Source organism: Typha angustifolia, chromosome 10 (genome assembly GCF_048772165.1).
Source record: "Typha angustifolia cultivar Huaian chromosome 10, ASM4877216v1, whole genome shotgun sequence".
Lineage (NCBI taxonomy): Eukaryota > Viridiplantae > Streptophyta > Magnoliopsida > Poales > Typhaceae > Typha > Typha angustifolia.
Genome location: NC_133248.1, coordinates 3,155,757 through 3,216,704, shown reverse-complemented (window position 1 = coordinate 3,216,704; position 60,948 = coordinate 3,155,757). Strand labels below are relative to the sequence as shown.

Genomic DNA, 60,948 nt, shown 5'->3' with positions numbered 1-60,948 from the left:
TCAGACAGAACTAGACAACTAATAACTTTGTATAACATGAGATAAAAGAAAAATATCTTATCCCTAGATATAATTCAGTGCTTGAAGATAAATAATCCACGTGGATAATAAATTCCACAAAATACTGGAACGGGAAATCTTCGCAGAGAGTTCAAAAAAAATAAAAACAAAATAAAAATCTTTCAGCTCATCCTGTCTGGGAACAGTCTTAACAGAATAGCTAGAATCATTTATTTTGAATGACTTCTCATTTGGATAAGAATGGATCACACCTGTACAGCAGTTGACAAATTGAAGGATCACAATGAAATAAAAAACCACAGACAAGGGTAAGTATGAGTTTACAAACACAATGACTTCGTTTACATATCAAAATTTATGTAATTTACCTAATCAGTCTAACTGGGCTAAACCCACTTTTTATCTGAAAAGAAAAACAAAATTACATTATGTAATTACAGATGGACATCTTGACCTGGATGGCGTTACAAGCCTCTCTGTGTTCTGATACATTGAAGCTCTGGGAGCTGCTTACATCATACCCTTGAACAGCTACGCCTCAATTGTAGAGTTTAAGCCGTTAACAAACTCCACTGAGAGCTGTAATAGACTTGGTTTTCAAACCATTATCATGCATCTCTACAGAGAATCTAATTGTAAAGAACTGAAGGCGGCTGCTCTTGGTTGTTAAAGCCAGTAATGCTTGGTGTCTGATGACATCTGGTCTGCCAAAAGAAAATCCCTGCTACACTAATACCTACTTTCGATGCTTCCTTTTTGCTTCAGTTCTCTGACGTTTGTCTTCTTCCCACTCTCTTTCATGGGCTCTGTAATTTTGACTGGTTAAGGGCACAAACTCTATATATATAAGTGCAGAATCAAACACAAAGAAGAAAATTATCATCGGTTTTAAAAAATCCTTACTCCAAATAATGGAGAAAAATTATTAGGTTAAATATATTTTATTCTTTATACTTATACCCAAACCCTCTATACAATTCTATATATCAAATTAATCCCTCTACTTCTGACTAAAATGAAATTGTTAGAATCTTAGTTCAAATAAATGGAGTCTACTGAAATTATCAAAATGCCCCCTCGATATCAAATATAACAAATTACCCAAATGTCCAGATTACTCTTCTATCTAATCAGTTTGTCTAACAAATAACAGGAGCATTTTGGTAACCTAGTGGGGCTTTGTTAATGGGACGAAAAGTTTAGCAGTTTCACTTTAGTCATAAGTACAAGAACCAATTTGATACAAAAATTACCTAGAGGGTAAAATAATTTTAGACATCAATACAAAGAGGTAAAATATATATTATTAAATACTATTAAATGGAAGGAACATAGGAATTCAAAACTTGATGCAACAAGATATGCAAAACAAATTCATATCAATGCTAAGCTCAAATTTTAGATCAGCTTCAGTAAGTGTCCTGGAAAGCCTCTCTGAGTCATAGAACTAGCATTGCAAATTTAATATTAAGGTTGTCGAAAATAAAACTTAACCAACACCAACTTCCTTCTTTGTCAAGAATGGCATATTACAATTGTATAGTTGTTGGACAAATTATAATTAACCTTGTCTATGCAGAAGAGAACTCTAGTAGAAACAAAAAGGAACTATTTATCTCAACCTCATATTAGCATATTCTACTGATAAAAGTTCTAGAGGATTTTTCATTTTGTTTTTCTCGCAGTAACAAACTTACCAAACTGAACAAAGATAGGATAGTAAGAACACAAAAGCCTCATGAACTAACACAGTGAGTAAAACAATATGTTATCGACCTAGAGATTAGTCATGGCCTTTAATATCACTATCATATAGCAACATGTCAGCACAATGTACTCCACTATAATTGTCGGAATCTCTGCATACCATGGAGTACAGGAAATTAAGGTATTGCATATAACATAAATCAATAACGTGATATCAGAAAAATAGATGAATATGAAAGATTTAAAGAAAATAACATAACAGAATAAAACATCAGAGTGGTAATTCAAGCAATTGAGGATACTGGTCTGTCTCTCGACGATTGATCTTGCTCACCGCTTCCTTACTGTGCATCCTAGGTGCTTCATCCATGTAAGCAGCTCGATGCTGCACCATGACCCCCTTCCTCTCTCCTCTTTCTCTTGAATCAAATGATTGGGAAATACCCGCTCCATGAGAAGGTAGAATAATGGGTGAATATTCTCCACCCGCTTCAGAAGATGAAGGCTGGTCTCTTTTGAGCTTTCGCCGCTTGGAAGCTGCATTAGGATCAGTGTCTTCCTTTGATAAGTTTCCTTTATCTCTGTCCCTATCATCCACCTAGAGTAGAATTAAGAAAGATTAACAAGATATTCATGAACGGAGACATATGGTCTACTTTCTTTATGTATAGATGTCAACAAATAAATCAAGTTACACAGCCAACTTACGAAGATTCAAAAAAGACCAAAAACTACGTACTTGAAGCTTCAGCTACAAATAATATTAACTTTGCCATCTTACAAGCAAGGAAAAGGAAACATCATTTATTAGCATGGTTCCTAGTTTCGGCCGATCCAGAGTGAAATCGGCCGAAACGAATCGGGGTCGGCCAATCCCTGGCCGAAATCAGCTGTATCGACCGATCCCGCCCGAGACGAGCATGGGTAAGAGAGAAAGAAAGGGGAAAGAGAGAAAGATTGGGAGCAAGAGAGGGAAAGAGAGGGAGGAAGAGAGAGAGGGAAAGAGAGAGAGAGAGAGAGATGGAGCAAGAGAGGGAAAAAGAGGAGAGAGAGAGAGAGGGAGAAAAAGATAGAGTTTGTGGGTTGCAACAATAAAAAGGAGAGGGAAGAAGAGAGAGAGGGGAAGAGGAGAGAGAGAGAGAGATGGAGAAAAAACAAAAATTAAAAAACTATGTTAAAGAGGGAAAGAGGTGGTAGTCGGTGAGGAAGAGGGAGAGTTTTTAAAGAAGAGAATTAGTAGGGGAGAGTAAATTAGGGAGAGAGTTTGATAAGAGAGAGTTAGTGAGAGTGAGAGTTTGATAAAAAAGAGAATTAGTGGAGAGAAGGTAAAATTTTTTTTTAATTTGTGTGGGAGAGAGTGAGTGGTAGAAAGGGAGAAAAATAGAAATTAAGAAAATAGTATTTATTTTTTGGCTTTTAAACTTTATCTATGAATAATTTATATTTATATCTTATTATTATTTTTCTAAAAAATTAAGAATTTTTCTGTATTTTAAAATACAGGCCGATACAGATGGCCGATACTACGATACCACCGATACGGCCGATACGTATCGTTTTTTCAAATGGTCGATCCCGATTCCGATTTCGATACTTGAAACCTTGTTTATTAGTAAATAAAAAGGCTATATATTTTATAAATATAAATTTGCTACGGAAGTATCATATTATTATGACAAGCCATAGAATCAAAGAATAACAGTATAAGTAATACTGAGAACTCATTTATTTCTGATCAAAGCAACTGTAGCACACCTTAAGAAGTACAGATGAAATAAATTCTTTCAGCAACATAACTTATCACTATGTTCATCCGTTAAAATATTGAACCAGAAAAACAAACTTAGTGTTTGAGTTTAAAAGGATCTCATTGTTACAATCAAGATGAACAATATAGTTCTTTCTTTTATTAAGGAAGTGTTTGATGCCCAGCCAGAATTTCAAAAGGAGGTATTTTCTATTTTCTTTACAAGGCTCCCATTGCACATCATGGAATCGGGGATTACAACACAAGGCAATACTTACCACTAGAGTGCTCCTTGCTGATGACTTAAAGTATTTTCATGTAATATTAAAAACAAGAGATATATTGACATCATTAGACTATACTAAAGAGCAAATCATGTGTAAAGTAGATTTTAAAAAAGGGAAGACAAAGAAATGCAAATTGAGAAGGATGAAAGTAACAGGTATGTGTATAATACAATAGAAACACTTTTCCATTCAGAACCCAATTAAGTAATGAAGCTATAAAAACAGTTTAAAATAGTTTTGCCAACACTAAAATTGAGAACCCATCTTTAAAAGCTTGGAATTTCTTGGAGAAAACCTGTTAGTAATAGTTGAAAATTAAAACCCACAACTGAAGCTAGTTAGGGATCAGCATCATGGTCTCATTCATATTCAAATCCCTAAAATATTATCAAATAACACTGCCGTAGCACAGATATTTTCATCTTAACGAAAATTGGACACTAATGCCAATAGGGTAGTAATGACTAATGAGCTGAACTTGATAAGGAGCCATTGCCAAGATCAACTAAAGCAAGGGAAAAGGCTGCTTGAGCGTGGCTTTACCTCAAATTGACCTAGCTCAGGCTTGGGTCAACATGAAAGGGAGGTGCCTTGAGGTTGGTATGATCTGAAAAATGGGCTGGTAAAGATAGGCTTGACCTAAAATAGGAGCTCAACTTGAACTCAAGCTAAACCTAGGTCTCATAATGCATCAGATGAGAGAGATGTCACAGCTGAAAGCAGGCTCAAGGTCCTGCGTATTACACTAGAAGTCCTAAGTACTTGAGTTACATCACATCTAGGAAGAACAGATACTTCCACACTCGATCTTGCATTGACCTGCAATCAAGCTGGCTCGAGCTTTTCTCGACACGAAATCAAGATGGTTCAAGATCCACTGAGCATGAAAATGAGCTAACTTGAGGTATTGAGTCCCTGTTTGCAAGAATACATGTATGATCTATCATGTCGAATCTACATGGTGCATTCTTATTCATGCTTCATAACATCACAGCTTATCATATCACAAACATGACACATTGTATCAAATAGTACCATAATATTTCCACATACATGTATGTATGTGTTCGAGCTCTTTCAAGTCAATGTTAGAATAGTTGTGCAAACAAGCCAAAAGATATATGCTATACATATTGATAGACATTCATGTACAAAATTAATTTAAATAAATTATCATAGTATCTTTCTATGTTATGGTAAGTACACATGCAGGCATTCTTACTAAGGTTTCGAAACTTAGTAGCAGGATAGGGATTAGCCAAAAAATGATTGCCTTGTTGATAGTATTGCATCAGCCACTCGTATCAAATCGGACTATTTTTCAATTACGTAAAATTCCAAATATTATTTAAAAATACAGAAAATTTTGTAAAAAACAATAATAGAAAAATATAAAAATAAAAATTAGTCACATATTAAGCCTAAAATAAAAAAATCACTCAAAATTATGATAAATTCCGATCTAAATTTGATAAATTTTTATGCTCGTAAACTATTACTACAAAATAGTGAAAAAAAAAAGATCTCTTACTTTATTGTTATTCTGCAGTAATAAGAAAAGAAGAGTTAAAAAAATAGTTATAAAAAGAGGAGAAATAACGAAAAAAAAAACTAACTCGAGTTTCTAGTGCGGAGTAACAAAAAGGTTAGAGAGTAAACTCAAGTTAGTGTTCGATTTGATCAAGTTTCGCTTGATATGACTGAAACAGGCCGATCCCAAATCGGAACCAGTCATTAGATTAATTATAGGCCAAGATTGACCAATTTTGGGAACCATAATCTTTTGTGAGAAAAGCTACAGCTTAAACTATCAAACGATTTGCCCCCATAGTATACAAGACAATAGTTACTAAGATGTAAAGGCAAAGGAGTTTTCGGTGTGTAAATCATAAGTTGTCACTATGGCATGCAGTCCATATTTGAGCATCGTTCAAGTCTATATATTATGCCTCACGAAATAACATTTGAGGTCATCTTTAGAAAGAACATTTCTGACCTGGATGGAAACGAACGGAATTAGTGCATCTTTAGATGCTTTATCTTCCTAAGAGTAATCATTGAAATATAGCAACTCCTCTATAGGAAGTATGCTAGATTTGTTCCACATTTACATATTTTTTTAAGGATACATAGTTACAAGAAGTATCCACAAAGCTATGAAGCGCAAACTTTCTTTCTGATATGGTATGCCACAAGCACACTAAAGAGTACTGACAACAGTTAAGTTGTTCCAAAAGGAAAGGACAAAACCATGCTTTCAAACATCACCTGACAAAATTACAATTCAAATCTTTTACTAGAGGAGGAATCATTCATATGTACAAAACATTCAATTCTATTTATCAAAGCAACTTCCCAAAAGTACATTTAACATACAAAACATGAAATTTACCACCAGTAAAAATTGCAAAAATTCCATGTTAGAGGTTGTCAGTAGATTACCACTACTCTTTAGCAGAAAGCCAAGTAGTAATGCTTTCTGCAAATCATTCATTCAACCTATAACAACCCCTCCTTACCACCCTCCCTCTCTGCTCCAAAATTATGAGAAACAAATAAGAATGGTGAAGAGATGCTTTGGTAGCTAAGGGCCCTATAACAACACTTTGGGACACTGTCATCATAAAACATTTTCTGAAAACTATCTTATCGACCTTCTGATAACTAGATTTGAATAAAATCATGAGGGTAAACTGGCAGAGGATATTTTAATGGTAGGAATTTGTCTGCTAAATTAGAAGAATGACACAAGGACTTACAGATAAATGAAGAAAACTACAACAAATGGTGAACTTGTAACCTAAGCAAGAAGAATGTCATCAGATCCTTTAGTTCCATATATGGCAATCCAGACACTATAAGAGCATCAAACGAACTTAAGCTTATAATTAGCTGAGGAAGATGTAAAGCATCCAGGACTACTACTAATTATTCTATCCCAAACATATATGGCAATTGCTTGCAATTCTTTGACGCTTGGCATGAACATGCTGATGATACCTAATTTTTGAATAGATACTGCAAACTCTATTCAAGACTAGAAGAAGGACAATCTCTCAAATATTTAACTTTGTAAGCAGTCTCAATATTAGTGTTTAAGTAGACTAGAACCATAAATAATTATTTCTTTTATTAATGGAGTGTTCAATTGATAGAAAGTAGAGAAAAAAAGTGACAACATTCTAAAAGTTTACCATTTTATAATATTTGGATGAAGAAAGTAGAGTGGAAAGTAGATTCTTCACTTCTGTAAAACCACTTAACTTCTCTCAATTCACTTCCTATTCTGAAAAAAAAAAAGAGTTGCATTTTCCATATTTTTATATATTGCATGCTATCATTAATTGCAATAAGTATTCACTTTCACCAAATAATTCTAATATTTGACAAACACCAATAAGTCAGAAATATATACAACTATTCTATCAGGCAAAGGAAGTCATGCTATTCTTTTGCTCTTCTTAGTTCATTCTAAATCTGAAGAAAGCATATGTCAAATGCACAAAAGTCACACTTTGACAAGAAAAAGGAATACATATCTTGTAACAGAAAAATGGAATATATAGGAATGCACATATATTTAAAGAATATGTCAATATTCGCAACAGAAGAACACTAGTAATTTTTAAGATATAGAGTAAAATGGACAGCAAGGAAAGAAAACATCACAGAAAATAACGTAGTTTTTACCTTATTTGATGCACTATCACGTTCGTCACGTTTTCTTTCACGGAAATCATCCTCTCTTCTACGCTTTGCATCATCCTGTGATACTAAAACAGTCTCCTCAGAACGCCTCCTTTCTTTTTCATCATGCTTAGGAGACAGCCGCTGTATATGCCTAGGGTTGCCGATTCTTCTATCGGCCTCTTCTTCTCTTCGGCTCCCACCAACAGAATGAGGAACAAAACTAGGAGGAAGTGGTGGTGGTGGAGGCAAATTTTGTTGTCCATGGAAACGTTCATCAGGATGTGTTCTATCTACGGAAGCCTCAGTATGTCTAGGTTTGTTCCTCTCATCTTTATTTCTATCATCTCTAGCTTTATCAATGGATCTATCAACACTCCTCTCTGTTCTCTCTTGCATCCGTTCAAGAGAACGTTCTCTCCTTTCCATTGACCTATCTCTTGATTTTTCAAGATTATCATCCCCACGGCCCTTATCAGGTCGATCTAGTATTTCTCTCTGCTCTTTGTCATACTTATCACTAGTTTTATCTTTTGGCTTTTCTGGCCTATTTAAATTTTGTTCATCACTTGCAGTCTTCTCATGATCTGGAAAATGAGCTTTGTCCATTGACCTTTGGTCAAAATTTCGTTCTTTATCTGATATTCGAGTATCAATGGACTCAGCATCCTTGCCTTCATTGTTTCCCTTTCTGCGTTTACTCAACCTATCTTGTTCTTCAACTTGAGCAGTTCTCTTTTGTTCTTTAGCACTAGACTCAGGAAAATCAACAGTATCACCAGAAGGCTTGATAGGTCCACCATCAGATTTTGGTAAATTGCCTTGTGCAGAAGTTATCATTCTGGAAGAGGATCCTGATACTTTCCCTGAAGCTGAAACTATGGTACCATTGCTAGTAGTTAAAGAATTGAACACACTAGAGTCTTGCCAACTCTCTGGTGGATGGGCCGAAAGATCCCTATCAGCAAGAGCAGAGGATTGCTGACTTGTATTTCTGATTGATTTTCCAGACTTCCCATCTTCTTTTGTAGGATCCTGTTTTGGCACCTTTCCAAGAGAATTCTGTGCCCCACGCTTTTGTGGAGGCCTTGTCTGTCAGGACCAACAACCATATATAAGGTTAGGGTCCAAAATAACGCAGCAATTACCTGTTTGGTATTATGTAGATGCCTTTTTCACTTAAGTTGCTCTTAACTCTTAAGTATGTCACCAAAACAAAGTCCTCCTTAATTGTCATTAAAACAGTGTTAAGATATTCATATTCATTAAAAGGAATAGTAAACATGTCAATACAATTCAATTCTCTGTTAAAGAAGGAAAGAGAAAACTAATACACAGATTTACATTTCTCAAAGTTTAACAAAGGTGGTTCAAGGTTAAAATAAGGTTCCTGCCCAATCAAAATACAGAATATTTGGAGACTTTCTAAACATGTATAAAAACATAACCTGAAAATTGCCACTCAAGAACTGTATAAGACAGATAAACTATAACTCCTAGATAATTGACCATGGAACATAACAAGATATCGGTACTAACGAGAGAGAGAATCAATGGAATTTATTCGCTCCATCAGTTCTCCCTGTAAAATATAGACAGTCAAACACATATTTTGTCTGTGTGTGTGTGTGAAAAGAGAGCACAATTGAGTCATAAGGACCTCGATATGACAGTTAACGAGCAGTTTGAACCTAAGGACCTCATAGCAACTTCACATTCTCACACTTAGAGACGCTTACACATGCAATGACCAATATGGTCATCTTAGTCTGAGTATCTGAGTTTGATTAGTTCTATAGTTTCTCAATGCTTGAAAACTGTATTTGCTGCATGGCAACCGTCTAAACAAATAGAAGCTAAAAGATTGACTGGTCTATGTTAGGCAAAAAAAGATCTTTCAAAATCTCAAAACTTGTATTCATGAACAGACTGGATTCTTTATATTTCAATGATTGTCAAGCCCATACTTTAATACAAAAACCTACACTCCTACAGTCATCTATGAAAAGGATCTGAAAGTAATATGAGGTCAAAATTAAAGAACTAAAAGAAAAGAAGCCATTTCACATGGATGTACCTCGGATTCCACCACAGCCTTCAAAGATACCTTCATATCTGTTTCCTCAGAAAAAAATTTTGCAGGTTCATCTGTACCCCGTGCAACCCCAGAAGGCTTGAGTAGCGCAGAGGAAGAATGTGTTTGACTATCAGCCCCATTTGCAGATAAGCCACTCCTCTTTTGTTGTGTCATATCAGATTTCAAAATCACACTCGCTTCAGATCTTTCTGGTCTACCATCTGTAGATTTTGCACGTGTCATCTGATCTTTTGCTGTATTCAGAGTGTCTAACAACTGATTCCCTGTAGTGGGGTTTCTCAACTATTATGTTAAGAAGGGAAATATAGATAATAGAAATATCATACTTCCAGACATTACCAGCCAGAGATTTCGCAGGTGATGCTGTGGGTTTCAGATCAATATGTCCCATGCCAAATTCTTCCTCAGAAACCCATGAGTTCTGCAGGATTTAAGTGAATAAAGATGTCAGAACAAAACACAGAAAAAGATAGTTAAGGGAATGTTTTGGAAACAATAATATTAACCTTGCGAGCAGCCAATGCTGCAGCAACACCAGTTGCCAAAACTTTCAGATCTTCTCTTTCGTCCCCTTTGATTTTAGCTACCTAAAAGTATCAGAGATAAACTAATATACAATAATTTAAATCAGAGGCTGAAATTTAATGAAGATAAGTATAACTTTACCCTTTTTTCAAGGTTAAGACCACTCTTACGGATAACAGGAAAAACACCAGAAATTTTTGTCAACACAATAAGTGCGTTTCGTATTTCCAAATATTCAGTAGATTCCAAGCATTGCACAAGCAACCTGGTAATTCTTCCACTCCATTTCCAGTGCACCTTCCACAAAACATATTCAGCAAAGTTAGTAATTTTTCAGGAAGAGGAAAAACTCAGAAGGAAGATACCACCAGAAACAATTTTGTTCATTTCTTGCTTAAATAAATATATACCAGCAAGAATTGTCTTGCTTAATGTCCTAAAGATTAAAGTGATGACTTTTATTGCATGATCAACTTACACAATACTATAATCTAACATATCAATATGTGGATGTATGTAAAATAAAACAAATAGATCCCTAAAGTCGATAAGTAGTGAGAGGCGCTACCCACCAGATATTTAGTTAATTATACTCCAAGTGGAAAATGTTACCATCTTTTCAATGTCCAAAGCTTGTGGATAAAGGTTACCCATTAACTTTTAGTACATAGTGTCATAGGAAATGAGATTTTCTGATAAACATTTAATCCAATTTATCCTTTTTGACAAAATCAGCATTCATAAGTTCACCAAAAATGTCTATAGAAAAGTATGATGGCAGGACCCAAAGAAAGTCACCACTTAAAGGAGGTAATAATAAGCAGCCGTTGTTCAGACATGCTCTAGAGAACCTACAGGGTCCTCAAATGATCAAGCCTAGAACTTTTATGTATATAACCTATGATTTTCTAAATGGCACCATTCACATACGGCTAGCCAAGTGCAGCATAATACCTATGTAGGTGGGTGGCAGTGCATACTGCATACACATATGAAATACAGTTAAGATCCTTTAGATATGGTAAATTTAAGGGGAGCTTATCCAATTCCTAAAAACGATCTCTAACAGGAATTTTCAAATTCAACATATGATTTAATCAAATATGATAGAAAATGAAATTATTGCACTTTCATTTAGACCACATAGAGGTTAAGTACTTAAGTTGAAAATATAGAGGGATTCCATGCAATTAGGTCAAACCACAAAAAAGTAAAGTGTAATTAACCCTAAAATTTAAGAATACAGCAAAAGAGGAGTAAAAGGATAAAAGAAAACAAAGGAAAAAAATTTGCATATAATTTTAGTTTAGTAAAAGAAATTATGATGTGACAAAAATCATTCTAGAGTTTCAAGTATACTAATGCAAGTGATAACTCATATAATTAATCATGAAGTAATCACCAGCCAAAATTAGAGCAAAAACAAAAATATTATTTTTAATGTCCAAGTCCTCAAGTTGCTAGCTAAATGCATTTCAGGCTTGACCAGGTTATACTTATCCATCAATGTTTTGAAAGTTGCCCGCAGTATGCAGGCAGTCAGCCCATGACATAGCGCATGGGCAATATGCAGTCTGGCATTTTTACTATATAAAAAAATAAAAATAATTGTATATTATATAATATGTACTAATACAGTACATATAAAAAATTTAAGGTTGTGATTAGTGATTACTGTTTGCTAATCAAAAACCCAAATCACTAATCACAAACAGTAGTTCACTAAACATGTTTGTTAAGCTTAAACATACATACTAGAAAACACCAAACAGTAATCACCAATCACAAACAGTAATTAATAAATAGTAAACAGAAAAAATAATCAGCAGAAAAACCTATTACTTACCTCCCTTGAACTATCATAGTTTCCACATACACTCCCTAAAAATTTCTTAAATTATGGGGTAGATGTAAAAAGAAGTTGAGAAGATACATGTAAAAATCAGTGATAGTTTAGAGGGACTAAGTATAATTAATCCAAAAATATAACACCTAATCTTCCATAACACTGTTCAGAGGGAAAGAGCAAGGAAAAGGAAGGGACCATGGAAGGGTGGGTATAGGTGGGGTGGACTCGGTGAGGGTGAGAGAGGGAGTGAGACTGTAAGAAGTGAGAATGAGTGAGAGAGAGGGAGTGAGATTGTGAGGAGGCGACAGTGGCTGTAAATGGGGTGGTGAGAGTGAGAGTGAGAGTGAGTGAAAAAGTGAAAGGAGAGAAGCACATACAGGTGAGAGAGCTCGCTACCACTAATCACCACCAAAGGAGGGAGAGAGAGATGGAGACTTAGGGCTCAAACAATGGGAATGGAGAATTAGGGCTTGAAAAGTGATTTTTTTAACTAATCCAATATCGACCAAACCCACAAGTTTGCTCGATCCAACTTCCAACTCCTGCAAAGGTGTCCTACTAGGATCACCAGTAGCAAAAGCAGGCCAAAAGAGACAAAGCAATCGGACAGCCTTCCACCCATCGCATACACTGTTTGCGAGAGCCAGCCATGAATTTTGCTTTTCAATAAACTGCAACCCATAATGTGAGGTCACTCTTACAAGTCGCTAATATAAGCTTCTATTGTGCCTAAGACCCAATCATAATGCGCTCTATGCAATGAAGTTAAGGAACCACATATGTATATTTTATAGTATAAGTTAAACTAGGTGATGATAATATTATATTATTATAGAAGTGCAAAATAGATTTTATGTTCTCGATATAATGGAGAAGAATGTACCTTGATAAACTGGCCATAAGCTACACGTTGACTATTTGGGTATCTGTAATATACAGCAAAGCCAGGCATGTTTCCACATTCTCGTTCATAAATAGACTCGTCACTCTGTAAATGGAAGCATTTGAAAAATCACAGTGATAGAAATTCCTTTCATGAATTTATGCTTTCAGAATTAGATGTAATAAACACCATGAGTGACAGAAATCGGTAGGTACAAATCAAGTCATAAGATACCTTCATTGCTTAAAAAAATGAAAAAAGTCACAAGATACCTTCCAATGATAGGCCATCTTCAATGTCTCATACAGAAATCTTCCAAGTCTGCCAGCTTCAAATTCAGTGCAACTACAGATCATGGGCTGTAGGGTTTTGCAAATAAGAACATCGATGTGGTTAACTGTATTGAAAAATGGTGTCCCAAGTGAATGTAGAGTATGCACAAACATAGCGCAATATACAGCATCTGGCATGCTGAAAACACAGCGAGGGAATATACAACGCTGAAGAAACTCCATATTAATCTTCAATGTATCTGGACAAGAACTTAGCCACTTGTCCTTTTCATGACTAAGCCTTCGACGCACTGATGCAACATGTTGCTCTTGCTTTTGAAACTCAGCAATCAACCTATCAAGTAGCTCCTGAATCCTTTCTTTGTCCTTCTTACGTTTTGTTATTGCAATACTTGAGTTGTCAGAAAGTTCTTCCAATGATTTAATAGCAGCATGCTGCTTCGCGATCTCAGATTCATAGCGAAATTTAGGGACATAGAGATCATAAAGTGTTAGGCCCCAAAAGGTGGCATATAGATCAGGGGAAAGGCTATTCCAAGCTTTAGAAGGCAGCATTGTGCGTACTGTACTAAGAAGGTCAGACCACCTGTATCAACAAGGACGCATATAAAATGTGGAAATCACTGGCCTATTAATGAAATAAGCATGAAGCAAACTGGAAGAGGTCAACTCTGAGAAAGAAACACAGACATGACAAAGAGAAACTGGAAATGGGGAATGTCACAACGGAAGGCCATAGATAATGTGATTAAATTCAAGCAAGAAAAAATCTACTATAATGACTATAAAGCCAACTTACATGACTGGCTTCTGGGTCGAATCAAGGGGCAAAACAATATCACTTGACGAAGTTGAGGATTCTGCTTCATTGTCAATACATGGAACGTTAAGATCTTTGATAATGTCGAGAGGCCAACAAATTTCAGCGACAGTTGTGCTTCTGAAGAGCCTCATTACAGGTCGGTATATAAGGAAAGCTACCTGGAATAAATTATGATTTTATTAGAAGGTCAAATTGTAGAAGAAGCACATGACATCTGATCCACTTGAAATCTAGGTCTTAGAGACTCAAAAAGTCTCAAACACAATTAGAAAGGTCCGCTATTAAAACTATTTCATTTACAGGAAAAAAGAACAAGCAAAGGAGATTGGATTCTCTTAAATACTACCTCTGGTTCAAGATGGTACTTATGCACAAGGTCTTCCAGAGGGGGAATCAGTTGAGCATATGCTGTAGACGGAGATATTGCACTATAGAGAAAGTCAACATATTGAAGAAGTGTACCATGACATCTGTCAAACTGCTCGCTGACCATTTTAATATGTGGTGCATCCGCATTTATGACAACCCTGAGACAAATTGCAATCATATGAATCAGGCTCATAAATGTATGCAAAGAAACCTGATAGCATTATCTCTAGTTCTCTACAACAACATTGATAGGTTGGTCATTCAATACCCTGATAACATTTTAAATTACATTTTAACTGTCCAATTAACAAGGCTTACAATAATTCAAAGAATCTATAAGTTGTTCCAATAGTTAACTTCTGTGCTTGCGGCCAAATTCAGGAGAGCCATGATCTGTATGAAAGTTGCATATCCACCGAAATCAGATGAAATCATGCATATGTACACCCTATATTTTGACTCACAATATTTGCCTTGCAACGAAGCACTAACTTTATGCACTGCAGTACCACATACAAATGCATTGCTGCACATAAATATGTACAAGCAACCAGTACAACACAATCATAACTGCTAAGGAGAATAGCAATATCACCAGAAATCTGTAAACTGCAGAGAAGTCTATTGCCTTACATGGAGCGATGCTGAGCTATCAGCAATAAAAGAGGAATTGCCAGATTAGGTTCTTCTTTTGGAAGTAAGGAGTCCCTTAATCTGTTGGTAGATTTACTCAATACCTGCAAAGAAAAATAACCAATTATACTTGAGCAATACTTACACTTTCTGCTGTACAAAGATACTTACTCCATGCTATCCTTACATACTGAAGCTAAATGGCAATGCAATAATGATAAAAGCCACAGCATCTCATAAACTTAATATCACTGATCAAACAGAACACAAGTCAAAGAAATGTAATAGCACCTCATTTTTGAAATGACTCTTCCAAACAATATCATAATCACATGACAATGCCAGTCCTTTAGATGATATTTTCATGCATAGCATCCAAAGATAGACTAAATTGGTTACAGGCCAGGAGGATTTAGAATAACAATATTAGCAAACGAGCAAAAAACCAAAGGCAAAAGAACAGCACTGAAAGAAGCAAACAAAGATTAGCAAATGTTCATATATCAAAATTATCAATTGATCATATACCAAAGATAATCTCTATCATGTATCAGAAAAGGCCCACGTTTTTCTCAGATATATTGCTTGAAGTTTATTTAGGTCACCATTACTCAACTCACTAATAACAAGATGCAAAATTTTTGGGTTACTTTGAATCTCTTTTGGTGTCTTGCATTCACCACATAATTACAGCAAGATTTTGTATGCAGGGTACAACACCTAATCATTTCTGGGCCCCCCATCCATAGAACCATTTGATGACCCACAATAAACCTCAACCACATGCATATCTAAGGGATTAGACATGAAAGGACAGAAAGATGAAGATCTTATAGCTCCAAATAACTATTTTATATAGCAAATACAATAAGAGTTTTGGTAGGTGAGAGAGCGAGAGTGGAATGGAGATGGCTCAGCTGATATACTATATCCATGTATATAGTATTCATATGTAGTTGTAAATGAATGTAATGAATCTAATATTCAGGAGGCATCAAATATTTATTGGTGATTGTTGTGACACAAGCACAGAGCATGTCAACCTGGGCTCGACACCGCACATATCGTGACACACTGAGCACTTGAAATACAATCTTAAATCATTTTAGGGCCTTGAAATAGGTTTCAGAGGCTAATTTAACGTCTTTCAGCACTATATATTGTGTAACACGTGCAATTTATTATGAATAGCGGTAGATATACTTAAATTCTACACCAATCGGATTCTCATTTGATATGTTTCCCTAATTTTCCTTGGGTTTCTTAACTTGGGGCAAATAACTGGGGGCAAACCGAAATTCCTTTTTGATTTCTAAACTTTGAAATAAAATTCATGTAGATCAAGCTTTAGGGGAGAGAGAAAGACCCTAAATCATGTCCCTCAAAAGTAGTATATGTTCAAGATACTCCACTGTATTGTTGCCAATAGTTTGTTGGCACCAAATGTATCAATCCGTGCCGACCAAGATAGCAATCCATGATTGTTGTTCGTATTTCATAAATTCAAAATCCAAGAATTCTCAATAACATGAGGTATGAGGTCATAGAGCACAAAAATAGCTAAAAGAAATCCACAAAGAAACCAATAAAATTCAAAGATAAGTTAAGACCCTAAGATCAAAACATCCACAATTTGGTGACAAATTCGTTAAAGCAAAAAAGGCAAGAGGAGAGACATCTCCACTCACTCAAAATGTTCAAGGTTTTAAGTGCTATCATCATAAAGTGTATCAGCAACTTGTTGGTACAGCAACGTGCCGACATACAAAACGTGGTATGGCCTGGAGTGCATTATGTAATCCATGATTTAGGACGACAGGGAGCAAATCTTTAAACTTCCCTTTCAGCATGCCAATAACAAAGATGATGGAACAACAAGAAAGTGGATGAGGTAAAAAGTGCAGAGAATTTTTCCCCCCTTACCTGCCGAGTGTTTCATTCAAAGGTGAGGTGGGATGGAGAATGAGTGTTGCTCGAGTAGTAGACATAGATAGCGATGCATGAAGAAAGAAAAGCATTTGAAAGTCTCTTGTACTTATAAAATTATTGAAGTGAAGTATGCTCAACATATAAAGGGAAAAAGGTTTGGTAAACATGCCAAAAGCCTCATATACCATTTTCTGGATAATGAAAACATATGTCCAAATTGCATGTTATCAGGATTTATGCCATACTCCAGGGTATATGCTCATCTAAAACAAGGAATGTGAACAGAAGGCAGAAAAGCCTGGTTTTGCACCTTATTATTTCTTGTCATCCCAAAGAGTGTAGCTTGATATCGCAAAGTCTCACTTCCAGACATAGAATCAAGCTGTTCCTCAGTCATGTTTTCAGTGTACTGTACATTTGCCATTTGCTGAATAAGTTCCTGCATCGTTCACCAAATTGGAAACACATATTGATACATAATTATTAATTACAAGACAATGGACAAAAAAGCATCTAAAATTCTAAAGATACCTCCAGCAAAACAAGCTCAATACCCGAGCCCTTCTTCAACTGGTTAACAAGATACTGAAAAAGACCTCTTAACTCCATTGAAGGGTACTTTTTACACCTACAAACAAGGGAATTAATGCACATCGATGGAAACAAAACTATTAAAATTTAGCTTTCATCTGAGCATTAAATATGAACATTCTGCTATATGCATATATAGTATGATATGCTAAATGAATAATTATGAGCAACTTCTTCAGGATAGTTGCCCTAGCCCCAAAGAAAGCAAGAAAACAGCCAGCAATCATTGTCTTGAGAACAATAATGACGCTTTACAACATCAACTGCTTCTGCTATAGTCCTACCTACTATTCATTAAGATTCACTGCAGAGAAAGCTCATGACTGCAAAGGAACATCATAGCATGAAACATTAAGTAAAGAAAACAGACAATGGGAGCCCGTAAGAGCAGCAGAGGAAACTTCAAAACAATTGCCAAAGTTGAGGCTTGTGAGTAAAAGTAAAAAGAAGTATCCTTCATTAAAGAGACATTAACTAGTGAAATTGCTACTTTCTGAACAAAAATGATGCTCTCCATCACATATAAATTTATCTACTCTGGCTCAAATGAGTACAAATTTCAGTTTTAATAGCTGAATTCTTATTCACCAAGTTTTTGAATTGTAAAATGTTTAAACTGGAAAAAAGGAGGTACCAGTGCAAGCAATATTCATCTCTTAAAACATATATGGAGCTTTAAAAAGCAGTAAACCAGGAACATGGCTCGCCACTAAAATCTAACTTAATTTTAATTAAAAAATTGCCTGATAAATACTGTAGAATTTACCATTCATATTAATAGAATAGCAAATATAAAAGACATTATGAACAGAAATAAGCCCTAGATAAAATAGTATTCACGAAATCATCAATATATTGTCATATTATTAGTAGAAATAATTAGGATCTTTTTTCATATATTGCATTCTAAAATTTCTTATTTGTGTTCATACCTGCCTATACATGGATTTTGCAGGCGTACACCTCAAATTTTAAGTTAGGTGTCAAAATGTAACATGAGAGGTATCCATGCACATAACAAAGGTTAAGGGGTACACATTAAATACAAACTTAGAAGTGTATATTTACAAATATGGTACTCAGCTATAAACACAAAAACCATACCATTAATACAAATTGATTTAAAACATACTATTGCAACTAAGTACATGTAAACAAGCATATGTAGAACTACATTTATTACACCAACAGTTCCTTCTTACATATAGAAAACATACAACCAAATATTGAGATGGAGTCTGACTCACAATCCACTGAGCCAGATCCACACAGTTTTCTTTATTCTTTAACTAATCTACCAAAAGGAATGCCAAATCCCCTGTTCTACTTTTGGTTTGATCAAAAGGAGCAACGCATCCAAGTGGTGAACAAAAAGACAAGTATTATGTAGAACTACAAGATTTTCCTAGCTCCATCAGAAGTTCACTAGTCAGGGTATCCCATAATGAAAAGTTTTCAATTGAGAAGCTACTCAAGTTGTGACATTAAGATACTTGATCCTAACTAAGATAACTCTAGTGATTGCAGCTTTTCCTTGTTGAAATGTACCAGAAGACCATCTCAGCAAGTTTTGGGACTATGTTTTCACCTTTTTGTTACCCAGCTTCAGATGCTTAAGTTGGCAATTACAAAATAAACGAGCCCATCTAATATGAAGAAGTTTGAAACTCCTATATGCCAAATAAGTCAATTTCAGCAGCAAACAAACAAATCATACTGATGACTTGAACAGAGATTTCCGATTAATGAATCATCAAAAAGAAATACGTGCACTTAGGTCAAAAGATGCATAGTAAGAAAACACAGCATTCATGATTATGCCATACTTTCCATTTCAGTGGCATATGGATTTGGTTTGGGGAAAAAATTAAACTATGATTTGGAAAAAGAGATCAGATAATGAAGAGGGTTTTGATTCAGTAGGGTAGGGTAAGGTGATAGATCTAGGAAAAGGTTTTTAATTTGGTTGAGTTGGCTAGGGTGGGATATAGGCTTATAGCTTAGAAATATTTCAGAAATTTTATAAGGGTATTTAAATAATATAGTCAGTTGAGTTACATAAACCATAGACAAAGGTTAATAGCAGTAAGTCAAAGTAACAATAGAGTGTTAAATTAAATATAAGATCAGGTTACAAAATTCTCAAAACTGGGGTGACAATCATAATTAAAAAAAGATTGCCATAAGTTTAACTTTCATAGTTAACTTTTGTAGATTGATTGCCATAAGTCACTCTCAAATATCCAACATGTGGTGTAATACCAGTTAAGAAGAACCAAGTTATTCACTTTAGGAAATTTAAGTCATTCATGCAACATACAGCACACACAAATGCAACCATAGATACTAACTAAATTGACCTAACACACTTAAGAATTCTTAGTGCTACTATGAAGCATATGTACATCATAGACATCCACGACAGGCATTGCAACATAGTTGTACATCCATAAAATCACATAGCATAATATGCCTCTCGATCTCTGTGATGAGTTGAGATGGATGGAATGCACCCTTTGCAAAAACACACAGTTAAGAGAACCAAAATCTAATTTTAGCAAAAAAAAATTATCAAATCTATATACTAGTACCAAGCACTAGTAATAGCAATTGGGGGTTATGACACTCATATCGTGACATGCACTTCTCAGAAAGCACCAATTACATGATCATTATTATCTTTGACCATCCATTACAAATGAAGTACATGACATTAAGTACTTATAAATTTGTAATTGCTTATTATTAGATATTGATAATGAAATTAAGATCTCAGTCTCTGCAGCAACAACAAGATTGTTTATACTTAAGGTAGCATCTGAATGTAGTTTTAACTCCTAAACTTCGTTAGCTACTCTCATTTTTTAAACTTGAATAAGGTAGCCTAAACCAGTTTAGAAAAATTTGGTGTTTCATTATCAACCGGTTTAATGTTGTCATAGTTAAACTTAATGTGACATCAAAAAAGACTGAATTTAAGAGATTTTATGTCAAATGACCATAATACCCTTCATACTGTATGGGTGAGGAGAGCAGAGAGGGAGTGAATGATTGAAATGATAGTTAATTAAATATATCTTTTCAAAGGCAAAATGGTAATTGAATTTGTTGGTAAACATTAAATAATAGGATGGAAGAGGAGAGGAGAGGAGAGGAGAGGAGAGGAGAGAGAATAATGAGTTTAAGTAAGCCGTCCTAAACCCATTTTACCTTCAACTAGTGTTTGGACTTTGGACACAACCAGTTTAGTGCTAACTAAATTGGTTTAAAGATTAACCTAAAAAATGCAACCTAACGACTAACCACAAAATTAACATACTAGTTGATTAGTATGGAAAGCAATTCCATCAAATATTAATCACAAAGTAGATGTTAGACAAATAAACACATGCTTATGATACTACTAGCATATGGCATTTTTTAGTACCATGGAATACAAGGAGAGCCTTTTCAAAAGTTTTGTTGGCTAAAAGTAAGCAAATTGACTTCAAAATATCCCTTATTACCATGTCAAAGTATACGGCATGTTTAATGTCATCCACACTACAATACAAAAATAAAGCATCGTTCTGCAAAATGTAGTTGCCAAAGCACTTAGGCAGCTACTAATGAAAACTTTTTTGAAATTAGAGGAACATACAGGTGACCCCAAAAGGATGCAAGTGACTGAAGCCAATCTGACAAATTCAGTCCATCATCTTTAAGCTTCTCACGTCCTCCTTGAGCCAAACGTTCAATTACAACGTATTCTAACATATCATATTCCAGCTGTAACATCAAAGTCATAAACAAATATAAACTTAGAGCGATTAGGAATAGATCAATCAGTAGCAAAATCGTATAAAAAGCATCTAAAATTTGACAAGTATCTCATATTAACTATTACTTCAGTCTCGAATATTACTTTCCCTCAAGCAAGCCATAAATGCAACGGAGAAAAGTCAGCGCTGAAAACAAATCTCAAAAGAGAAAACTGAAAAGGGAGTGAAACCAAACCTACAGGAAACGCCATAACTGAACAATTATAATTGCATTAAAAAGTCAATCTGCATTTCTTCTTGATAGCATTATCAGAATCCATACATACTATGAGACCTACACTTAGCAGATTGTACTAAAAAATAAGCAAACCCAGTATCATACAAGCATAGAAAAGTTCTTGACATTGTGTACAATCAGTTATGGCAAAATAAATCCAGCAACAGCCAGAGAGCACATCTAAAGGAAACATAAATCATAGAAGGATCATCATGTACCTTTAACTTAATCTAATTGCACAACAAGATTGTATACGTAATAACCTATTTGCACAATCCTTCATTATGTTTTCAAAGAAGAATGCAATCAAGTTGTTTGTTATGTTTAGAGAGGCACCATAAATCCATAATAGACAAAAAGACTAGAAAATACCTGTGTCAAGTACTTAAAAGCATCTACCACCGGTGTTATCATATCCCTGTATGCCTCAATCTGCCAAAAGTATAATTACAAATATTTGTTATTCAATCAAAAAGAGAGGGAAAAAAGAAAGTCAGTGCCTAATTCAGAAAAGTGAATATTTTATGCAAGAAACCTGGTGCACAATTGTCCGAAGTACAGTCATTGGATTAGCGTGAGCAAGTTTAGCTACCATGCGACCAAGCTGCTTCAAGTTTTCCTTTGCAAGTCGTTTCAAGATTCTTCTGGTGTCCAACTGATGAAATATAAAGAAACTAGAGACCTCTTAGGTAACATGTATGATGCATGATTATCAATATTCACATGTGAAAAAGTGGGCAACCTTTGCAATTTGCTTTGCAGCCAGAACCATAGGCATTCGTTCATCATCCTTTTCCCATTCACCATACAAACGATAGCGAACCTACACTTAAAAATCATCCATAATTGCATCCCATTCGGAATAAAGGTAAGAAATAAAGTACCCAAAATGATGTGACAAACCTCATAAGGAAGAAGATACATGACTTCCCAAATCTCCTGCCCAATAGCAGGATTTGCAGGAATCAACTGCAATGAAGGAAGCACACAAGACCCTAATGCTTCTTCAACCCTAAGCCTAGCTTCTTTAAATTTCCTTGTTTCATTTGTATCAGGAGAAACCACAAGTGAACCATTAGAAGGTAATTCTTGTGAAGATAGATAATATGCTTTCAACACTCTGCAAACCTGCAGTTTTACAGATACAGAAGGTCAAAAGATCACTACTTACCAGTTTCATATAAGCTAAATGAATTGTACCCAAAGCAGCAAGAAAAAGAATTATAGTAAAACCATGTTAATTTTTCAAAAAGAATGACAAGAACCATTAAGAACATTACCCTTAGTCGATTACATATAAACTCATAAAAGATTAGACCTTTTTATTTAAAAAATGTTTTCAACCTCTGGTAGACATACAGGGTATATTCTTTGGGTTGGGATGGTCCACAACAGCAAGTATCCAACAGTGCCAACCTACCTCAGACTCAAAAAAGTGTATTGAGTATTTATTAAGTATTACAGTACCTTTTGAAGCAATTCAGCATCACGATAAAGATATGGTCCAGCAGTAGCAAGCATCTGAAAGAATTCTCTTGGAAGATTGATAGAAGATTTAGCAGAAGAAATGGACATTAATTCCACACCATCACGATCAGAATCTAAGAAGGCCGCAGAGTTTTCAGGATACATCTGAGAAACAATAGCGTATGCTGGAGACATAGTTTTCTCAATGACCCTACATTTGAAGAAAGAAGCATTACATAAAGAAGCAGATCTCCGAAACAACATTTAAGAAAGACTTTTTAGATGACATGCAAAGTTGAAAAACCTGCTTCCTCATTTAATTTACTTCAAAACAATAAAACAATATCAGGGATAATAGCTAACACAGATGTGTCAGTCTACTATCCATAACAAGTGTAACTTCAACTCCATTTCTCAAATGAGGATATATAAGTTAACAATGAAACATTTTCTAAAATCAACAAGGACAAGCTTTTGCAAATCAACTATGCCTATCCTCTTCATGTAAATAGGAACTATCTTTCAGTCATGCAACTGACAGTATATGTATCAGCAAGAACAGTCAAGCTTAAGAGATTTGGAACAAACCTAAATAATCCCTCACAAATTTGTATATGCTCAACTGGATTTAGTTTGGAAAGACGATCAAAGAGTATCTGTGCATGACACCTGGAAAGTTAAGTCCAGTGAGACAGTGAGATCAGCAGATATCCAACAACACCTTTAACCTTCCAAATTTATAGAAAGAAATGGTACAAACTGTATAAAGCAAGAAAAAGAACATGGAAACACAAAAAAAAATGAAAAAGCAACTAAAAGATGATAAAGCATGCTAGATGTTATCTGACTAGATTATCAATGTTTTCATACTACTGTGGAAAAAGAAACGAGCTGTGGTCAAAATAATATATTTAAAAGAACACAATTTATGTAGAGCATTTTACAGAAAGCTCATGGATACCCAAGCACTCAACCCCAAAGGAAAATTAAAAAAAGAATTGCAAATGATATCTGCTTGGCTAATAACATTTGTCTATTCTTCAAAACTTGTTTACCTTCAAGCTACTACCTTATATATGTTGATGTAATATTTCACCTGAAGATAATTACCTATTGAATTATTTAGATGTACAGAATTTCCAAAACAATGCTCCGCATAGTGAATAATAATTCAAGCCTGCCTTGGATTCTAGGCACTCAACATTCTGTCCAGAATCCAACAAGTAGCATAAGCCTTAGAGTTAATCATTTAACCACAGCCTAATTATAGTATGTTGTGGGGCAAAAGGAGAAGACCAAATGCTTACAAGAGCCTTACAAATTAACATAGGTAATTCACACAATTCATATTGAAAATAATAATAATACAGTGCACTTCAAATACAAAATCGTTATTGACATAGGCAATAAAGCAGCCAAATCACTAAAGCAGAAAACTGATTCCTAGATTAAGCAGACTGCAGATGATCCAATATTAAATGATTTTTGTTCAGAAGCAAGCATAAAGCCAATATAATTCAAGAAACCAACAAAAGAACGTCAAATAGAATGTAAAGCTAAAGAAGCCAATCAACCACTACTTGGTGCTGGACAAACAAGGAAACAAATCTTAGTCACAGCACCCCATCTAAGCAACTGTCACACCCTAGCCTAGTGCTACAAGTTATTATAAACATAGTAATTGGCTAATTGTTCATGGAAGAATAAAAGAATTCTCTGGAGACAATGAATATTGCATAACCTGAAAATGCTGCCAAAATTAAGGAATTCCTTATAAAATTGAGATTCACTGGATGCCTGAATTTTGAACATGAAGAGGAAGGAATTCATTATTCACGCGATACACTTCCCAGCGGATAAACCCTTAACCTGAAACATTTCCTTTGAATTTGGAGGCCTATTTTTAGATCTATGATGCTCTCCTATTACTTTTATGTCAGAAGTATCAACCATTTAAACCTTACACCTAATCTGAGTCTAAATTCTAGACCTAGCAGTAAATAAATTTGGTTGATGCAATAGATCTTCATGCATCACAAACATTAGGATAGCTGTTTGGAAATTTGCATGTGGTAAGATTCTTGGTTTTCAGTATGAGATGACGTTTGGGGGCTTTCAGACTTCATAATTTTCCCTCATAGTCGATAAACTCCTTAATGCACTAATTAATTTGAATTGAAGTTGCTTTTGGATCTTGTGTTTCTCCAAACATAATTAATCAAAATAGTTTAATTTTCCCTGGTACTCTATTAATCTCCTTGACGCACTAATTAAATTGAACTGAAGTTTCTTTTCGGGTTTTGTGTTTCTCCAGACATTAATGAATCATAATAGTTTAAATGTCTGTGCTACCTTTTTCGTTCCTTCTTTTAATGCCACTAAATATTTATCAAAACTCCTATTCTGGGAGGTACAATACTAAAGTTGCCTGATCAAATACAGATGACAAATGGTGACTCCATCCATTTGATGCTCTATGCCTGTTTCATGCACAACCTTTTATCTGTTCACAGCAGTACGAAGATAGGATGCCAACTGCTCTAAATCAATAGTCAGTCTTACGGAAGATATGAAAAAATATATTTTTAATGAATGTCTCATAAAGGCACATGCACCAAAGAGTAAGAAGGGGATATTCTTTATATTGGTGTCAGGTTTCTATCCAGTATCCATAGATGAGTGCAGGTAAGGAGTCAACTACATGGATGTATGGGGAAAGACTTTTGGAAGATAATGAGTTGCAGACATAAGGACTGAAAGGTCCTTTTTTATTACAACAGTTTGGGAGGAGATAAATCAATAGAAAAGGGAATAAAACTTAACTTACAAGTAAAAACCTGAAGGAAATGTTGTAAAGGTATATAGCATAGGAAATGATTTGGCCCTGCTGGTACTGGAGGAAGATAACAAAAGAAGAAATGCACTTGCTGTTTGTGAAAAGACTTGAATGAGGAAGAACTTAGAAACAGCAAGCCTGTAGTCAACCCCAAATAATAAGTGCTAAAGGCTTAATGGTGAGGGTTGCATCGTAATATAACCATGAATCAACTTTCACATAATGACTAGAACTAAAAAACTCTGCCTTACATACAAGTATAATAAACAAAAGAGGAAGCCAAGAAGCAGGCCAGTCATCAAACTTTGTTATAAAGCCTAACTTACCAATCATCAACCGAAAGGAAACCAATGAGCAAACCAAGTTTCTGATTCTTCTCAATCTCAGAAGCTCTTTCAGTAACTGCATCATTTTCCATGTCAAGCGCAGTGTATAAGTCGATAGTTACATCTTGCTTTTCATCATCCATGAGGTCCTTTCCCGTAGCAGCAAGATTAATTTTTCCAATTTTGTTAGCCTGGCATTCGAACAACAAACAATAGACTGGATCATATGGAATATTTCATAAAGGAAAACTGAAACCAAAAGGCATTTTGCGACATAATGCTGGTGCAGTAATGGCATGAACAGCTCAACAGCCCTACACATGTATAAAGCATGCAGGCATGTGAATCTAGTGAACAAAAGAGGGCCTCATTGCCACAACAATTATAAGTTGATAATGCTAGTCCAAAGTGTAGCCTCTACCAATTAATTTGATAATGTGTATCTCTTGTGAAAAGCTTAGATTCATTCCACTTCCAGTAAGCAAAAATACAAGAGAAGAAATTATAAGATCAACCGAACCTCATCGACTCTCTTAGCAATTAATGCATCATAGTACTCAAAAGCCTCATCATCCTCCGGAAGTAAGTGAACATATCTGAGATAAAAAAGGAAATAAAAGAACTGTAAAAAAGAAAAATTGCTAACCTAACAGATAAGCTAAATAAACAAAAGCTATTACACTGCATGAAAGATCAAAAAGTAAAGCAGTATTACAAATAGAAGGGAGAAAAAGCAAAGAAACAGCATATCAACAAAAAATCACTCAAACTAATAGTGACCTCAACCAATACAATAACAACAAAATCAGAACAACAGCCATTCAGCAGTCCTAACCAATACATTTCTAAAAAAAAGAAAAAAAGGCATAGAAGATATTCCTCCAAAACTTAATTGTGTCAACTAATTGCTATCTCTAAAGAAAACATTTGAATCACTAAAACAATCATACTTCCACCAAAGTTCAACTATTTTCATGATGTTACACACCTACACGAGCAGGTGTAAGCGTTTAAATAGGTGATAGAAGAAAGAAAAAAAACAAAGGGAAAAAATAAAAAAAAAGATGCCCTCATTTACAGTAGAGGATCTAAAATGCAGCTTAGATTAACTTAGACCTGTGATCTTCCTGCTATAATAAAAGATATAGAATAAGCAAATGGATAATAGCAAATTTTACTGGCAATTTGAGCCAACACCCTCAAGTAATAGGAAAGTCGTCCTAGGACATGCCCCAGATATCACTTTGATCCATGTGCAAACAAAAGATTAAAAAAATATTCAAACAAGATAAAATTCATGAGAAAAAGAAAATTAAGTACCAAAGACTGTTCCATTAGTTAACGTATCTTCATTATCCATGGAGTGCCTAACAATGTTTCAAACTTCTAATTCCAAAAGGCACTCTCTATTGATAGGCAAGATCACATCTCACCCTGTACACAAATTTTAGTATATCCAAAACTTTGAACTTAAAAGACAAACCTTTTTTAATCCGGTCAGAGAAAAACATGTAGCAAGCAAGCTAATTGAACTAAAGCATTGCAAAGAAAGTTCAATGGTTTTAAATTGATTAGCATCTAGATTATAGGGTCTCTTCTACATGCAGTCACACAAGTACAAATTTAACCTTTTTATAAAAAAGGAGGAACACACATTGCAATATGGAATTAGAAGTTTTCACTTTATAATGCCTTATTAAAAGGATGCGCACTCTAATTTCACTAAATTTCTAGTTAACAGAATTATAGAACTATTTCTACTGAAGTATGATATAATTTAGTTAAGTAGAACAACATCAAGAAGCCTCAGTAAGACAGTAAATTTAATTCACAAACAGATAAAGGCGAATTTTAGTTTATGTATCAATCTTCCAATAATCAGATGGACAACACCAGAACAGAAGATGTCAGAGCTTAATTTGATAACCCTGCATCATACTCAAAAAGGAGACTATTTATTCATTATTAACCAATTTTATTAATTATTTAAGAAACTACTTTCTATTAGGGTTCAATCCAATGATGAAACAGGTTACCAAGAAGACCAATAATAAAGGCAAAACTGATCATTAATAGTTCTAAATAGCACAAATAAAGAGATATGGGCACAATCCAGTAGAATATCACTAGAATACATGAAACTCGCCTTTGCTTCCCCAAGAATTTCACTCATCATCTAAAGTAAACAAACAAGAAATAATCCCATTGGTTGATGCTCCCTGGTGCACATTACACATATTAATAAAGTGAAAAGCAGATCAACAAAGATGTTATCCTCACAAGGTCTGATGCCTCTTTGATAATTGACAGTTTCTTTCCAAGAGTTGTATTACTAAATTTTAGACTGATGAAAGAATATGGAGAACCAGATCCAGCATTGTGCGGATATCAGCTTGCAGTTCTGTGCAGCAGCACCAAAAAATTTAAAAACATTATCCTTTATGATGCTTTTCACGAGCACTTCATGTAGCATATAATATGCCCCTTGATAGCATATCTCAGTTCCTCTTCCAATTCCTGCCAGGTAGCTCTCTTCAGAAACAACCCATTTTTTAAGATCATTCAATAAATTGTAATGAGTGGTATACCAGTACCACTGGTAGCAATTCAAGGTAACCATCCTATGCTGTAGAGAAGTTATGACATAAATTCTATGTAGGTCTTGCTTCAAATAGCACAGCTAGCTCCACCATGAATTAACACAGAGTTTTCCATTATCCTCAATATATAAGTGCCTGAACTGAATATTTATTTTAGTGTATTTGCAAGAACTCCAAGTATAACTTCGGTCACTTTTGTCCACATTTTGATAAGCCATCAGTCCTCTCTGTATTTGGCTGGAAGTGACAACCAAAACGCAAACAACTATGATGCACCATCCTCAAAGTTCTTATCAGTCAAATCTCCACAAGTTCTGACCACAAAAATAGCCACGTGGAAAGCATATTACAATGCATCAACTGGATGCACAACACCAAAGTGACTGCCCAAAAGAACTTTCAAATGGAAGAGGAAAAAGAATATCCCATAAACTTTCAGTAGTCATCACACTCTCAAAGCAGGCCAGCACCATATTAGCTGACCAGCCATAAGCAAGACAAGTACGCAAAACATAACAGCCATAGTCTTGCTTACAGGTACATTGTCCAATAAACCTAACTTAACAAAGCTATGATAACTTCAACCACAGAATCTCCTGTCCTGACAACCAGATTTCAAATCTTTATAAACCAGCCAATAGAAACCAAGGGAAGATCTCATCAGATATAACAGAATCCAATTTGCAAGCCTTCTGAAAATACAGATACAGGGCATCACGGTATCCAAGTACTTGCAGCAAGATAAGTCCAATTTATGAGCACCACATGTGATGCAAAAGAAAATTTGAGTTAGCTATGAAAGAAGACCAAGAAGTTAAGACCAAAAGGGTGCAGTCTTCATTAATAATATTCAATGACAAAAACATTTGTCACCATAAGGCTAACTTTTGGAACATCATATATCCTACTGAACAACGATATGACAGATGCAGATTTCACCAATAATACTCTGGCTAGTAATACTCACCATAAGATATCAACAAAGTTATATTCACAAAAGCATGATATACTAAATAGAAGGAGAAAATGAGAGAGAAGAATGGAATATAAAAACTAAGAAAACCCGAATAAAAATACAAAGGCACAAAGCAAGTTAAATCATAAGTAGCATGGGCAAGAAAACTTACATACTATCAAGATCAATAAAGTTTGCTTTCACCAGCAAAGCTGCAAGCCGGAAAAGCCCAGAAGGAACAGGAGCATTAACTTCCATCCGCTGATAATACTGGAACTTAAACCCCAAAATTTGAGCAGCATGTGACTGTAAAAAATAAATGAAGTGGTCAAGCATGAAGTGAGTCAGTGTCATGTGGAGAGTAATAATAATTTCTAAATATATCAAATGAAGATGAAAAGACAGACCTTTGGAAAAATAGGTATGAGATTATAAAAGGTATTGTTCTCAGGATAGAGTTCGAAACACTCTAACACCTGATATAAAACAGTCAAAAACAAAAATTCATGAATTAAATCAAAAGGTTATGAAAATTAGATTTCCTAAGTGATCATTAGCAATAAAAGGTTGCATAAAGAGCTTTTCTGCAACAGATTCTTAAATAAATATCTAAACTTCTAAGCTAAGCAAACACAGAATATATAAGCAGAACTTACAATATCAAAAACACGATTTGGGTCCAGATCAAAATGACCGATTAACGACTGCGAAAAGAAGCAGCGTATTAGAGAATATTGGAAAGGAGAGATAATTGTTCATGTTGTAACCGAATTTATAAATGAATTATCCAACATGGGAACCTTTATAATGCTGATTGTCACTACTGACGTAGTCTCATTCATCGCATCTAGACCACCTTGACAAAGAAGTGTCACCTTGTAAAAATCCAGACAGATGGAAGAAAAATTAGTCAATTCCTTGTAATGAATCATGAAAAAGAAATCATATCAAGCAGAAAAATAGAAATTGGAGTACCAAGAATCTCCAGATATAGATGAAGGTGGATTCTTTTATTAAATTATAAATAAACTTGAAACATGTCATTGATTCCACTACTTGACACAAACACCAGTGTTCAAATAATGAGAATCCCACTGCCATTATATGTTCTTTCATATACTTGAGAATAGGAAAAATGATGTTCTACCATGGCACCTAATATATTGATGGCCTAGGATAATATGGGCAATAAAGCTATCAAATAGACAAGCAGTTGCGAAGGTCCAGAATTACATTTAAATCATGTTAGTTTTGCTATGCTAGAAACAAACCAAAGACACCACAGCTATTATGTTGCTATGCTAAAGGAAAAAGGTCAAAGCCAAGTTACGCATACAGAAATAGAAAACTATAATGTTCAATTTCAACCATCCAAGTATGTAGAAAAACCATAAAAAATTTGACCAAGAAGTAATATATTAAAGTATCAATATGCATACTGTCTGGAGCATACCCCACTAAGGCAATATTACGACGTACCAATATAAATTTCACTATTAACCTCTTAATGAAGAATTGAAATAAGTTCCAGACACAACTGAGTATTTTTCTGTGATATATTAAAAGCAAATAGTCTTCCAACCGACAAATTACAGCATTCCATCGAAGTTGAGAGGAAACAAAGATTCTCCAAGAGCTTCCACAGCAGAGATGAAATTTCAAGTTTTCAGCATGCATGAAAACAATACTTGGCCTGACATGTGATAAGCAAGCTAAAATGGTTTATGCTCATTTTTCTTTCATTTTCTATTTACTGTATCCAAGCAGACTGTATTGAAAATCTATAATCTGATTAACCCAGTTGATTTCATGGCAAAAATCAAAGAGAATATTTCAATACTCTCACTTAGTTCCTCTGCAGCATATTCATGATTAAAATGTGTGTTGTACTTACCAATTTGGCATACCCCTCGCTCTCTTCTCGTAAAAGATTGAATTTTGTTTGCTGATACAAAAGGCGGGTGTTAACTCTAACCTGTGATCCATGAATAGACACCTTTGTTATACCAAGACAAGAAATTAAACAAGCATCCTAAGGAAAAATAAACAGCAAGAGAAAAAAAAAAGGTGGAAGCAGTTTTAATAAGAGGCTATCAGCATTACCAAACTGAGCCGTAGATCAAGATATATAATTTTCTAGATTTGTTGTATGGTCCATTATTTAGATTGTTCATGAGAAGAAACATTATAATAGCATCAGAAGTGCACATGTAGGAACATTGGCAAGAACAAAGGTAATGCAAGAAAAAATATGGTTTGTTTCTCCGCTACTCTCCAAAGGGTCAGAAGACCAGAAGGATAGGATATGGTTATGTTAGGTAATGCAGTTTTATTACTATGCCTAAATGGGAAGTAATCAATGATTAACTTGGATCCAGCCAGCATACCTCTTTCGCCTTTAAATCTTGAGATTTGGTTTTACTTAGGTCAGCCTCCCAGAGAAATTCTTCCTATAAGTGGAGTAGAAAAAGGTGAGCACATTTTGTACATAAATGGATGCCTCAGTTGGGCAACAATATATTTCAACATAAACTACTAACCTCACAGCGCTCCTGCAGAAGCCTAGGCAAAATTAATGAACACTCCACCAACGACTTTGCCTATATATAAGAAATCATAAGGTCAGAAACGAGCAAAATGAACAAATCGTGGAAAGATTCACAAGTACATCAAACATCAAAGAAAATTTATCAACAATATTATGACAACTTGAAATAGTAAACACTCGCAAATACTGCCAAAAGCAATAAGAAGATTCATGATATTAACTACAATAAGGTGAAAAGCAAGCAGCACTGATCCTTCAATACTAAATAAATGCTAAGCAAAGTGCACAACATAGTAAAGAATGCTATAATAGCCTAATAGACAAGATTTGTTCATAGTTTTCGAGCTGCCTCAATGATTTAACATTAAATAATCCATGGCTTGATTCTTGTTGTTTTAAGAAAGGAAGGGGATAAGAAAGTCCCAGCTGACATCTAAACAACACAGAGGAAATGCCATAGCTTACCACTTGACGTCTTCATGAATCAGAAGAAACACACAGAATGTATTTTCTCTAGTATATAGTTCTGCTGCATGCAGCAGAGGGACACTCTTACAGTACCTAACAAGCATAAATGTATTTTTTCCTAGTAACTATAAAAGTATGCAGAACAATGGAGCATAATTCCACTTCCGTATGATGAAAATGTAGCTTTGGCATATGCACCGTTCTCACAGCATATTGAATAAAAAATCTAATACATGGAGAATTAGTGTAAGCATATTGAACTAACAGTCTTTCCTCATTCCAATGTTCCACAAAAGAAACAGGAGGCGTTAATAAGCATCGAACAAAGTACAAGCATTCAATTATATTGATAAGGTAGTATAGTATCTATTAAAGACAAAAGAATATGTCCATGAATGAATATTAAAGAAAATGTTAAACTATGGTCCTTCAAGGAATATGCTTTATATAATTCATTAACTTTTCCTGCTTTAATTTGCAAATAGACCAAAATGCATAGAAGCACAGTAGTTTGATGCCAATAAGTTCACTAAACAGTTGAACTCCAGAAGAATTAATATGAAACATAATAGTACCGAATGGCTTTCCAAAACACTTCAAGATGCATAGCCTATAACATAACAGAAACAAATTAAACAACACGACTGCAAGAAAGAATGATTGTTATAATTTTCCAAAAGAGAAAGTAAAAGAACCAAAATAATATCTTACCATTTTGACAAGACGACTACGATAATCCCCCGAGATTGTAAGCTGCCAAATCAGATGATAAATACAATTAGGTCTGCAATAACTAATTTGTCAAATATGTCCTTGTTCCCAAAAACTGAAAATACCTCTGAAATTGCAAATCAAATGGCCTATGAGTTAATTGAAATGTAAACATAAAAGAATAATTAGACCTTTAATTCTATTAACTCATTATCTTCTCTAAAAGCCTAAAGAACGTTTGTTCAAAATCCTTTACATTCTAACCATCCCCTCACGTCTAAGCTTGAGATAATTAAACAGCCCAAGATACAAATTTTACATTAAATGAGTGGAGGTACATGATTTTAATTGCAAATAAGACCGGTGGGATTCAAACTCAAGACCTCATGCTCCCATGTCATGTTAAACGATCAACTTCCCTAAAAAAACTTAAGTTGATAGAAGAGAGTGGCTTTAATGCTTTAGACCCCGTTCACTTGTGAAATGAAGCCAACTCTAGTATAAGTATTCTAATTTCTAATATAAGAAAAAGAAAGCTAATACCAGTATAAGTTATTGTATTGTTTGATTGAATACTAGTATAAAAAGTAATAACTACATTTGATATGACATAAAGTTCATATTAAAATATTGAAGAATAATAAATTTGTATCGGGGAGAGGTGATATTTTATACTAAATGATGAAAGTACCCTTGATTGAATCTAAAGTAATGGTAATAATGTATATTTTCTAAAATAAAAAATATTTTTTATTAAAAATGCGGACTTAAAGTACTTCATATATTTGCACTAGGGCAAATGCGGACTTATAAATACATATCAGAGTGGACATATAGCCATGTAGTGGATGACAATGCAGACATATAGTACGAGGCTATGCAAACATATAGCTATATAGTGCATAGCAGTTCAAACATATAACCATATAGTGTGTAACAATACAAATATATAGTTATATAGTGTATGACAGTACAGACTTATGTAGTTATTGTGCGAACTTACGTCCTTATACTGTATTGCAGTACAGATATAATAGTGTATTTATATAACATGACGGTTTTCTGAGAGAAGAGAGGAGAGAAAGAGAGGGAATCTTAACTATAGCTGAGATGATATATAATTAAGTGGTGTCTAATCTAAAAGCAAAATAGTAATTACGAGATATTATTAAATATTATTTTAAAGTTATACGGAATAAAATAAGAGAGAATGATGAATTAGTACACCAAAAGAAGTTAAGTTGTTGTTTAGTTACTATACCAGAATAAGGAGGCTTATTCTAGAATAAGGTTATTCTTATTCCACAAGTGAATGAGAGTTTATATTCTAAGTTGTAAGTTGTAACAAATTCTAACTACTTTGCATTAGTTATTTGGATCCTTTTCTCCATCTGTATCTCTTAAGTGGAAAGATCTATACCAAATCATATGCTATTACATCTTTTTAACTACTTACTCCCTATTAAATAATAGTCTTCCCTTACATTATAAGGAACTTTTTCATTGAATGGAATAATCACTCCTCTTTACTAGCATAATGCAATCTCCATCAAATATTTCCAAATCATTTCAATTGACTTATATGTAACTAAATCTCTGCAAGTGGTACCCTAACTTTTGTCTGGAGTTGTAGTAGTGCCTAATTTAATTAAATATGTGTAAGAGTTGGATCCATATCCATGTAGTAAGTCAGGATCTAGAGTAGCATTGATCTTAAACCTTAATAGGAACCCAATCTTACTAATATTATCCAATCCATTTATTAATTAATCATGTTGGAATCCAAACAGGGTGTAAAACCATATTTTTGATTTAAGAGTTAAGATAATGACCATGCATAAGTTAGGGCAACATCTATTGCTTTCTTATATCATTGATGTTGAAGACTTGACCTCAATGACTTAGTACACAAATTGCTTGTTTGTTGTTCATAAAAATACATCCAGAAGATATACAAGTTATTTGTCTTTTTTGGAGCTAATGCTTTCTCAGATGCCTCTAAAACTATCCTTTGACAAGGATCATTTTAGATGACCACCATAGGAATGATGTTAAATCTTGCTTCCATCCATGCAGTTCACCTTACTTGGGAGTTTTTGACCAAACTAAGCATGTTGTCAAACTTTAATGCTGGAATAGGCTACCTCCCAAACTTAAGCCACTTCAGGTACATAGTCACTTGAAAAAATATGTGTATTGGTCATATCAACTGTATCAATCATCCGTTTTAAATAATTCGGATTGAAAATTGGTCATACCAATTATTCCATTTCGGCGGTACAGATCGGGATCATTCAAAACTTCAATCCATGCACAACAGAGTGTCTAACAAATTAATTGGATAAGTCTTTACGAAATATGTCTAAAATAATTATTCAAATCACATATACTCATTTTCAAAATAAAGAGAAAATGTCGTTATTAAGAATTAACAAGCAAAATATATTGTAATATAGTGTAAGGGTCAGTATGAAATGCAGATGTTTCGATGGCAAATCTTATATCTTGAAGAATACACAAGCAATTGTGATATTTTGAAACTTTCCAATGGCAATAATGTAAAATCCCTATTTAATTTGGCTCAAGGATTGTCAAGATGGGCCTCCCAACTACACATATTGGCATGCACCGTTTCTTGTGAGTCATTAGTATGTATCTTCATATTCTTCATGTGGACCCCACCCCAATCATGCTAACTCTAGTTAACCGATATCAATTGTGCTGACAATATACCTTGTCACTACTGCCATATTTAGAATAGGGTGACGATCATGCAGGCCATGACAATAAGCATGTAGTGTCGATGGCTAAGAACAATATTCTAGAAAAAGGTCATGGCAGCCACCTTAGCATTTCTGCAACCTAAACGCTACGATTTCCTTGTAGCGGTAAGAAATACCAATTTGGGCCAACACCCCTTGGCTGGTCAAGGCCAGCATGGCGAGCTTCAAAAAGGAAGCCCAACTATCCAATAAAGAGCAAACAGCATGTCCAATAGCACACCGACGAACTAATTAACATACCCGATAACATTTATTAGACCCAATTATATAACTTCAATCCAAAAAACCTTAGTCAAACTAGGAAGCCCTAGATTAGCACGAGACAGAAAATAGAGCAAAAGGGGGAGGTAGAAAAAGGGAGAAAAGAAAGAAGAACGGGAAGGAGTTTGCTACTGCCATGTGCACTCGCCAGCATGCTATTTGTACTCATCACTACTGCCATCTTTGCATCTTCTTTGTTTTCCTTCTTGTCTTCCTTTGTCTCCTTGCCTCTTTTATAATTAACGCCTCAATCACACAAACCAAAATGTTGTTTCTTTTTTACCTTTTTCTCTTTGCTGTGAATCTATACATTGCAACCAGATGAAGAAATTTCCTGCAATCAGGCCAATTCATACACTCCTCACTGCAGGACATTCCTGCAGTCATATGCAGCCCTTACTGTAGGAATTTCATTTTTCTATTATGATCTCAGACTATTGCTTAGATACTTGTATAGTATATCACTAGTTGAACAGTTCTTATGTCTAGATCATTGGTTTATATATAAGATGAGTAGTTTAGGAAAGGTAAATTGTTAATTTACTTTCAATGCCCGTCTTGGGCTCATGTCACCCACTATGATGTTCAGTGGATACGCAATCCGCTGAGTGCCATGAAACCCCTTGACTGCTATGTACTTGCCACACTTTTTAGAACATTATTTGAGAGGCTTTCAGTTCAACCGGCATATCATTTCTTGATTCGGCTTAGTCTTAGCAGAATTAGACTGGGTATTGACCTGGCAAGATGTAATGTCACTAGGTTTTTGGTTCAACCAATGGGTCGACCTTTGGTGTATCTAAGAACATGTTAAAATATTTGAATAATATATAGGTAGTTCTAAATAATTCAAAAACTGAAGAAATAAATTCTATAAAAGCAAAACAGTTGTATTTCTTCTATGAGTTTACCAAATTTGAGTAATCTTTTACATTTAAGTACATCAATCATGTAATTATACAAAATCACACCTTAATTACACTACTACATTTTAAAGATTGAATTAGTTTAATATTTAGAATTAAATTATCTTTACGATAAAGAAAAGAATCATTGACGATCAAGGACAAATAAGTAATTTTGGAAAGTGAGCAACTCAGTAGGTTTGCAAAAAAACCGTCTGAGTTGCTTGGTTCACCAACTAAGCCACCGAGTTGGCGGGTTTTTAATGGATCAAATATTTTATGGTTTGATAACCAAACTAAATAGCCTTGTCATCAATTCACTGCAATACAAACACCCAATCAAATCCGATTCTTATAACTTTTGTTTGGTTATCATTAGACCTAAGCATTGCTTGCTCTTATAGGGTGTAGGTCGTGCTCAACTCCAAGCATGATTAGTTCCAGTAAACTCAAGGCCAACCTGACCAAGGATAATTGTTAATCTTTCCAAGCCCAAGCCTGCCTAATTTACTTATCATTTGACGCCAGATCGATGGCTTGAACCATCAACCTAGCAAATAGTTAGGGCAAGGTCGGGCTTAGGCTTAAGCCAAACTTGCTCCACTAACATTAAATACTTGCAATTCAACAAATATTAGCATGCCCAAATACAAGAGTATATTAGATTAGGATGATATGTATTAGCAATATAAAATTAAACATGGATTCTCATACCTATCGATACGGTCAGCACTATTGACACAGGTCGATACATATCGTGCTAATAAATTATTAACACTAATAACGAGTGGAGTATCTTGATACTCCCTTATAGACACCCATACTGATGCATGCCACTAAGAATTGGGCATATCTTACTTTAAACAAACCTAATTTGATGTCTCTTCTATCCCTTTTGATACCTCTTTGTATTATAAAGCTTGATTTATAAAGATTTTTACTTTAAATCTTAGAAATCAAAGGCAAATTTTGATTATGAAAGTTATTTGCCTTAACTTAGAAAATCCGAAAAAAAGTGGAAAAAGCAATGAGATAGAATCTAATTGCATATGCTTCGCTAATATATAGTGTTGAAAGACTTTATATTAGCCCTTAAAACATATTTTTAGGCCCTAGCAAGATTTAAACTTTAAAGATTATTTTTTCAATAAATCAAAACTACAACGGTACACCGGCTCAATACAGCATGTGTCAATGAGACATACCATAGTGAGCTAGAGTCGGCACACCCAATGCCTTAGGCATGGCAATCCTTAAAATTTAAAACACATAACGTTCATTGTGTTGGATCTCACAATTTAAACTCGACAAGGCCAATGGACTAAAAATCCTTGACCCGACCCTCCAAGAAATGAATCAAGTGGGTTAGGCTACCCATGCTCAAGCCTAGTTATAATCCTCTTATGATTTAGAATTACAAATGGATTATAACTCTTTTTTTAGGTGTCCAAGATATGGCTCCAACATATGTTTGTTTATAGTTAATCGCTGACCTAACAAGCAAGTTATTAATATAAACATAGCTAACTCAAATTAATGTCAGCTACTTAAACTATAAATCAAATCAAAACAGGCAGATAGGTAAGAATTAAACTTTCTTTTTTGGGGCTTGAAGACTAAATGTCCAGTGGTTGAAACTTGAAAATTCTTAACTGCTTCCAAAATGAACACCCAATCCAATTAGAAAACAAATTAGAATCCCAATGGGAAAAGGCTTAGATGCAATCAGAAGAGAACAATTGATCCATCAGAGAAGCAGTAAGAGCCTCCATTGGAAATAAGACTAGAATTTGGTCACTTTACCCGTAATCAAAGCCATTTCAATGTAGTGATTGGTTAACAACATCAAGAACAGCTGGGCCTTCAGCCCTAGCTAATTGCAATTGGCTTATCTGACAGCTAATTCTATTTGATGTGGACAACACTCACACATGTTATAAATTTGATTAAAGTTGGCTAACCAAATGACTAATCAAATCAGAAAGGACAGATAAGCGATCTTACCTACATCAAAGTTCCTTAACCAAGTTTGTTTTCTAACGGTGGACGAATACAAGAATCGGAGACTGTCAACCCTACAACAAACGCCATATGGAATTATCTAGTTTGAATCGTTAAAATGTATAAGCAGCTAGCCAGCTATCGACTACTTTTGAGCCAAATACCTTTCAAATTAGGTAAAGTATTGGATCACATATGTACATTTTGTCTAAAGCTAGAAAAAAACTATTCTAGCAAACTACTAGGATCAAAGTGAAGAGGATGCGCCTCTTGATGCTTACTCTAATTGCAGAACAAAAGTTCATTTTTCTTCATTCAATGGACTCATCTGCACATACAATGCCTGAACATATACCTAAATGCACTGGAAAATTTGTTCGAATCATATTTCAGTTCAATAATTTTCTTAAGGAGTACTACTTGGAACACCAAACCTGTTTCTCTGATTGGCAATTATAAAGGGTTAACTACATGACAATGTTCTAATAGGCATGGCACAGTCTGCATTTAGTGGATGGACTGCATAACACATATATGGATATATGTGTGTGTGTGTGTGGTCAATATTTAATATTAATTAAATTGATATATATATTCAAACAAGTTGGGAAAAAACAAGATCTTGAAGAGAAGTAGGGAAGATAGACACATTTCTTAAAACAAAATTTTGTTTTTTATATCTAGTAATAGTTGTAGTTACAAAAACCAATATAATATGGCCTCAATAATAAGTTGATCCTGTCCTATATTCGTAAGCCTTATGCATAGGGTACGCGGCATAGAGAAACACTTATGCTGATGAATGGACAACTTTTAGAACAGTCCACATGCTACCAACTTGATGAGTGCACATGCTCAGTTGGCTTACGAGAAAAAATAGCAATCTTACCTTTCAATACTATGACAAATGACTATCATATTTTTCACGGTTACCTCCTCATTGAAATTCTATTTGGTTAGATACTGATTAATTAGACCATAACCATATGACCTGAACAGAGTATTCACACAATAAGCAAACTAAAAAAGCAAACTATCCACACTCACATCTTGGCCCAGGTGCGCCACAATATCCGCAAGCACGGAGCTCATATCCCCCCTCTGATGTTCCTCTGCGAACTCCACCGAATCCAGCGCCGCCCTAAACTTCTGGAACGGCAATTCCCCGCGTATCTGCACCAGGAACCGATCAAAAGCCCAACTTTTATACCAAATTCACGAAAAGAACCATGAACCCCGAGAGAGATATCCAAGAAACTCGCCGTGGCCCAGCACAGTTCGTAGAGGAACCGGGTCATCGGGACCGGATCGGGCAGCTTGATGGTTGGGCTGGAGTTCTTCCATTCTTGGAGGCGTTCCTCGGTAACGAACTTGAACTCTAGGGATTGGAGAGACATTGACGGGGGGACGGGGGGACGGGGGGACGGGGGGACGGGGGGGAAGGGGGGGGGGGGAGAGAGAGAGAGAGAGAGAGAGAGAGAGAGAGAGAGAGAAACCTAGGGTTTTCGAAAGAGAGCGATGGAGAGGGTGGGAGAAGGGTAGGGTTTCATCAGAGAGATTGGGCTACGGGGTGGGAGACGAAGAAAGACACCCAGGGGTTGGAGGGGGGCATCGCGGGCATCGCAGGCAATTACACTAAGAATTACTTCTTCGCACGAGATTGGCCCGTGCTATTAAGTAGCAATGGTAATAGCAATGGTAAGCCTTCCAATCGCCAATTGGATCGGATTAGCTGGTTCGGATCGGGATAGCGGCCTACTAATATGAACAAGAGCGGTTTACTTTTAAGGGAATATTTAAACTTTGATTTAGAAGTATTCAAGTAACGATACAAAGAAGAGGATGTACGAATTCAACCCAGCAGTCAAACCACCGTAATCCACCTACACATAATTTTTTTTATACATAATTTTTTTTATGTATATGTTATACTCAATTTTTTGCATATAATAATAGCTCATGCAGATAGCCTTTTCATTATAACTTTCTTTATTCTTTTGATATTCTAAGTGTCAAATTATATATCTATTGCAATTGCAATGATATCTTACACGCTACATGTTAGATATCCATTTTTTAAAAAATTAAATAAATGTTAATTGTGAGTGTGGTTAGGCTGAATCGTTAAAACGAGTAAAAGTTAAAAATAAGTCGTCAAAACATACCACTAGCACTACACTGGATCAATGAAGAACACCAGAATTGGTATATGACTATCTAAGTAGAGAATTCAAAATGAAAAACAATATAAATATATGTATATGAACAACTTGTCTAACTTGTAATATATTTAATTCTATCAGCTAAGAAGATAATAAATATTGTGACTCAATAGATATATAACTTAGTCTCAAGCAATAAAAGGTAGATTTTTTTTGCAAATTTCTTATTTTTATAATTTTTAACTCAAAGATGAGATTTTTTAAAAATATATATCGAATCGCATTGTCAGAGCACAAAAAGAAAATAAAAATAAAAAATAAGCAATCTCCCTATAGCCAAAATATAACTAATGGAGCACTCAAGAATATCACTCAAAGGGGATTGCCAAAAAGATCACACTTCTTAATCCAAATGAATCCTTACATTATTTTCATAAGTTCCATATAAAATTCTAGATGTAGAGACATACATATAATCATGACAAGCATACATACTATTCAATACACTAAACCTATTGTAATTATATAAGATATCATTCAATACACTAAACCTATTGTGATTATATAAGATATCATATCCAGGAGCACAATAGTATTGTTAAGGTTTTGCTACATTGTAAGTGACATTAAGATTTAATGTGACTCATCATACCATATCAATGATAAATAACAATAAAAGATTTAGCTTTATGATCAATCCTAAATATATCATGCTTTCACACAATCATATTTAATGATTATAACATCATTTTCATGAGAGGGATATGCATCATAGTCAATTTTATAAAATAAGGAGATAAAGATTAAATACAAGACTTTTTTGTAGAAGATGAAGATGATGTATCAACTTTGTATCCTAGCACTTTATTTTCTTTCTCTATTTTTGAGCTTTAGGTAGTTTACTTATGTTCTTTTAACTCTGCATTAAATTTATTAAATGCACTCTTAGCATTTTGGAGTTAAATCTCAAGATACTTAATTTTTTTTTTTACTAAACTTACTATTGAAAAGACTTGCTCAATGTAGATTAATTTCTAAAAATAACATTTTATTAAATAATACAGAATTTTTAGAAGTTAATGTTCAAGCGATCAAAAAAGAGTTTTCCTACAAGTTTCACATTTATTTTCTTAAACACGTCGGATTCTCCGAATAATTCATCATAGGTGATTTGGATGTCTATCTCTTCATCGTTATCATAATTATTTTTGTTTTATTCTCCTGCACTAGACATCTCCTTAGAACTATTGGTAGATAATAATGAAGCAGTAAAAATAATAAACTTTTTTTGATCGAGTTCATAATCATCATCTTCATATTTATTACTATCATCCCAACTAGCTTACAAAAATTTGCATTTCTTTTACAATTTGCACTCTTTAGCAATGTGACGATAACCCTAACATCTCCCTCCCTTGATTTTTGCTCTAAGTTTTGTGCCTTTAGTGATCGGGGATAGTGGAGGATTCATTAGAATTTTTGTTCTTCTCTAAGACTTATCTCATGATCAAAGTCTTCGTGGTCATCTGACTCATCATTGTCCCTCTTGATGGATGATAAGATTTTACTTTTTTTTCAATTTTTGGGAGGTGGCCTCATAAGTCTGAAGAGTACCTATAAGTTATTCAACTATAAGAGAATCAACATTTTTACTCTCTTCTATAACTATCACTTTAGCTTGAAATTGCTTAGGAAGATACTGAAGATTTTTCTCATAATTTTGCTCTTAGGTATCTGCTCATTAAGATTTAAATTAGAATTAACAATATTAGATTAACTTGACATAAAGATCATTAAAAATTATGTTCTCCTCCATGTGAAGGGTCTCAAATCTAGCGGTTCCCCTTTATAAATTGTCTCAAAAAATATCTCATGCATTATTTGCTATCTCATAAGTGCAAATCCGGTGAAACTCATCACAAGTGACTCTATTAATATGGCATTAATTGCCTTGCTATTATATCTAGAATTTTCATAGTCTACTTAACCCACTGAGCAATAGATTATTTACTAATAGTTTTATTTTCATTCATAATAGTAGAATATTAAAATTAGAAGAGTAGAAAGCCAATACACTCATCAACTAATTTTAAAAATGCTTGTATCTTAATTTTTCGGTATGAATAGTTTGGTCCATCTAGTAGTGGAGATACAATAATAGATAGTCCTTTTCTAGGAAGTTTCATCTTCTAGAGGATCTCTATATAAGGTGAAAGTCATGCTCTAATACTAATTGAAAATATTTTATTATTTACTATAAGATGTATTTCAATTAGAATAACAAACAATAATTAAAATATAATACGTAAAAGCACATGCAAACATGATAATTTTTATGTGAAAATCTCTTTATCAAATAAGAGTAAAAAACCACAGGTCCCCTCTCTCTAAGATCAAACCAAGTATTATAATAGTAAAAAGTTATCAAACACTTATAGACTGTGCTTTCTTACCCGCAACCATCTTTAAGTGATTTCCTTGACTCCTATGCACCTTATTCAGTGCTTGCCTTAGCGACCTTCAAGGTGGGAAGCCTTTGTGACCCTTGAGATAATAGCATACACAATCTCCATAATAGTAGAGATCCATCACGTCGTAGAAAGAAGACTTCATGAATCTTCTCGCAAGTCTTCCTTTTTATATTTCCAAAAAGATAGGATGCAAAAACCATAATCTAGAATGCTCTTAGATTGGAGAAAAGTAATTTTTGCAGATGCGTTCGGACGACCAAATGAATGTCCAAGCAACCCAAACATATTCGTGCATAGCTCATTTTGATGACATTTAATCCCTTGTCCATCTTTGCTCTTGGAAAAGATCCATTTGAATCTTATTCGTTCAAACACTCGATATTCTATCTCTAATCGTGTGTGCCTCATTTGAAACATAGTCTAATGACCTTCCAATACATCAGTGAATTTGCTCTTGGGATAAAACTGTTCAACAATCATTCCAACAAGATTCTAACTCTTGGAGACTTCAAACTTCATACAAAAACATACCTTCAAAAAAATATTCCATTTGAATGCCATCTAAGCCATTCGAGCTTAAGATCTGCAGCTTAGCATCTTAAATTGATTCTTTTATATTTTGGTTGCCAATGAGCTAGAGATTGTATTGCAGTTTTTACAAGTAATTCTATAGAAAGTATATTATAAAAAACTTTATTTAGTATGAATTTGTTAATTACAAAAGCTAACATAATTATTATCAGTTGAGCGCAGGCTACCACGAGCCCGAAATTAGCCCAATTTTTTTGGCCTTTAACTCAACTTGGTCCTTAGCCACCCCTATCATAAACCATAGGCCCAGTGAAAAAAGATCGCGAACAAAGAGGTCGGAGGCAATGGTAAGAGATATAGAGCTGATTGGTTGCTTAACACATATTTCTTTTTAGAAATCATGCTTATTTATAGATTGATCAAATGGTTGATATTTATTATTGCTTTGTGACACAATCCGATTTGTTGCTCCATACGAATATTCGGTGACAACTTTTAATTGTCATTAACACTTTGTTTGGATGAAGAGAAGAGACGAGAAGAAAAAATGGGAGAACAAAACAAAATAGAATAGAACAGAAAAGAAGAGAAAATATCTTTCTATCATTTTATTTGGATGCAATCAAGAGAAGAGACAAGGAAAAAATAAGTTTACTTTGTTTGGTTTAAAAAACAGAAGGAAAAATAAGACATTTACCATTACACCATTCATCTTGTAATTAATCATTAAAATAAATCAGCATAAGCTATAAAATTCATAAGATTACTGCTTTGAAAAGATAATAATAAAAGTAACACATACAAGCTATATTATCCACGAGCTATAATATCCGGCACAAGTTATAATATCTAATATTTATTTATTATTTTTAAATTTGCTAATAAAATCTAAAAATTCAAACAAATAATATAATAAAATAGGGGCATATTTAAAATATTAAAATAAAAAAAGAATATATTTTCTCTTTTCTTCCTCTCTCTCCACTTTTGGAGAGAAGGTGATATTTATTCTCTCCCTTTCTCTTCCTTTCTCTTCTAAATATAATTCAAACAAGAGAAAATTATCTCTTGATTTTCTTTTCTCCTCTTCTATTCTCTCCATCCCAACAGGGTTTATTAAAAAAGTGCTGATAAAATAATAGAAAGAACAACAAATTGTATTTATCACTAGTTTAGTTGATGATATTGGCAATTAGAATATGAGGCAAAATATATTTCTTCATGAACCATTACTTCTAAAAAAGAGAGAAAAGTGTAAGGGGGAGAATGATAATAAAGGCAACATATAAGGTGTTTTTACTAAATTTCTTAATTCTTTTTATGGATTATTTATTCACTATGTAGATTATATTTTAGAAAAAAAAAATATAAAAATGCCCTACATTTTGTTTTTATTATCATTCACACATGACCATATGAGTATTCATCATTCTACCCCAGAATTTTGCTTTTATTGCCTAAAGAACACCTTGCCATTAATTAGTTCATTTAACGAATAATTACAATATAGATCAGTTAATTTAATTATATAAGAACAAAAATCCTAATATCTGGACATGATTTAACTTGTCTCCTTTGGTAGATAATTTCACAATATTTAGTTATTTTAGTCTTCTGGGATAACTCTTTTAGGGTACGTTTGGAACTAGTTGTGGATCAAAATCAATTGGTTTCATCTTATAGAAGTTCATTTCGTTATGTTATGTTTAACTATTTTACCGTTGGCATAGGGCTGTGAAAAAAGCTCGTGGGCTCGACTTATTTAAAGCTACTCTTGAGTTATAAATGAGCCGAACTGAGTTGATAGTTTGGGCTTGAAAGTATTATTGAGCTCAGCTTGATTAGGCTTGACGCTATAGCAATGTATATATATATAATATTTCTTTATATGATAGCTTGTGAGTCACCACCAAATGAAGACAAAAAAAGAAGAAGAAAATCATGCTAGCTTTGATGACTTGAAATGCCTCTCCCAAAACAGATGCTCTTCTGAAGAGAATCCCTCCCCACACACCTTGTAGAGCTTGCTGTGCCTCTCGTCTTCGCCGTTGAAATTTGACAACCTTGAAGTCTTCTTGGGGCTCTCCCTTAATCCATAACTAGCTCTCTCCATCCTCTGCACAATTAATGAGATCTCATGTGCTTGCCCAAAGATCTCCTACATAGGAAGCTCTTCCCACACACCTTACGATCATGTGTCAGCTCCCAACATCCTCCACCATCCTCGTCCTTAGATCCTAGCAAAGCTCCTTCTTTGTCCATCTTGTCCATCAGTTCCATTCTTTCGACTGCAAACCCAAGTAAACCTTCTCCAGTATCCCTAGTTGTGATGCGATTGGCCGCACTATCCACCTTGAGAAGAGCCTCTCCGACAAGCTTTCCCTTTCTTGTTTCCCTAATCTGCTATCCTATCGAGCTATCGAGCTGAGCTTGAGCCTCATCGAGTAGGAGAAGAGTTAAGTTGATTTAAGGTTTTGCAGCTATAATTGAGCTCATGCTTAAGCTTGGAAAATCCAATAATCGAGCTGAGCTGAGCTGGGCCTAGGACGCTCAAGCTCGAATAGGGGTGAAAAAGGATTGGATTTTATTCGATTTAACCAGCTGCCCTACTTGGGTCGAATCGGGTATGGGTCAAAATATTTTACCCGGTTCGGATGATACGGATATGGATAGTAGTTTATTAAAATATTTGGATTCAGATCTAGATATAAGTAAATCATATTTCTTCGGATACAGATTCAGATATTGGATATCCAAATACCCATATATTATATTATACTAATATTCTAACAAACATCCTACCCTACCTTTAAAACCTAACCCGACCTATTAACATACCTTACCTTAACTAGTAACTAGTCAACAATCCTCAACTTCTCATCTCTTCACCACCAAGTTGCCGCACTCCATTTTCTCTCCCTCACTCTCTCTGGTGATTCGTCGACGCACGCGACCCCCATCTCATTCTCTCTAACAAATCGAGTTGGGGATCGTTACTGCATCACCGCATTACAACATCATCCCCTTCTCCTTCTCCTTCTCGGACCCTCTAATCACCACCATTGTCTTTAGGTAGCTCCACCTCAATCCCTACCACTTGGACCGACACTAGTAGTGCTTCTCGAACCGACACCAGCAATGATCCTCTTGCAGACCTAACTATCCTCTCCACCAACACTAGCAGACAGCAGTGCTCCCTAGGCAAACCCAACTCTGGTGACTTTGATAATTTCGACCATCCTATGCCATCTTCATCTCTCTTCCTCATCTCAGGCAAGCATTTTTATTTATTTCTTTGACTTAGTAGTAGTTTTAATTCGATTTTAGAAGTAGTTCTAATCTGATCTGTACAAACGTTGGACTTAGTAGTTCTAATTTTTAGGAGTAGATAAGTAGTTATAATTTTTAATAGTAATTCTAATCCCAAGTCTTCCGGATTTGTATGAACATACAAAGATGTGATTAATATGAATATGGAAAAATCACTCAAGTTGTTGGGAATGGAAATACCATCTCCATTATATATATATAGGTAGGAGATAACATTGAATAGCATTGAAACAAATTAGACTTGTATGCAGTTACGAGGATGGTGGGATGAGAGATGTGGAGAAATCATAGAGAGATATACAAATATTGGAGATTACATTATAATTTTTTGTTATCTATTTAAATTCTATTGTCTTTTTTTCTGACAAACTTTATATTATATTATCTACTCTTTGTTCTACTGGCATTTACACTACATGTAAGTATGAATAAGGTGTTCTTATATATAGATGCTAAGTAATAGATTCATTTTGTATTTGTATCATATTATGATTCAATTTTTTATTTGGTTTGTATTCATATCCGATTATGATTCAATTTTATCTGGTTTGTATTTATATCCGATTAAGATTAGATTTGTATTCGTATCCAATTAAGATTCAATTTGTATTCTTATCCGTTTAATATCCGATCCATATCTATTTAGCTAGGATATGATTTTACATTTTGCTACTTGTTAAATATCTGTATCGATATTCGTGTCCATATCTGGAGCAAAAATATAGATTGAGATATAATTTGAAAACTATCCGATCCATATCTGAACCATTTTCACCCCTAAGCTAGCTCATTTACCTATTTGGGCATCAATAAGGGCTATTTATGAGATTTGGAAAAATTAATTTAAGTGAAGTGAATTCCATCCAAACTCGACTATAGTCTATATGACTTTATTACATACATTGATATCCATCTAAATCCACCGAAGTAAATTGAAATATCACCACTTAATAATTGTTAACAGAGGAGATCGAGAAACTAGAATTCCACAATAATTAAATTTCACAAATTTGGGGTTTCTAGACCTGGTGCTAACATGGTGAGGTTATAATGAGAATATTTTAACACTGAGGAGATAAATAAATCATTTAAAGAGCAAAAGAAGAGCAAAAGAATGAAATGGAGAAAAGGCTTTCAAATTTCGGAGTAAATAATATTTTCTCTACAAATATTAATTCTTTTACATTTTCAATTTTCTATTTATTTCGGTATGTAGTGATCTATCTAGACTGTGCTGATACATTAATCACATGCATTCGACAATTGTGATAACCTGAATTTTATATTTTACATTTTTCAGTTTCTTATTTATTTCGGTCTATAGTGATCTAACTAGACTTTGCTGATATATTAATCATATGTATGCAACAATTGTGATAACCCGGACTTTGTATTTTATTTTTAGGTTTGACTATAGTCATCGAGTATGTATAATTAATACATTGACCAAACTAGCCATCTTTTAAAATTGATATACTCAAATAGATTATATCTCAAACTTAATATCAAAATGAGTCTCTACCACTGTAATCCTACATAAAAAGTTGATAAGTTTAGTGTTATACACAGCCAAAAGTAAACATTAGAAAATGCTGAAGAGTTGGAATATTTTATCATACTAAATTGAAAAAAAAATAAAAGTTAAATATGGAGGAGTTTTTCTAGCAATTCTGAGCACAGTTGACTGTGGGAAATGAGTACATTATTCTAATTATAAAAATATTTATATCTTTACAATAATATATTTTATGACTAAAATGGATAACCGAATACAAAATTATAATGTTACAAATTTTTTTTAATAATTTTACTTAAATCTTTCTCATTTAAAATTCATTAATCTTTGATCAAAATTATTACATTCATTTTTCTTTCATCTTCACAACATCATATTACATGTCTAAAATGGACCATCGGTCAGAAAATTATGATTTGCGAAAGTGATTAGTTCAGTATCTTAAATAGATGTTGAATGCTTTAATATTTCTAACAATAAAATGTTGATCATATCATCATTTTACTTGAAAAATTATTGATCTGGTTAGTGTTTTACTTTTGGTTGAGTAAAATGCTTAACAATTTAGCATTTATTTAGGGTTATAATAAAATTAATTATTTTTCAATAATTAAATGGGCTGCATTCGGTAGACACAAGTATGACCCGATTATTAGAAAGTAACACGACGTCACACGCGTAACCCGTCGAACAAAAGGATCGTGCTAACACAACATATTTATACAACATGATAATCCGTTAAACACGACACAAATAACATAATAATTATTATCGTATATAAAAATTACTGTTTATCAATTTACCCTATACAAATGGTCAATTACACAAACAAAATTGTCATGTTCCAACTTAAAACTTACACAACAAAAAAATAACAACTACTAATTATTATTCAACCATAAATTCAATTCAACACAAATTTATATACCAATTCAACCACCAATAATAAACATTAAATAAATAAATTTAACTACTAATTTTAGTTCTAAGTTTCAACTTTCAAATCTAACAATCACATATTATTACAACATAGCTTCAAGTTTACAATTTAACTACCAATATCCAACGGTAAGTTTACAGTCCATTATAAATTACAAATATTTTAAAATTAGTAAATAATAACATTGAGCTTGGTTATATTGTCCAACGATTACGACCCTGCCAAAAATACAAAAAGCAATGTAAATAACTGAGATAAAAAAAAAGATAGAAAGAATTGGTGAACATGATCTACAACAAGTTGGTGAACTCTAAAATATTCAACTGCTATACTTATTTTAGAGAAACATGACCTACAACAAGTTGGAATTCTTATTAGATTACATTTGAACGCCACAAGTTGAAGCTCACATCTAGTGACTAGAGATGGACTAACTTTTATAAACATCTCTTTGTTATAAATTATGGAAACAGATGTAATCAGAGATGTCATCTCTTAAAAACTCCTCCTTAAGCTCAAAAGTTAAAGATAGGCCTCACAAGTTAACTTAGTGACCCAAAAGTTATACAATTGTAGACACTAGTGCCAATTTCATAACTTGAGAATCTCTTGATCTAGTCTTCTTTTGGTGCCATAATTGGCAAGGCAACTTACCCCATCTCATCAAGTTAAATATATTAATATATTAATATCTAAATCCATAATTATACTATACAGCTATATAATCAGATATGATCTACACAGGCCACGATAAACTATTAACATACAATAAATACAACTAATATAATACCGTCATACAATTCAGTTTCTAAATAATGTAATACAAAAATATACAAAACATTGTCTAATATAATTGTTAGTTTTTTAATTGTTGGCAATTGTGTACAAAATATTCTAAGTGTATTTTTACATATATATGAGCTTTATACAAGTCTAGAAAATCTCTAGTTTGAAGAATTGCAAAATTATTGAAGCAAAGTTGATGGGATCAAGTCATACCAACGAAGTTTAAAAATCTTGGACTTTCGTGAGTACGGATAAGACTCGGATTTGGCTCTATCTTGAAGATCATGAGTATGGATAAGATTTGGATTTGACTCTATCTTGAATATCATATATAAGGATTGTGAAACCCTATCTCTAGGGTGGTTGAAGAAGATTATTGAAGGAGACTTCTTGAGGCTACATCGATTATTTAACTAATAAGGTTTCATTCATCTACAAATCTGAATCTTTCGTCTTAAGGGCTATCTAGACGAAAGATCAATCTCGAGGGCTACTGAGATTGGACTTCAATCATAAGAAGCAGTGAATCGTGGGTTCTACCGATCAAGACTGAAAGGAACAAAGTCGTTTGGATCGACGGGTTGTTTTGTGAGTTAGTCTTGTAACTACTACTATCATAGTGATTGGTTTTGATCCGAGTTTGGATCTGTGGTTTTTTTCCCGTTTGGGTTTTCCACGTTAAAATCTTGGCGTTCATCTCTACTTTCGTTTTTAATATTTCTTCCGACTTTTACTTAAGCGAACGAACGATATCATTGTCTAAAGGTTAGATACATACGTGTGTCTAGGGGTTTTTTCAATTGGTATCAGAGCAGGTTCTCTCACCCTTTGAGAGAGATCAGATAGGCATAGATTTTCATAGAGATGGATCATCATCTATTAGACCTCCTATTCTAGATGGATCAAATTATGAATATTGGAAAGCTAGGATGAGTGTTTATTTGAAATCTATAGATGAGCGAGTATGGATGGCCATTGTGAACAGTTGGAGTCCACCAATGTACATGGTGAATGATGAGTTTATTGAGAAACCAATTGAGTCATGGGATAAGACAGATTTTGAAAAAGTTGGCTGGAATAGCAAAGCAATAAATGCAATTTTTGGTTGTGTTTCCTCGGAAGAAGCTATCTTCTTATGTAACACAAAAATATACATTTATATAACTTAGTTTCTAAATAAGCTATCTTCTATATTATCTTATCTTTAGTTCATCTCATCTTTGTTCTAAATTATCTCTTCATAATATATTAAATCGTTATCAGGTGCATCATATCTAGGGAGAGGTTAGAAAAGAAAATAAAGAGAACAATGAGCTAAAAATTTAGTGAATAGATCTTGCCATGAATTAGTGATGTTAAATAGAGAGTAAATCATATTTTGAATAATATGAATCAGAAAAGAGCATCATATCATGAATAAGTATATAAATATATGATATATATTATATTATAATTGATTAAGTATATAATTCTTGATAATATATAAATAAATCACAATCATACTATCATTATAATTCTCTCAAATATAACACATATGATGCATACCGACTATAACCATTTTATAATATCAAATGCAACCACAATGAAGCAAGATGACCAATTGAGTACCATGTATATCAAATGATAATGAAATTATATGCATTTCTCAATATCTCAATTATCAATGTCATTTTTAAAGAATATCATTATACTATACCATTGTGCACAGTTTATAGTCCATATTCAGTACCTGTCTCAAAGACTCAAAGCATACCTTGCTTGCCATCCACTAAGGTATATTTTACTCATCATCATACCCCTATTATCTGCTAAGGGTATCATTATCTATCCAAGCCAAGAACCCTTCTAATTGATAGAAATTATGTGAGGATAATTTGTCACATATGCACTAGCAAATAACATGTATTCGAATGTCTACTGCGCACATAGACTAATGATCTCAGACGTAAGGCCACAGGATTGCAAATATATTAAGCGATCAATCATCCACCAAGCACGTCCTAACCCATGCGCCCATTCGGATATCCCTACGCTTTTTATCAACTTTTCTATCAATCAGATTTTAAGTTTTTCTTCAAAATGATAGATCATATGCATTTATCCAGTACTACAACAGATCATGACTCAAAAATTTAGGTGGTAATAATATCAAGAGAAATATGATGTAATGCGGTCTCCAATTATATATTTATCACATGCATACTCATGGTACATATCTACTCGACATAGTGTAAATAATCTATTCATCTCCGATCATCTTTATATATCATCAACATATTCATATTCAAGATCGCTTTAATTAAATGAATAAGTAAATATGCTCAACTATAATCATCTTTATATATGATCATATAATCATATTGGAGGCTAAAATAGAATGCGTGTATATAATATGTAATATATCATAATAAGGGAAAGCTCTTTAAGAAGTAAGATAATTCACAATCTGATAAGAAGATATAAACATCCATCACTCGAGTGTCAACTCATTGCTAGAAGGGTCATAGGGTCTCAAATTATAACGTCGTCGCCTAGTATAGGTATGTGCACGTGCACACCCATAGGGCATGCACGACGCACGCGATAGGACAGGCGGGGCTGCCACACACAGATACACTTATGCTCATATAATTCATCATAAAATAAATCATGACGTCATTAAATTAAATATATTAACATATCAATATCTAAATTCACAAAAATTATACTAAACAACTACATAATCTAGCAGGATCCCACACAAGCATGACAAACCATCAAGATACAACTAAATCCACTAATACACAAGTACAATATAATTCGATATGTATTATACAATTCATCGTCTGATATAATAGAGTACAAATATTAAATAATAATATAGCTCAATATCTAGATAAACTATCTTCTATACTATCTCATGTCTAGCTCATCTTATCTTTGTTCTAAAATATCTCTCTATAATGTCTTAAGTCACTATCAAGTATCACATATCTAGAGGGTTAGAAAAGAAACAAAAATAGTCATAAGCTAAAAGCTCATTGAATAGACATTACTTCAAATCAGTGATTTCTAATAAAAGATAAATTATATACTGCATAATATGAATAAGCATTATGTCATAAATGAGTATATAAATGTATCCTCGGTAATATATAAATATATGGTAGATATTATGTCATAATTGATCAACTATATAATTCTCGACAATGTATAAATAAAATTTTAGTCATACTATCATCATAACTCTCTCAAATATGACACATAGAATATATACAGATCGTGACCATGCTATGATATCAAATATAACCACATATAATGCATAATGACTACTCGATAATCAGGTATATCGGATTATAATAAAATCATATGCATTTCTCAATATTTCGATCATTAATATTGAATTTGAATAATATTATCATACTAGACCACTGTGCATGATCAACATCTTATACCCAGTCTCATTATCATGCTCGAAGGCTCAAAGCTTACTCTGCCATCCGCAAAGGGTATCTCAATCATAATCATACCTTATCTTTCGCTAAGAGTACAAATATCCATATATCAAGCGATCAATTATCCACCAAGTGTGTCCTAACCTTCGCTCCCATTGAGGTATCATTACACTTTCTATCAACTATCATATAAATCAAATTTTATGCTTTCCCTTTAAATGATAGGTCATATGTATTTATTTAGTATTATTGTAGATCATGCAACTCAAGAATTTAAGTGGTAAGAAAGTCAAATGTAATATGATGCGATACAATTTCTAATCATATATATACCATATTGTTATGACCCGATTTGGAGGGATTTAGTTAGTTGATCGAGTCCTTTTATTTTAATTTTTGCATAGCTATTTTCTATTCCTGATTGAGTTGAGTCATGAGACGTTTGGATTGAGTCTAGTCTATTTTCAGCTTTACTTGGAAGGTAAGTTACTTATCATGAGTAGCCACTATATAAGGTGTGGTGAGCACCCAAGTAAAGGCAATGAGAATTACCCTAATTTTCCTTTCATTCTCACACACACTCTCTCTCTTTCTCTCTGTCTATCTTTATCCCCCTCTCTCTCACTCTCTTAGTTGGTGGCACTCCTACCGAGGCCACCAATTGAGCCTAACGATCCCTACCCAAGCTTAGCCATACACCTCAGCTCACCTCGGTCTCCATGCCAACCCATCTTCCTCAGTCCAAGCTCTCTCTATCTCGCCACCTCCACCAACCATTGACACCTTCACCTTCTCATCTCCACAACCTATTGCCTCCTTCCCTAGCTCAGTTGCAATCGCAACTTCCCCTCTCATTGCCGACCACGATAGTGGTATTTGAAACGTACGCTCTCGACCATGACCACCACGTGGGCCATGACAAGTAGGAGAGCCACTGAATGCGGCAGTTTTGATGAAGGCCAAAGCCTTCTTGAGTGCACCGAGCACCCCCACAATAGGCGGAATTCCTCAGCATGAACTCATCGTAACGCTCCTCCTCCAACGACTACAAGAGCTCTAGGAAAGATCCTAGGAAGAAATGAAAAGGTTGAGAAAGGAGCTAAGGTTGTTTGTGCTCGACGGCCACCAACAGGACCCCCCTTGGCCGTTGGAGCTGCCGATGTCGCCGATAGTGGTCTAGTGTTACGGACCAAATTTGGAACGATCTATTCATAGAATGGTTATAAAAATTTAGGTGGACGTGAGTTAGCGTTCTAATGGCTCTAGTTTCACCTAAATTGAAGGTTAGAATGAAAAGATAAAAATAAAATAGTGGAGATAGGTCAAGGAGGGTAGAACGGTAATTTTTGAAGGCGTGCGTGCGTCCCAGCACCACTGCCACCCCCACCTCCATTATTTCCCTTCTCCCCTTGCCATGCACACTACCATCCCCACCTCCATTATTTCCCTTCTCCCCCCTCCCACCTCACGATCTCTCCTCCACTTCACTACCTCTCTTTCCCTCTTCTCTCTCTGAGGTTGCCGATGCCGGAGACGAAGCCCCGGAGCTGATAACTGACGAAGCCAACCGCGCGACCCCCTGGTAAATCTTCCTTTTCTTTTGTTGTCTTTCCTTCTTTCACCGTGCCTTACCCCTCTCAACCACATGGCTGCGCCGTCGACCTCGATGGTGGCCGCACCTCTCTCTCTCCCCTCGATTTCCTCCTCTCCTTTTCCTCCCCTTGCCTCCAGCGAGCCACCTGCCCCGGGTGAGGGTCGCGAGCCGCCGACCGCCGACATCAAGGGCGGGCTGCCGGTAGTGTGGGCCACTGGTAGCGCCGGGCCCTTTTCTCCCCTCCCTCTGCCTCCTTCCTTTGGAAGGGGATAGTGTGTGAGGGCGGGGATTGTTTAGCCCCCACCTACGCCCTTGTTGGGTTGCGGCTTAGACTGCAGCCCATGAGGCTTGTGGGCTGCGGTCTGAACCGCAGCCCATAGGGCTAAATGGGCTATGGTTTAGATTGTAGCCCATGAAGTCGCGAGCCTGTTGGACTGTGTTCTAAACCACAGCCCATGGAGCTCGTGGGCTGTAGTTTGGACTGTAGCCCATGAGCTATTTCTTCTCTGCTTGTTGAGTTGGGCTTGAGCCCAACCCAATACCCCTAGCTTAGCCTATTTGGGGCCATTTGGACCATATAGCCCTATTTCTCTATTTTAATTAGCCTAATACCCCTGATAATTTATTATCATCTAATTAGTATGAATTTTAGGATAACATAGAACTCACCCTAGGGGACCCTTGACTCATGTATATGCCTAAACCTAAGTTCCCTAATAAGGTAATTAATTCTATTAATTCACTAATCTTACGTATGACCTTATTTGCGTGAATTAATAGGATTGATTTAGTGTACTATGGAGACCCCCTAGGCGAGTAGAGTTGATACAAGTCTAGAATAATGTAATTACAATTATCATACCTATGACATTATAAGAATGTTAGTATGCATCTAGTGTAATATGATGTATCTTAACATGTGTAGTTATTTATAGTTTATTCATCATGATATTATGAGAATGCTAGCATATGCATTAGTGTAACGATGCTTTACATGTATTCTGCATGATAAACTCTTGCATAAATATCTGTTGTGAATATAGAATTTAATGATCATGATGACTATGACATGTCTTATACACTCACAGACACTACACCACTTCCATCTATCATTAGTAGTTGAGTTCTGACTAGGCAATGCCCTTACTCACTATACTATTAGCAACCTACACCTAATGTCGGGAGCATGTGTGGTATTTAAATAATTATACTGCATAGTCAGAACTAGATTATGATGATAGAAAAACATGATTGTGAGGCGGAGATAGATCTCTAGCGATACCTGATGACGCAGGGTTAGGGCATCCGTTGATGAGCCGAGGGCTCCCGATTCTTCCGTTGAGGGTGGTGATGATTTAGAAAGAGTGAGATGTGGGCTCACGACCGAAGTCCTTAGTCTGATGACTATAGACAACCAGCCACGTGTAGTGTCGTCATGCATGTGTAAGTGACATTACCACTAGATGTATATATATCCCACTTGATGTATGAGATGATGGATAGTTATGTGATGGATGATTTTTCTTGAGAGTATTTACCTTGTGTAGTGAATGTCTCGGTGAGCTATGATAAAATATGATTAATGCCTTGGTGAGCATGAGATGACTAAACTACTCTTTTATTGCTATGAATAATATGTAAACACTATGATTGAGATTTGTATGAATAAAAGATTATATCAAGCCTTATATCTGTGTGGACTTATTCTGATACGTTTAGAAATTGGCATGTCCCAGGATAGTGACGTATAGCTTTTATTGATTGCATTAATTTAGTAACTCATCGTAAGTCATTTAAACAAGCATATTGTCATTGCTAACAACTATAAGCATGCATTAGATATGCACCTATGATTTCATTGTTATAAATTGTATGGATTATACTCGCTGGGTTGTGTGCTCACTACCTCATAGTGGCATCATTTCAGAGTTAGGAGACGTAGGTGCGGGTAGTGAGGAGTAGCTACCTTTTCATTTCAGTTATGTCTATTAGTTATATTGAGCCCCTACGAGTGCGTTATGATTGACGTTGTATTTTGGACTTTAGAGTCGTATTTTGGATGTGTATCCTGAAGGCTTATTGTGGCCTATAGAACTTGTATCCAAACTCTTATGGTTGAGTTTATTTATGGTATAAATTTATGCCGTTATGTGCCTTGTGAATATCTATTACTAACATGTCATATGATGCACCGCGTGGGGGGATTTACCCACGCAGTTTACACGTGTATTTAGAGGTTATGGTGTTTCAGTGGCGGACGACCAAGGGTGGTGGTAGACAGACGTAAAAAGATAAGCTAAACTCAGATTTCGCTTCATTCAATTCAATTCCATAAAATTATCAATACATGTCCACTTCTATTTATATGAGTAAAAATCCATAAAGGATCGGATCCACATGCGGATTATCCGATTTATTTGAAATTCAAACAACAAGATAAAGCTAGTTAACTAACTAAATCAGCCTTCTTTATTTTTTTCGGATTAATCCTTCATTTCCCTATAGATATATTCCAAATCTGGAGAAGTTTGAATACCAAAGTTGTAGATCTAGAGGTTGGCGATCTTATCCAGCTAGTTTAATATTATTCGGACATCTATAGAATATTTTGTGAATATTTTTCCGAAACTGCACAAAGCTGAATTTAGTTAATTAAATAAAATCCTAACCTTTTAATTAAACCAAATAAATAAATAAGATAACTAGATTCAATCCATTGAGTCTAATTTCTCCTTGATGTGATCCGATCTGACCCGGTTCGCATCATCTAGGTCCCTCTCCCTTCCATCGGTCCTCTTCTTCCTCACCCACTCGGCGCGATGGTCCAACAAACCTTCGATCTTGCTACCCATAGCTTGGAGGAAGGGGAACTAAGCCTAGAGGCTGGTAGGCTGATGGGCTTGCAGCTTCCCCCAATTGACAACACCACTATAGCATCGTTGCTTAGTCTGAATGGATTCTCACCGAAACCACGACCGCGTCGGCAGTTGTTGGCTACGATGAGCCCCTAGTGCCAGGCCAAACCACGACCACTTTCAAGAGTGAGCACACGCGGTAGTGAACAACACCGTCCTACCACCTAATACACTTAGTTTAGAGTCTTTTCTTATTGCATTAGTTATTTGTTTTCATTAAAATAAATTTTCTCTAGGTCACGTTCGAACGCGGTTGGGGGCCCGTTCGAACGGTTTTGCAAACACCTGCATTAGATTTGCAAAAATAGAGAATGCGAAATGCACGTCGGAACGCGATCGGGTGCGTTCGAACACCGCATTCAAATGTCTGCATTATGTTCGCATCGACAGAGAATACCTTTTGTGTGTTCGAACGTGATCGACGGGAATCCACTAGAATTAGGGTTAATAATTGTTATTTTGGCTTATTGGCTAATCTCTATAAAAGTGTGGATAGCAGCCAAAATTGTAATGCTATTAGATTATTAGTTTCTTACCTCTCTATTTTCTCTCTACCCTAATCTTCCTCCTCCCTCTTCACCAACATACCACATCTACCATTGGCAAAGTCTCTTTTAACTTCTAATCTTCCTCATTTGTCGAGTCCTCCCTCTTTTTTGGGATCTCAACCACTTCTTCCTATTTGTTTTTATCTCTCCAACATTATCACCCATCCACCCTCATCTCCATTATCATCCATAATTCTAATATCCACTCCACCCGTCACCACCACCATCATTCGCACTATATCGTATTTTCGTACTAATTGTAGTTCGAATATGCAAAGGGCGTAAATACAAAAACCGTAGATCAGGGAGTTACAAATCGATTCCACTTAGTTTCAAAATTTTATGACTACAGAAAAATATTTGGTAAATATTTTTCTTTGGTTGTGCGGACTGCTTCCTACGATAAATCTAAATCTTGAAGGAATCGTTTCGTAGCCTATCACCACCCTATCCCGGGTACCCTTGGACTACCACCGCGAGACCGAGGGGGCCTCCACAACCTCTACCTGACATTAAGCCTCCCCTGCAAGGTGGGACTGGAGAAAGGGTGGGGTATAGGCGAGACTGGGATCAAGCTAGAGAAGACAAAGCAGTGGCAACCCCTTGGTTGAACTAAGAGGACCTTGGGCTGCATCGCAATTGGGTGGATCATAGGTGGCGTGACCTGGATGTGCAGATCCTACACCGACCCATGATTAGACCTATGACCCTAATCGCGGTAATGGCATCCACAAGCGCACTGCACAGCTCGACTTTCTCAAATTCCAAGGAGGTAACCCATTAGATTGGGTTTTTCAAGCTAAGCAGTTTTTTGAGTATTAGGGATAGTGGAGGACATCAAGGTATTGTTGGTGAGTTTCCATTTAGAGGAGGCTTTCTTCCATTGGTACTAATCGATGAGTGCTCACTAATCATTCGAGACATGGACATTTTTCATTGAGGGCCTATCGAGGTGATTTGGGATAGTGGGTTTCAAGAATAACCATGCTGCCCTCTCCAAGTTGGTTCAGCGGACATTAGTGGCCACATACCAAGAGGAGTTTGAGCGTGCTAATAGCTGGTGCTGACCTCTTTGGCCGCAGTAGTTGTTGGTCAGCACTTTCATTTCGGGGTTATGCGAAGAGATCAAGGCCGACGTCCTTTCCTTATGGCCTTAGACTTTGAGTGAAGCCTTTGAAGACGCTATTTGAATGGAGCAGAAGAATGCCGGTATGAAGAGTGTCATGAGGACCACATGGACAAGCCAGAATAATGGGCATGTACCAAGGGAAGCCGGTGCGGCTGGTGAGCCCGAGTTGGGCCCCAAAGCCGCACCTACACCCTATGCCATGAAGAATGTCCCGAGACTAGCAGTAGACCATGGAGGAGGAGGGACACAAC

At 35.0% G+C, this 60,948-nt stretch overlaps 1 protein-coding gene across 1 annotated transcript; it reads right to left on the bottom strand.

Moving 5' to 3' along the window:
• Nucleotides 1–208: 208 nt before the first annotated feature.
• LOC140768506 (THO complex subunit 2) lies at nt 209–40,967 on the bottom strand. The gene is made up of 33 exons (XM_073108800.1): nt 40,604–40,967; nt 40,389–40,514; nt 33,392–33,433; nt 32,205–32,264; nt 32,052–32,114; nt 31,559–31,639; nt 30,465–30,539; nt 30,321–30,368; nt 30,072–30,140; nt 29,837–29,970; nt 26,630–26,705; nt 26,110–26,300; nt 23,536–23,616; nt 22,948–23,158; nt 22,384–22,608; nt 22,223–22,303; nt 22,016–22,135; nt 21,853–21,912; nt 21,083–21,210; nt 17,383–17,479; nt 17,162–17,290; nt 14,923–15,026; nt 14,267–14,447; nt 13,897–14,078; nt 13,077–13,683; nt 12,805–12,909; nt 10,214–10,369; nt 10,054–10,134; nt 9,887–9,968; nt 9,527–9,810; nt 7,453–8,541; nt 2,031–2,326; nt 209–827 (listed from the first exon to the last, which is right to left on the bottom strand). The coding sequence occupies exons 1-33, from the start codon at nt 40,736–40,738 to the stop codon at nt 758–760; spliced, it is 5,469 nt and encodes a 1,822-aa protein (XP_072964901.1). The 5' UTR covers nt 40,739–40,967; the 3' UTR covers nt 209–757.
• Nucleotides 40,968–60,948: the final 19,981 nt, after the last annotated feature.

Bases quoted from the DNA above. Each gene is read 5' to 3' on its own strand.
- LOC140768506 (XM_073108800.1), bottom strand. From the start codon at position 40,738: ATGTCTCTCCAATCCCTAGAGTTCAAGTTCGTTACCGAGGAACGCCTC. The intron at 29,971-30,071 runs GTCTGTCTTTTC...TATTTTTTACAG, and splicing joins TCATACCTATTTTTCCAAAG to TCACATGCTGCTCAAATTTT. The intron at 2,327-7,452 runs GTAAAAACTACG...ATTCTACTCTAG, and splicing joins GTGATAGTGCATCAAATAAG to GTGGATGATAGGGACAGAGA.